This window comes from Schistocerca cancellata, chromosome 4 (assembly GCF_023864275.1).
Source record: "Schistocerca cancellata isolate TAMUIC-IGC-003103 chromosome 4, iqSchCanc2.1, whole genome shotgun sequence".
NCBI classification, from domain to species: Eukaryota; Metazoa; Arthropoda; class Insecta; order Orthoptera; family Acrididae; genus Schistocerca; species Schistocerca cancellata.
Genome location: NC_064629.1, coordinates 326,564,771 through 326,636,859, shown reverse-complemented (window position 1 = coordinate 326,636,859; position 72,089 = coordinate 326,564,771). Strand labels below are relative to the sequence as shown.

The window sequence follows — 72,089 nt, the reverse complement described above, 5'->3', positions numbered from 1 at the left end:
TCTTCATAAACTGCCATTGTAGCAGCAGTAACCGATCTACAACTGCGCCAGACACGTCTTATATAGGCATTGGCGACCGCAGCGCCGTATTCTGCTTTTTTGCATATCTCTGTATTTGAATACGCATGCCTATACCAGTTTCTTTGGCACTTCGGTATAATTCGTGCTTGATAAAAGTTAGACATATGTGTAACAAAACATCTAATGAAAACGTCTTCTCGAGGTTGTAGATAGTGTCTGCAATAGACGAGAAATTGCTTCATTACTCACTTCGAAACAGATAGATGAACTAATTGACGACACAAATCAACATTAACTACACAAGGGCTATTATAGTGCTGTAAACAGTATTATTATTATTATTAATAGTTATTGTGACTATTATTATTAGTATTATTATTATTAGTATTAGTATTAGAGTGCTCAGACTCAAAGCAGAGACAGCCTGAAGTCTTTGAATTTGTCAGTACAAAAGTAAGGAGTCCAATAATCAAGTTATGTACAAACGGTAAGTATAGTCCTACATTTTCACTTTGGGTGATTTAAATGGAGGAGCAGGCGCAGTTGAAGCAAGTGCTGTTAGGGACCCTTACTGTTTTGAGCATGATTTATGATGTGCACTGACTGAGAACCACTCCAACATAAAAAGCTGTTAGGCGTAAGGAGTTACCAGTTGTCTCTATTCACTCATTAGTTCGTGGCTTAATGAAACACCTCGTTGTCGATGGGAAGCTGAACTCTAATCTTTCTCCCTTCTGTGCTCACTTGCGGAAGACACCGGTGCTGCCTCGTGTCAAACCAACAGCCAGGTCCAGAAGAAAGCGATGTGTGCAGTGCTGTGATGGTTGCGTGCACATTCAAAATATTTAAAGAAATTAAGCTATGTTATAGGTACCAATAACATGGCTTTCAACTCCACAAACTCCCAATCGTACCAATATTGTCACTGCTAACACATCCGCAACTCTATACTAGATGCGTCGGCTACTGGCTTTATCTGATACTGTAAACGAAATAAATACATTGATGGAGAATTTACATACATTGTTTCCCATTGTATTTCTGTTTCTTCTGTTTACCGTGTTTGATACCCGGAATACGGAGTAGAAAAATCGGTAAAGGATATAGTCGGATATAAATGATTTAAGCTCAAAACAGACGCAGACTCATACCTGGAATTAGTTTCCTATGTTTCCGTGTCATCTAGACATCGTAAGTTTCAGACATCTAAAACCTATGGAAAGTGACGCAAGAGAGCTAGAACACCGTTGTTATGGAGCATTAATCTAAAGCAAGAATTAGTTTCTTTAATAAGGTACAATGCTGATGAAGCGCGTCTTGCTAATGTAATTTGTATATTGTGACAAGCAGCGAACTGTTTACTCGAATTAATCTTAAAAGTAGTAGGTGACAATGAGATGGATGATGCGATACTGCAAGATGGATTTGGCAGAGCATTGTAAGACCTAAGTCCAAACATAAAGTACACGACATTCCCTTAGAATTTTTGATATCCACCGGAGACCCAGCCATGACAAAACTATTCCAGTTTGCATGCAAAATATATCAGATAGGTGAAATGCCTTCAAGCTTCAATAGAAATTTAATAATTTCCATTTTTTAGAAGTCAGGTGCTGACAATAGCGACTATCAACAAAGCCATCAGCTTAACAAGTCAAGGTTGCAAAGTACTAACAATTTATTTATATGAGAATGGAAAAACTGGTAGAAGTAGCTGTATTTGCGCAGAGCACGAGGGTCATCTTGTGAAAAGATGCACGTGAGCTAGCAAGACTCGGGTCTAGTGTTCAGCGGAGTTCACAAATATGAAGTTTGAGCGTCAATTCTGCTCATTACTAATGGCAAAAATAACGAGTCTCGAATCGCTGCCCCCTTTCCCTCCCCTCCCCTCCCCACCTCGGAGAACAAACGATAAAGAACGAATGCAGGGTGAGCCTGCAGTCAACGATGAATGAAGTGTTGAGACTGCCCCTAATACAAGGTCAGGAAAGAGACTTTTCTATATCTGTGTGAATTCTGGAAACTTCGAGTCAAGAGCGGCTGCAGCGGCACAATTCCAGGAAGCGTGGGCCGCTACAGACCGTTGAGAAGCGCTGAGGCGGCATCGCTGCCTCTATACTGGCGCCGCCGAGCCTACGCAGCACGACCAGCGCTTCCGGTTTCCGTAGCCGACCTGAAAACTAACTTCACGTCGATGCTCTCCAAAGTGCTAAATTTTTCTTTTTTTGGTAATTTGCTCGTTGTACGGCACTGAATAATTTGGTCACTGGCTTTGTTTCTATGTCTACCGTGTTATACGGACTATACGACGCACTTTTTTTCTTCAAAACTGCCTCCAAAATTGAGGTGCGTCTTATACTCGAAATTAATATAAAAATGTTCACTGTTTGATTTAAAATTCCCGCCAGTCTTAAAAATGGCCATATATTCGAAACCGCGGGAAACCTGTCTTCTATCTGGCAACAGTGGATTCAACTGGTAGCTGCAGTGCACTGATATGTCGAACATGAGTTGCGGGGATTCACAAGCTTGCTAACACTGGCTTCCTCCTCCCCTCCTAATCACAAACACACAACATTGTGTAGCCTATGACGCGTCTCTGCAGGCCGCGGTGCCAGTAAACTTGAATTGAAAGTGATTTGTGTTATCGGTAACAGTACAATATTTTCGTTAGTAGCTGCTTTCGTAATTGAAAAAAATTAAAAGTATTCATATGGTAGGGCTATAAATTGAAAGTAATAGCATATGTAGAATAACATGGAAACAGAGCAGCTGAAAGGCATTTCTAGCCTCCATAAAAAGAAAAAGAAAAAAAATCGCGATTGGCGGGTCAGCAAAGTGGAACTGAAAAAAAAGAGGAAGACTAAATGCGCAAATAAAGAACTGAACGTGATGGCTGGGTGTTGTGTGCTGTCCTTAGGTTAGTAAGGTTTAAGTAGTTCTAAGTTCTAGGGGACTGATGACCGTAGCAGTTAAGTCCCATAGTGCTCAGAGCCATTTGAACCATTTGAAAGAACTGAATGCAAAATACACGCTCGTGAGTTAGCGCTACAAAATCAAAATGGTTAAAATAGCTCTGAGCACTATGGGACTTAACATCTGTGGTCATCAGCCCCCTAGAACTTTGAACTACTTAAACCTAACTAACCTAAGGACATCACAAACATCCATGCCCGAGGCAGGATTCGAACTTGCGACCGTAGCGGTCACGCGGTTCCAGACTGAAGCGCCTATAGCCGCACGGCCAAGTTAGCGCTACAAGGGAACTTAAGACTTTAAGGGTGGAGTTGGTTGGAACTATAGGTTTATGTAGTGTCATGGACATAGCATGCGAACCAAAACCAAACTATCTCAGAAATTGCCACAAGTGTGTGAAGAGAACATATTGCGTTTCCATCACTTTAGTATTCAACATCGAAAGAATATCAGTGTGGAACTAAGCCAAATAGCGAACATGGACGAAACTCCTCTGACATTTGATGTGCCTAGTAATAACTGTTGCCATGAAAAGTGTTAATATTGCCACTATAAAAATAAGGGGATTTGAAAAATGCACTACACTGTTGCCCTTACATATTATTCTGACGGTAGTAAACTTAATGCAGTGACAATTTTTAATCACAAAACAATGCCGAAACCTTCTGAAATACCGCCAGGTGGTGGTGTTCACGTACATGACAAGGGTTGGATGGATGAGGTTAGTTTCAATTTATGGGTTAACAGAATGTGGGAGAGAAGGAAAGGTGCTTTATGGAAGAAGAGTTCTCTTCCTGAGCCAGATCACTTTAGCAGTCATTTGAAAAAATTCTGTGAGAGAGAAATTTAGATAGGGAAATACAGACCTGGCTGTTATTCCGGGAGGACTTGCTTCACAAATTCAAACTCTTGATGTCTCGATAAATAAACCATTTAAAGTGTTTACGAGGGAGGAATGGAAGAAATGGATGATAAATGAAACCCAACATGAATTCACGGTGAAGGGTGCTTTCAAACGACCTACAGTCAAACAAGTGGATAAAACAGTTGTGTTCGAGAGAGAGAGAGAGAGAGAGAGAGAGAGAGAGAGAAGACATTGTTAAATCTGTCAAGAAGCGTGGCATAAGTAATGCTCTCGATGGCAGCGAAGACCATGGTATACATGAAAAGGACGAGGAAGAGGAGGCCGAAGATGAAAGTTCAGGTACCGATTTTGAAGGATTGTAAAGGTCAGTTCGGTTTTATAAACTAAGTTTTTTAGTCTGGACTTGAACTCTAATAAAAAATGGTATAAATGTTATTAAAATGCCCGCATCTCGTGGTCGTGCGGTAGCGTTCTCGCTTCCCACGCCCGGGTTCCCGGGTTCGATTCCCGGCGGGGTCAGGGATTTTCTCTGCCTCGTGATGGCTGGGTGTTGTGTGCTGTCCTTAGGTTAGTTAGGTTTAAGTAGTTCTAAGTTCTAGGGGACTGATGACCATAGATGTTAAGTCCCATAGTGCTCAGAGCCATTTGAACCATTTGTTATTAAAAAATGCTTAAAAATTAAGGTGCGTCTTACAGTCCGTAGCGTGCTTTAGTCTGTAAAATACGGTACTTTCACTGTCAGATTTTATACTTTCGTGGAAGCACTGAAGGGTTTCCTTTGTGTGACAAGACTGCACGTACACAAAATTCACTTCGACGTCAAAAGTGCGTAATATCTCGCTCAATCCTGAAATTTATGCCTGGCGCGTGCTGCAGCTTATTTTATTAAAATTTCACTCTTAAAGTAGTCATAACTATTTCATTCATTTGCATTAGTATGGTACCCAAGTTTGAAGAGTTTTTGATGGGTTTATTGAGCGTGACAGATGCACTTAAGAGAAATTAACAATATATTCTCTCATTATCTACAACAGTCTGACAACGTGCTGCTGGTTTCTAGATTCCAAGTTAAGTCTGAAGCGCATTTTCAACCGGAAAGGAATTTTCTTGAAGGTCATTGCATGTTGTTGTTGTCTTCAGTCCTGAGACTGGTTTGATGCAGCTCTCCATGCTACTGTATCCAGTGCAAGCTGCTTCATCTCCCAATACCTACTGCAGCCTACATCCTTCTGAATCTGCTTAGTGTATTCATCTCTTGGTCTCGGTCATTGGATAGGGAGCGAAAAAGACGCACATTTTTAGATCAATATCAGAATAAGTGCGATGAGAGACATCCTTCAAACCAGTCTCTCGGTTAGCATCCACCAAATCTGCAGAGGGTGGAAATCGTGTAATAGAGACATTTCATACAGTCTTCTTCGACGCTTTAAAAAAGCGTGATAGCAAAGCTTCAGTCGTTTGCACTAAAAGTCGACTGCGATGGTCACACCCATCGTAAACAATTTGTAGTACACAACGCCCTCCTTATATCAGACCCGTAACATTTTCTGTGTCAAGGCTCACCCATTTACTTTCTCTTTTAAGTAACGTAGGATAGTATACAGGGTAAATCACCTAAAACTTGCACTGCAAATTTTTCGGAAATGGGAAGTACCATGGGTTCATAGTCAGGGGCTCATATTGTCAGCCAATCAACAGACTGTAATGATACGTAATATTTTTGTACAAACACTTTTTTAAAATGGGACAAGGACATTAAAGAAAAGTAGAGTAAATCAGAATGCCAGTGGTGTTTGTTGCAGGATTGGTAGTGCGAGTCGTTTAAGAGATGTCCAATTGTGCAAAGCTCCCACACCGAAACTTGTTTGTGCTATTCAGCCTGCGTAGTTGCTACGTACGAAGTTATGTTTGCTCACAGTGTGCTTGTGTGTTCCTTGAGTGCATTGCAACTTGCTATTCGGTCAGTATGTGACATACCAAGCAGTACGTCGTGACTGGAAGATGGGATTTACCATTGCAGAAAAAGCCGACATGCTCGTGGTGTAAGGAAATAGTAGGAAGAATGCAATTCGTTCTTGTACGATGTATGTGGCAAGATATTCCAATAGACGTCAACCACCTCGGCAATTATTTATCAACTCCTTCAACCAGATACATGAAAGTCTTAGTTTAACACCCAGAAAACGTAAAAGAAAGGAACAAACGACAACAGAAGAGTGGGGGTGGGGGGTGGGAGAGGATATAAATGTTCTTGCTGCTATTGCAATTGATCCACACGTTAGCCCCCGTGCAATCCCACGAGAAAGCGGCACGACTCAGGCAAAAGTCCTACGCATTCTGGATCGATATAGGTTCCAGCCCTATCACATGTCTCCCCATCAAGAGCTGCAGGGAAACGATTGTGGGAGTTTTGTTAGCTTCTCTACATGGGCATTAAGATAGGATACTCTAGATGTACCATGTGTCTTGTTTAGTGATTAAGACATTTACCAATAATTGACAGGTAAACAGCCGAAACATGCACTATTGCTCTGTCGACAATCCCCTTTGGCTTCGTAAGCTCGAAATTCAGCGTCCATGGAGTGTAAACGTGTGGTGTTGAATAGTGAACCATCAGATCATAGGCCTGTTTTTCAAAGAAGGAACACTGAACGCGCCAAGTTTCACCGCTTCCTATAAGGCCATCTTCCACGGTTGCTAGAAGACGTTCCTCTGCAAAGGAGGAGGAATCTGTGGTACCAACATGATGGCTGTCCACACCAGTGCACGAAGTACTACAGTATGTCTCCACGAATTTTTTCCAAATTGGGCGTAAAGGACCTGTACCTTGACCGACCCGTTCTCCGGATTTGACCCCTGAGGACTGCTGAAAGACTGTCTACGATGACATACCAGCTGCACCTGATGACACGCAATGACTTATTACTGGAGACTGCTCAGACACATCGCTGAACTGCTAGCACGTGAGCACCAGTCGTTCCATACCAGACTGGAAGCGTGTGTTCCCACAACCGGTGGTCACTTTGAACACAGCCTGTGATGGTCAAGAGTCTCGTTATTGGTCAGAATTTGCAAAACTAGTGTATGCTCTTAGGTTGTTCTTTGGTGTGTGCTACCGAAGATACGGTGCAAGAGTCACTGTGGGAACTTTTCAGAACACGATATCAAGTAAACGATTCGCACTAGAATCATGCAACAAATATCACTGACATTGTAATTTACCCTACTTTTAGTTTGTTAATGTCAATAGGCATTGTTCCATTAGAAAGATGATTGTAGTAATACTTAAGTTTATTTTTTGTGCAATCTTTTGATTGGCTGACAATACGAGTCCTTGGCTACCATTCCGTTCGATGAAAACTGCACATCAACAGCACTTTCCATTGCCGCAGTTTTACGATGCAAGTTTTACGTGATGGTGTTAGGTGATTCACCTTATCTCGTCACAGAGACGATGGACAAGGATGTTTGATGTTCGGAAGTCGCCCGATAACGTTCAAGCCAAAACTCATGTAGCAGGATACAGATTTTTGTCGTCCTATTAAACCATGCAGCACCCATATACTCAGCTTTTAAATCTCGTAAATTTCATAAGAGTGTTGAAATGGTCGCACTTCATTATTTTTTCCAATTGTTTGGGTTATCATGGATTAAATCGTGAACAGCGTATTCACCGTTGAAGTCGATCAACATTAGCAAGCTGCACTCTAACACACAATAAAACGTTTAATTTATGCACGACATGTTATGCAAATTTTAATCGTGATGGTATATTACAGTCCATGTTCCTTACGCTTTGTGCCGAAAGAGCAACTGTCATCACTGTTTATGGCAGTGTTAACTGTATCGTGGGTACTTTTCGACTACACTCTTACTGTAGATTACTTTTATGCTTCCTACAGCGTTGCAAGGAGTTGAAGAGACTCAAGCTTTGAGTTTCGGGAGCAGCTAACCTCTTTGTCACCTTTTAAGTTTCTTGTGACGGACTGGACATTGGGTATCAAACTTCTTTTTTAAAAATGACTTCTTGGATATTATTGGCTTTATAATCTTGTGTTAACGGCTATCTCGTTAAATAATTGTTCAGTGAAAGTGGATACAGGCGATAGAGGTTAATATGCAACGCCATCTTTTACGTCTTCGGAGGTAGTGAATGGATTAAGACTGCTTTACCAGTATCTCACATGCTTAGTAGGGTGTAAAAGTAATTTCTGCTTCGTCAGAGAGTACTCTGAAGAATCACTGCGCAGTAATACAGGGTGTATATAAATGAATATCGGGGTTTTAACGCTTTATAATATTTATTATATTAAACTTACAGTTGTAAATGATATGTCAAATGAAAGAGCAACTCAAACAGTTTTATCAAGAACCTTATAAATGTTCAGTGTGAGCACCATTTGTCACACGGCACACACCAAGTCTGTACCCAAGCGCTGGACAGGTCGCAAGGGGCTCAATTACAGGGCTTGCTTTGCACGGCCTCCATGTTCACCCAACCTAACGCCATGCGATTTTTTTCTTCGGGGCTTTATGAAGGATGTTGTAAACAGGCTGTTCAGGTTTTTTATTGGTAACGCCACGTAGCGCTGTATATGAAAATCACTGGCTGTGCTATGTGCAGTCTGTGGCATTGTTGTTTGCTATTGTAGTGTTGGGCAGCTGGATGTTAACAGCGCGTAGCAATGCGCAGTTGGAGGTGAGCCGCCAGCACTGGTGGATGTGGGGAGAGAGATGGCGGAATTATGAGAGCGGACGATCTGGACGTGTGTCCAGCAGAAAGAGTAAATTTGTAATGTTGGATATCATGGACTGATATATATGTATATATATTATGACTTTTGAACACTATTAAGGTAAATACATTGTTTCTTCTTTATCAAAATCTTTCATTTTACTAACTAAGCCTATCTGTAGTTAGTCCCTTCAGTAGTTACAATCTTTTATTTAGCTGGCAGTAGTGGCGCTCGCTGTATTGCAGTAGTTAGAGTAACGAAGATTTTTTGTGAGGTAAGTGATTCATGAAAGGTATAGGTTATTGTTAGTCAGGGCAATTCTTTTGTAGGGATTTTTCAAAGTCAGATTGCGTTGCGCTAAAAATATTGTGTGTCAGTTTAGTGATGATCAGAATAAGTAAAGAGAGAAACGTCTGAGTACGTTCAGTTTTGCTCAGCTGTTTGAAAATCAAATAACATAAGTGGTTTACCAGCACAGTAATTCACTAATTTTTCTAAGGAAACGCCATTTGCCTAGTGAATGACGTTACACACATTGCTTTGTATATATTTGCTCATTTCGTTTAATATCTAGTTTCTAGCTGCACTGCAGCATTGGTTAAAATAAAATTTTATAGATGTACTAATATAAATATCTTATGCCTTCAGATCCAGTAAATAACTTTGTGATCTACTTTAAGAAAACAAAGGAGCACGAAAAGACATTTCCCTTCACAGGAATTGCATACATAAATTTCTTTTCAAGTACTTTGTAATTTCTTTGGTAGAATAAGTTGTGGTGCACCACTTTAATTACATAGACGTTAAGATGTGAATAGACATTTCCCTTATCTGCATTGTTCTCTTTAGTGTAAAATTTTTTCTGCTTGAGCTTTGTCATGCTTGGGTATAAGTTATTGCATTTGCTGCTGCTTGCCAGGCATAGTGCTATTACATTTCACTTCGTATTACTCTCTTAAGCCAGTTTTACTACTGATTTATTTTTCTTTTTGCTGCACATTGGCTCATATTAGTGATAATGTTGCATTTGCTCTGCTAATTTAGATATACTGCTGCTTGCTTTGCCAATTTCCATTTTTTTGTCATTGCTGTTTGTTTTAATTGTTTTGTTCTACTGCATTGCCTCGTCCCTTAGTTTAGCATCTGAGCTCAGTAGATTTAAGTTAGCTTAAAATGGGGTAGGCTATATAAGAGAACGAGTTGTGATGAATTGGAAGAAATGCATTGAGAAGCTATAAGAAAATGGTTTGGCCAAAAAAGTATTTTGAAAGAGGATATGAACAAAAAACTAAGGTTTAGGGACAACAGATTTATGTAGGATTTTCTTGGAAATAAATGATGAGGTAAGATAATGGAAAATAAATAATGAGGTAAGAAATATGTGAACATATAAATACAGAAAGCATGCTTGGATAGGATTTTTTTTGGTGGAAACAAATGTTGAAATAAGACGAAAGATCTATGGAATGAAGTTTTGGGTTGGACTGCAGTACCAAATGTTACACTGAAAACAAACCCTGTCCTTTCCTCCTGTGTTATTCTGCTATGTGTTTGGCTCGGAGCACTATGGGACTCAACATCTTAGATCATAAGTCCCCTAGAACTCAGAACTACTTAAACCTAACTAACCTAAGGACATCACATACACCCATGCCCGAGGCAGGATTCGAACCTGCGACCGTAGCAGTCCCGCGGTTCCGGACTGCAGCGCCAGAACCGCTAGACCACCGCGGCCGGCTTGCTATGTGTTTGTGTTTTCTTGTGTATTTGTGTTTTTCCTGTCTCTGTGTTTAGCTAATAAGATTTATGTTGTAGAATTTTTCTAGTACTAAGCTACATTCACTATGATGAGGAATACTGTTATCCTCAAATATAATTTGCATTAATAATATGTTATTTACTTTTTAAAGATGTTTAGACAATTCTGTTCTGTTTCAATGCTCATGTGTGAAATTAATGTTTCGAAAACTATTCTCGTTATTTTATATATTTACTTATGTCATAATTCCTGTAACACTGATGTATATGTTTATTTCTATTCTTTTGTAAAGCCTGTGTTACTACAAATGTTATCTGTACTGTTGTGTTCTTTAATGATGTATTTTGTACCTTTGCAATTGTATTCTTATGTTGTAAATTTGTAATTGTATAGACATCAGTTCTTCAAATTAAGTATCATTTCACTGCACACGTTTCTGTTGGTCATAATATATGCACAGTATGTGAGAAGTTGGGACTGTTAGTGCTTGCACGTGTGTTGATAATTCAGCAAGGGACTGGTTAACAGCATTGCTGGTTCTAAGGACGTTCCAATATAAATATATATATATATATATATATATATATATATATATATATATATATATATATATATATATGAGTGCACAAGTGGTGGTTCATGGACTTACTATATTGTCCACAAGTCTCTTCGATGGTGATTGTGCACCTGCACAGTCGCAGCGGATGGCTGCTAGCCATCTCTACAAGGACTGTTAATAATAGTTACTTACCTTGTAGAGTAAGTTTGTGATTATTGTAGTCAGGTTTTTAACATCTTCTTATTGTAGTAGTGAACTTACAAAAAGTACAATTTTACCATGAGTGAGAAGTGTGGGCTTTGCCGTAGGTTCGTGAGTAGTGGATTGCGGTGTGAGACTTGTTCGAAGTATTTTCACGGGGGGGAATGCAGTGGGGAAGCCAGTGGGCATTCTGGTGAGATCCTCTCCTGGAACTGCAGGTTATGTAGCAAGAGTAAATTGATAGAGGAGCAGGAGCGTAAGATCTGTGCCCTTCAGGTGCAGTTGAAAAACGCACAGGAGGAGCTAGATAGGATGAGGAGGGAGAAGGGGGTTGGGGAATGGGAGCTGGCTGTTGGCAAGAGATCTGCTAGGAGAAGAAGATTTTCAGATAGTTTTACTATTGGTGTTTACAATAGATATGACAAACTGTCAGAGTCTAGTGGAGAGGAATCTCTAGTAGCTGTAGATGTAGGAAGTATGCAGCAGACCTCAGTAGTTACTGTGCCTAGAACAGTTGCAAAGTCGAAGAGGAAGAAGAAGGTTCTGCTGTTAGGTAGTTCTCATGGCAGAGGTGTAGGCCAGCAGTTGCAGGAAGTGCTGGGGAGTGAGTACCAGGTCACCAGCATTGTGAAGCCTAATGCAGGGTTGGCTTAGGTGACTTAACATAGGGGGGTTATGTAGGGATTTTACTAAAGAGGATCAGGTAGTGATTGTGTGTGGGGCTGGTAATAGTATTGATAGGGATGGGGAGTATAACATAGATGGTGACCTGGAAAAGATAGCCACTCAGACAGGCAACACGAATGTGCATTTCGTGGAATCTTAATACAGCCGTCAGGCATAATAACATGAGACTTGGGGGTGCGCTGATGACAGAAAGCATGGGTCACATATCAGTGGTGTCGGTGGAGTCTATCAGCAGGACAGGTTTCACTAGACACGGCCTGCACCTCAACAGGTATTGGAAGGGGAGGTTGGCAAAGCTTATAGGTGACAGCATAGGTGGGGTTGGTGGGATCACTCATGGGAAAAATCCTGCAGTAGTGGGTGTTAGAGCTGCACCTTTTTTAGATTGAAGTCAGCTGATAGGTATTCCTGCTTAAGGGAAGTCTCTCTAACAAGGGAATCACTTTTGACAAAGCTTAGGTATCCGAGTAATGAGGGAATTAGTATATTTCATCAAAATATACAAGGTATTAGAGATGAACACTCCTTAAATAAGGAGATAATTCAGAGGCTTCCTTTACCAGGATACAGGTTGGCTGGCTGCTTTTCGAGGAGCTCTTTGCGGTGTGGGGGAGTAGCCATGTATGTGAAAAACGGCATCGCATTTGAGTCAATTGATGTTTCAAAGTACTGCACTGAAAAGGTGTTTGAATGTTGTGCAGGTGTGGTTAAATTTAACGGAGCTAAGCTTGTAACTGTTGTTATTTATAGATCCCCAGACTCCGATTTCACAAAACTTTTGCTAAAGCTAGAGGAGGTTCTTGATTCACTTTATAGGAAATACAAAAAGTTAGTTATATGTGGTGACTTCAGTATTAATTGTATAAGTGATTGTGCAAGGAAGAGGATGCTGGTAGACCTCTAATTCATATAATCTTATGCAAACCGTATTCTTTCCAACGAGAGTGCAAGGGAACAGTAGAACAACCATAGACAACATTTTTGTTCATTCCTCATTACTAGAAGGGCATTCTGTTAGCAAAAAGGTGAATGGCCTTTCAGATCATGATGCGGTAATTGTAACTTTAAAAGATTTTTATGCTGCAACACGTGTTAAATATAGTCATCAGCTGTTCACGAAAGCTGATCCAGTTGCTGTGGAGACCTTTGTAAACCTTATAAAGGAACAAGAGTGGCAAGATGTTTATAGCGCTGATACAGTAGACGATAAATATAATGCTTTTCTCAAAACTTTTCTCATGCTCTTTGAAAGTTGCTTTCCGTTAGAACGTTTAAAACAGGGTACTAGCACAAACAGGCAGCCTGGGTGGCTGACTAGAGGGATAAGAATATCTTGTAGAACAAAGAGGCAATTATATCAAAACGTTAGAAACAGTCAAAATCTAAATGCAGCAGCCCATTACAAACAGTATTGTAAGGTGCTTAAAATGTTATTAGGAAGGCAAAAAGTATGTGGTATGCAGATAGAATAGCTAAGTCTCAGGATAAAATTAAAACCATATGGTCAGTCGTAAAGGAAGTTGCTGGTCTGCAGAGACGGGTCGAGGATATAGAATCAGTGCGTAGTGGGAATGTCCGTGTTACTGATGATGAACTAAATAGAAACCTAGTCCCAACAGGGAATCATATAGCGCTCTTAGAAAAAAGTGTTCCGAGACTGTTACCTGAAATGCTCCTCCATGATACTGACAAGAGGGAGATTGAGTTAATAATTAAATCACTAAAGACCAAGAACTCTCATGGATATGACGGGGTATCTAGCAGAATACTGAAGTATTGTTCTATGTATGTTAGCCCAGTTTTCAGCCATATCTGTAACTTTTCCTTTAGGAGTGGTCGGTTTCCTGACCGATTACCGAGCGGGGTGGCGCAGTGGTTAGACACTGGACTCGCATTCGGAAGGACGACGGTTCAATCCCGCGTCCGGCCATCCTGATTTAGGTTTTCCGTGATTTCCCTAAATCACTCCAGGCAAATGCCTGGATGGTTCCTCTGAAAGGGCACGGCCGACTTCCTTCCCAATCCTTCCCTAATCTGATGAGACCGATGACCACGCTGTCTGGTCTCCTTCCCCAAACCAACCAACCAACCTGACCGATTAAAGTACTCGGTAGTGAAGCCACTTTATAAAAAGGGAGACATTGATAATGTTGACAATTTTAGACCTATTTCTATGCCATCGGTGTTTGCTAAAGTTATCGAGAAGGTTGTATATACAAGGTTACTAGAGCATTTAAATTCACATAATTTGCTGTCAAATGTTCAGTTTGGTTTTAGAAATGGTTTAACAACTGAAAATGCTATATTCTCTTTTCTCTGTGAGGTTTTGGACGGATTAAATAGAAGGTTGCGAACGCTAGGTGTTTTCTTTGATTTAACGAAGGCTTTTGACTGTGTTGACCACAAAGTTGGACCATTATGGAGTAAGTGGAGTAGCTTACAATTGGTTCGCCTCTTACTTTAACAACAGAAAGCAGAGGGTAATTCTCCGCAATATTGAGAGTGGTAGTGATGTTCAGTCCCAATGGGGCACTGTTAAGTGGGGCGTTCCCCAAGGGCCGGTGCTGGGGCCACTGCTGTTTCTTATTTATATAAATGATATGCCTTCTAGTATTACAGGTGATTCAAAAATATTTCTGTTTGCTGATGACACCAGCTTGATAGTGAAGGATCTTGTGTGTAATATTGAAACAGTAACAAATAATGTAGTTCATGAAATAAGTTCGTGGCTTTTGGAAAATAATTTGATGCTAAATCACAGTAAGACTCAGTTTTTACAGTTTCTAACTCACAATTCAACAAGAACCGATTTTTGATCAGACAGAATGGGCATATTATAAGCGAGACGGAACAGTTCAAATTCCTAGGCGTTCGGATAGATAGTAAGCTGTTGTGGAAAGCCCATGTCCAGGATCTTGTTCAGAAGCTAAATGCTGCTTTATTTACCATTAGAACAGTATCTGAAATAAGTGACACTTCAACACGAAAAGTAGTCTACTTCGCATATTTTCATACGCTTATGTCGTATGGTATTTTTTGGGGTAATTCTTCTGATTCAAAAAGGGTATTTTTGGCTCAAAAACGGGCTGTTCGAGCTATATGTGGTGTAAGTTCGAGAACCTCTTGTCGACCCCTATTCAAAAATCTGGGAATTTGACATTGCTCTCACAGTATATATTTTCTTTAATGTCGTTTGTTGTTAGCAACATTAGCCTATTCCCAAGAGTTAGCAGCTTTCACTCAGTTAATACTAGGCAGAAATCAAATCTGCATGTAGAACGCCCTTCCTTGACTCTTGTGCAGAAAGGAGTGCAGTATTCTGCTGCATCCATTTTCAATAAGAACTCAAAAATCTTAGCAGTAGCCCAAACTCTTAAGTCTAGACTTAAGAGTTTCCTCATGGCTCACTCCTATTCTGTCGAGGAGCTCCTGGAAGAGCTAAAAAATTAAGCAAATTCCAGTGTTACATTGTTGATTGTCTTCATTTAAACTTACGACTTTTCACCTGAATATATTTTTTTATATTTCATTTTATCTGTTTCTAATATCGTGTTATAATTTCATGTATTGACTCGTTCCATGACCATGGAGACTTCACCTTAATTTGGTCGCACGGAACAATAAATAAATAAATAAAAAAATAAAATACTTCAGTGGGTCTACACCTATGACGACTCACCAATACCATAATTTCTACAAGGACTGCAGTGGGTCTGCACCTCTGGTGGCCCACCAATACCGTAATCTCTAACAAGACTACAGTGGTCTGCTCTGTGATGACCTACCTACCAATATTCTTCAGAACTTTGACTCTGCTGTGGGTTTGCTCTGTTGTGGCCCATTACCTGTCTGCATGTCAAGAGTCAGCACTATCTTTCCGTTGGAAGGACAACGCTACTTCAAGACTGCATGGAAATCCACTACCTTGTGCATTTTCTTTTACTGCTCAGACTTTGAAAAAAAAGCTGCCATTTTAATGTGATGAATGATCAGGACTGTCTTTATGGACTGAGAAAATTTTAGCTTTTGACCGACATTGTATCTGTAAGTGTGTGCATTTGATTCCTTTGTTATTGTAATTATGAAAAAATTTATCAAATCATTATTGGCCACTGCCCAAAACAATTTGTAAAATTTTTTGTGGGGAGCATGGGGGCTATATAAGTAGGCTGTTCAGGTTTTTTATTGGTAACGCCACGTAGCGCTGTGTATGAAAATCACTGGCTGTGCTGTGTGCAGTCTGTGGCTGATTTGAATTTTTGTTTGCTATTTTAGTGTTGGGCAACTGGATGTTAACAACGCGTAGCGCTGCGCAGTTGGAGGTGAGCCGCCAGCAGTGGTGGAGAGATGGCGGAATTATGAGAGCGGACGATCTGGACGTGTGTCCATCAGAAAGAGTAAATTTGTAATATTGCATATCATGGACTGATTTTATATATAACACTAAGGTAAATACATTGTTTGTTCTTTATAAAATCTTTCATTTTGCTAACTACGCCTATCAGTAGTTAGTCCCTTCAGTAGTTAGAATCTTCTTTAGCTGGCAGTAGTGGCGCTCGCTGTATTGCAGTAGTTCGAGTAACAAAGATTTGTGAGGTAAGTGATTCATGAAAAGTATGGGTTATTGTTAGTCAGGACCATTCTTTTGAAGGGGTTTTTCAAAGTCAGATTGCGTTGCGCTAAAAATACTGTGTGTCAGTTTAGTGATGATCAGAATAAGTAAAGAGAGAAACGTCTGAGTACGTTCAGTTTTGCTCAGCTGTTTGAAAATCAAATAACATAAGTGGTTTACCAGCACAGTAATTCACAATTTTTTCTAAGGGGAGGTTTCAACGTGTACGTGCCTCCGCTACCAGCAGACCCCTGAATTAAGAAACCGGACTGAAGAGCTGTTGCTACAATCACTGAAGACACGTAATGTTTGGGAAGAACTCTGCTATAGACTGTATGTGTGCCGTGTGATAAATGGTGCTCACATTGAACAGGTTCTTGGTAAAACTGAGTTGCTCTTTCATTTGATACATTATAACTAAGTTTAATATACTAAATATTATAAAGCGTTAAAACCCTGATATTCATTTATAAACACCCTGTTTTATCACAATATCTTCTACATGTCTTACAGGTTTTTTAAAATTCTCTACTTTTTTGCAAGCAGTGATAGTATTTATTGCACAAACTTAAAAATAATAAAATCACATTTTTATCACAGGCATTTCAAGTGTGTATACATTTTTTTCCTATTTACATGAAGTGACATTGTACAGCAAATTTTGAATTCATAGGAAATTGAGCACATAATTCAATGAGGTATGTGTTCCTCTCTGTTAGCGAAATAGTCATATAGATGACAGCTTCGCTGTATAAAAATTTAGTCTATGCGCTTAATTACATGGGGAAAAACTCAATATCTTTACATTAGTCAAAGATATATTTATATTTAAATTTTAAAAAGTGTACCATGTTTGTATCATGAAACTAGTTTCCAGATTATAAGATGCAGTTGTCCTGATCCGAGATAACATTCAGTGCATCGAACTTTCTAGTTATACGACGCAATCTTCCACAAAAGGGTTCTTGCAAGCTGCTTAAACTAGGCCTTTGACGGAACTGCGATCCCCAGACACCAAACGGAGCTGTGTATTGGGAGCCCTCTCCCACAGGGAACCCCGCCGAGTTGCCCTCCAGTTGTGCACAGTTATCTGCAGAAAACTCAGTGACTTCCGGTATCGTCGGAAGAATAACAAGCGGCCCAGTCACATGACGAAGAGGGCTCTCTCTTGTTACGCTATCTTGGAACAGCTTGAACGCCTCAATAGCAGCGGTAAGTTCAGCTTCTACATCTTTTGAGTTACTTGACGGTCGTTTCCGTAAAGCGGCTTTGCCCACAGTCGTGGGCATAGCCTTCCCGCGATCCAAACAATCTTCTCCTTTGAAGCGACAACTTTTCTCGGCAGACGTGATTGGCCATTCTAGCGATCCCTTCGGAGTAAACGACGGCGGTAAGTCGATTTCATCGCCTTCGGTAGTTGCAGGCATGGAGGTCATTTCCATTTGGCGGTGTTCAATATGATCTCCCATATCTGTTTTTTCTGATCGTCTTGCCACTTTATTATCTGACTCGTTCGCAAATCCTTTCAGCCAGTTATTCTGTGCAGGATCTCTCAGATGTCTCTTCAAATTAACCTAAAAAACAGAAAAATACATTAGTGCTTTTAGTTATTTGTCTGAAGTTTTCTGTATTTGTTCAATACTGAAAAAATGAGAATTCTGTCATTTTTAGGTTCATGATTAAATACAGTAAAATACCGTTCGACTATTCCGGCTACATTTCCTAGTGTTTTTTCCGTTCCTGGGAGATTAACAGCACACCGACATTTCACTGATACAGAAGACGCGTAGGTTAGTTAATGAAGTCTGAAGAAATGTTAAACAGCGACAGTATTCATGTGAAGTAAAATCACTAGGATGTAGATTCTATTAGAAAATGCTGCGAGCAAACTTTTAAGGCAACTAGGAATAATTTTCACAACTATAAAAAGATAAAGCTGCTGACAGAAGAAAGCGAAAGTAGCTGAGAGATGAACTATATCGCATGTCCGACTTCGGAATAAACCGTTCCAAACTCCCAAAATCTACTCGCATCGATAGTGAACATGTGGGAAAATAAATTATTAATTAAAATTGATTTTAACGACCTCTCTATATCCAATACGAACAGAACACTAACACAGTATTCTTTCTGGAAGTCCACAGTGATCTGCAGGAAAGAACTATCTCCTCAATTGCATAAAGTTATTAAATGAAACACGAGGAACTGATGGGTAACCTTAACTCTGCTCTTCCAGCGTTAAGCACTGCGCTACCTCTTTTTTTTCTCTCGCACCGATTCAGTGTAACAAGCGCAGACGCCCTATTTCCAGCTTCTAGGATTTTTTTATGACAATTGATATTGTCTTCACATTGGGGAATATTTTGGCCATACGAAACTTTACCGACTGTGCCATCGTCGCAGACCCCATATGAAACAATATGGCCCTCACAAATGAAAGGGTGAACCAATTATCTGCTGATAAGATGGAAAGGGCCTACCATTCGCAGTAAGAACATACTTAATAAACTGCAGTAGTAGTGCTCAAACCTAGGGCTCTACTCTTAAATGTAGAATGTTTCCGAACATTCAGTTCATAAATATTTTATGTTCTTTGGGTATTTAGCTTTCTGATGGCCGTGTTAATACATGAGGGAAAAATGAGAAGGATAGCTTGAGAACGAATGCACACCCTTCAATGTTTTGTATTACATGATATCTCCGTCGGTAATTGAGGACCATTAAAATTTCTCGTGAGGTGCTCAACTTCTGTTGTACGATCCACAGTGATTTGTAGTGTAGATTCACACCTGTCTACGGGAAGGTTAGCAGAAGTGATTCATAAACTACCTTCTAATGTTCCTAATTTGGTGTAGAACCCTAAAATAAATCCTGATCTCAAACGTAATGAATCATCTCTAACAGAAGTACCTCCTCCAAACCAAACCAGGATTGATTCCGAAAACATTGATCACGCGAAATCCTATTCGCCTTTTTATGACATGACATCCTGGAAGCCATGGATCAAGGCAGTCAGGTGGATGCAGTATTCCTCGATTTCCGAAAAGCATTTGACTCAGTACCACACCTAAGCTTACTATCTCAAGTACGATCGTATGGCGTACCAACCAATATTTGTGACTGGATTGAGAATTTCATGCTTGGGAAAACGCAGAATGTTATCTTGGATGGATTAAGTAACTTCGGGTATGCCCCAGGGAAGAGTGTTTAGACCCTTGCTGACAATATTGTATATTGATGACCTGGGGAAAGTATCAACCACCTGAGACTTTTCGCAGATGACGCAGTTATCTATAATTAAATAATGTCCGACAAAAAAAAAATGCGATGCAAATATTCAGTCACATCTTGCTAAGATCTGAAAGTGGTGCAAAGATTTGCAACTTGTTTTAGATGTTCAGAAATTTAAAATTCTGAACTTCACTAAACTAGAAACTTATTATCGGATGACTACAGTATCAACGAGTCACAACTGAAGTACTCGACTTCTACAAATACCTGGGTGTAACAACTATGGTGATATGAAATGGAGAGATTACATAGGCTCAATTGAGGGTAAATCAGACTACAGTTTATTGGTAGAGTACTAGGGAAAAGCAATCAGTCCACAGAGGTGAATGCTCAAGTGTGTGGGACCCATACCAAATAGATCTAACAACGGTTACTGAACGAATACAAATAAGGGCAGCACGAATATTGTTGTTGGTTTTGGGGTTTGATGGGGGCTAAACATTGAGGTCATCAGTCCCCTGTTCCAAACAGACATACTTGTAAAAGGCCTATACAGTAAAAGTATAACTTCTGCACCCAGAGGGAGGGAACACCAAGGGGTACAGAGCTGAAATGAACACTGCAATAACACAAAATAGAGGACACTTAAAAGGAGCAGAGCAAATAGTTGACTAGAGTAAAACAGACTACAGTGGTTGATGGATCATGTAAAAGGTCAACCACTCAACGACCAACTAAGAACCTCCAGCTGGAAAGCGTTGATAGAGGTACCAACACAAATTGTTACCATAAAAGACACTATTTTGGTATCCATGTCACAATTAAAAGTTGCTGGAGTGGGTGTAGCCTGAGAAATCAGGCGAGAGCGCCCACACTAGAGTGAGTAATAAAACCCAGCTGCACAGATAAAACGTAAAACTGAGTCAGCTATAGAGGCATCGTCACCTTGAATTAAAGGACTGCCGCAAGGGGGCTAAAAGGGGGCAGTCCATTAGAAGATGGACCACTGTCAGCCCTGCATCACAGCGACACATAGGCGGGTTCTCACGGCGAAGGAGATAGCTGTGGGTCAACCACATATGTCCAATTCGGAGACAGCAGAGAATAACTCTCTACACGTGCTCCTGAAGGATGAGTTCCATACGGCCGTGGACGACTTTACCATGCAGAGCTTATTTGGCATGTTCAGGACAGACCATTCAGAGCTCCAGACATCGCGGACCTTGAGATGTAGGGCTGACCGGAGGTCTCTTTCCACGAGACCAAGCCCCAGGAGTGGCGAAGTGGTGGCCTGCTTGGCCAACCGATCGACACGTTCATTTCCTGGAATGCCGATGTGGCCTGGGGTCCACACAAACGTCGCTGAACTACCACACTTGGCGAGAGCAAAAACAGCATCTTGAATACCACACACCAAATGGTCCTAAGAAAAACACTGGTCGAGTGCTTGCAATCCACTCAGGGAGTCACTGCACATGACAAATGACTCCCCAGGGCAGGAGGAAAGGTGAGCAAGTGCACGATAAAGAGCAACCAGCTCCATAGTGAAAACACTGCTCCCACAAGGCAGGGAATGCTGCTCAACATAATCGCCATGGATGAAAGCAAACCCAGTGCATTCGCCGACCACAGAACCATTGGTGTAGACTACATCTGCATCGCGAAACGAGGCAAGAAGAGCCATGAATTGTTGAAGACTGGAAGGTGGAACGGAGGACTGAGTCGCAGGACAAATCCAAGCAAAGCAGCAAGCGAGGGAGGGACCAAGGAGGGGTAGAAGAAGAGGGCCGGAAGGATGGAGAAAGGGGAAAGGACTCGAGTGACGATAGAAGGGAACGAACGCGGACCGCGATCGGGAGACCCGACCTAGGCCGCCGTCGTGGGGAGTGGAGTGCAGAAGATGGAAAAAGGGGCCTGCGGTTTGAGTGGTTGGGCGAGACATGGACGCAGCCGATGTATGACGCAAGCAGCTGTTGGCGGAATCGTAGGGGAGGGATTCCAGCTTCTACAAGAAGGCTATTCACTGGACTAGTGCGGAAGGCGCCTGTCGCCAGTCTGACGCCACAATGGCGAATCGGGTCGAGGTTCTACAACGTTGAGCGTTCTGCTGAGTCCTACACCACGCTCCCGTAGTAGAGACGGGACTGGACTAAGGCCTTATAGAGCTGTAGGAGGGTTGTTCGTGCAGCTCCCCAAACGGTGTGGCTGAGGCAGCGAAGGATGTTGAGGTGCCGCCAGCACCATTGTTTAAGCTCACGAAGATGGAGGTGTCCAAGTGAGCTGAGCATCAAACAGCATTCCAAGGAAGCGATGCGTCTCCTCAATACGAAGGAGTTCATTGGCAAGATAGAGCTCTGGATGGAAGTGGACCGTGCGACGACGACAGAAATGCATCACTCAGGTCTTGGAGGCTGAGAACTGAAAACCATGGTTGGATGCCCAAAAATGTGCCTTATGGATAGCTCCCTGCAGCCGCCAGTCAGCAACACTGATGCTTGGGGAACTGTAATAAAGACAAAAGTCATCGGCATATAGAGAAGAACAGACCAATAAGCCCACTGCAGCCGCAAGACCATTAATCGTCACCAAAAAGAGGGGAAAACTGAGAACTGAGCCCTGCGGGACACCATTCTCCTGAATATGAGCACAGCTAAAATATGTGCCAACTCGAACCCGAAAAGAGCGATTGGAGAGAAAATTCTGTAGAAAAATCGGAAGTAGACCCTGTAAGCCCCATTCGTGCAGCGTAGCAAGGATATGATGGCGCCAGGTGGTATCATACACCTTCTGAAGATCAAAGAAAACAGCAATTAGATGTTCTCGCCAAGTACAAGTTGTACGAATAGCCGACTCTAGCGAGACTAAATTGTCGATCGCGGAACTACGAGCGAAGTACTCTGCCGGATGTTCAGCAATGTTGATTGGGTCAGTACAAAGTGTACCCCAGAGAGAAGGGCAAGGGACAGACACGAGAGCGAAAGCAAAAAATGCGCCGAACCCGCGACCACACCTGAAATGGGGAGGTGCGAGAACCTATGGTGGCAACATATCGTTCCCAGCAGTCCTGTTTGCTCTGCCGGATTAACTGCAGAGCTCAGGCCTGTAGTCGTTTAAAGGCAACCAGATTCTCTAGGGAAGGATGACGCTGTTTTAATTGCAGGGCTCGCCGGCAGTCCCGGATAGCTTCTGCAATCTCTGGTGTCCACTAAGGGACTGACTTACGCCTGAGGGTACTTGAACAGGGCACAGTTGCATCGGCAGCAGAAACAATGGCCATAGTGACCTTGTCCACTGCCAAATCAATGTCACCAGGAAGCTGAGCAAAGGCCATAGTAGCTGAGGTGTAGGCTGCCCAATCGGCTCCACGAAGAGACCATCGTGGCAGCTGGTCAGGGGGTTGGAATTGAAAAAGAGAAACCAGGATAGGAAAGTGGTCGCTACCACAGAGGTCGTTGTGGACCCTCCAACTGAGGTATGGAAGACCTGGGCTACTAAGAGAGAGATCAATGGCTGAATATGTGCCATGCGTCAAGCTAAAATATGTGGGAGCACCAGTGTTAAGGAGGCAAATGTCCTGTGCGAAGAGAGCCTCAACGTTCCTACCCTGGCCCGAGATCTGGGCCCCACCCCATAAAGGGTGCTGGGCATTAAAGTCCCCCGAAAGGAGGAATGGCAGGGGGAGCTGGGCGAACAAGGCAGCTAGGTCAGCAAGAGGGACAACCTCATCTGGGGGAAGGTGGAGGGAACAGATGGTAAGCTCCATTCCTGTCCGGACTAACAGCCACAGCCTCGAGAGCTGTGTGAAGTGCCACTGGAGCACTAGAAACAGTGGCAAGAACATAAACACAGACACCGCCAGACACCCTGTCGTACGCTACGCGGTTCTTATAGTAACCCGGTAGCCACAGAGGGAAGGGTCCGCCGAACAGGAAACCAGGTTTCCTGTAGGGTCAGACAAGTGGCAGGAAAGCGGCACAAAAACTGTGTCAACTCAGCAAGGTGGTGGAAAAAACCACGGCAATTCCATTGAAGGATAATGGTATCCGACTGTGAAGACATGAAAGTTCCGTGGGGGGGGGGGGGGGGGGGAGAGGGAGGGGGGCTGAGATAGGTTACGCCTTAGAAGTGCTCGCTGCCACCGATTGCGAAGTAGCCTGATGAACTTCCATAGGAGCTGTGGGTCGAGCAACATCTAGCTCCTGAGGGGACGCTAGATGCTCCACGTCATCTTCAGGTGCAGTGGCGAACTCCTTTTCTGTCTCTATGTCCTCCTCCTTTTTCTTTTTTTTGTGGTTTTAGGGCGCAAAACTTCTATGGTCATTAGCGCCCAGCCCGTGACTTAAGACAGTAAAAATCCGAAATTGAAAACCAGCAGCAATGGGAACAAAGTCATAAAATTGGAGAAACTAAAAGTAGAAATAATGCTTAAAAATCCACTACAGAAAGGGGGTGGTTGTCCCCAAAAAAAGCTTCAAATGACTGACGTCATTTCACTGTCACTAATAAACTGGAGAACGCGGTCGGCTGAGCGCGTGTCATCTGCTAAAATCGACGATAGATCAGGCGATAGCTGTAGACGGGAACGTAACGGATTAAAATAGGGGCATTCAATTAAAAGGTGTCTTACCGTCCACAGCTGAGAGCAGTGGGGACAGAGTGGGGGAGGATCACCGCTTAAAAGATGTTGATGGCTAAAAAGACAGTGCCCTATCCGGAGTCTAGCTAAAATTACCTCCTCCCGACGACGCGTTCGGGAGGAAGAGGTCCAAGCGCAAGGAAGGGCTTTCACTTCCCGCAATTTATTACGGGGAAGTGTTGACCAATGCGCATGCCATAAATGAGCAACTTTGCGACATAAACCGCTCCGTAGATCGGTGAAGGGAAGCAACTGAATAGCTGGCCGAGGAAGAGAGACTGCAGCCTTGGCCGCTATATCGGCCGCCTCATTCCCACAGATACCAGCGTGTCCCGGGAGCCAGAGGAACGCCACCGAGACGCCCCCCAGGTGGAGCAAGCGCAGACAGTCCTGAATACGGTGGACCAGAGGGTGCGCAGGGTAAAGAGCTTGGAGACTGAGGAGAGAGCTGAGAGAATCTGAGCAGATAACGTACTGTATCCGCTGATGGCGGCGGATGTAGTGGACAGCCTGGAGAACAGCGTAAAGCTCCGCAGTATAAACCGAACACTGGTCGGGAAACCGAAAGCGGTTTGGGGTGTCGCCAACAATATAGGCACTCCCTACACCTAACGATGTTTTCGAGCCGTCGGTGTAAATAAATGTGGCGTCCGTCATTTCTGCACAGAGAGCAGCAAATGCCCGACGATAAGCAAGTGTAGGGGTACTATCCTTGGGAAATTGACAAAGGTCACGGAGCAGGCAGATCCGGGGACGGAGCCAAGGCGGTGCTGTACCCCAAGTTGTCAAGAAGGTTTTAGGAAAGCGGAAGGAAAGAGAATGGAGCAGTTGACGGAAGCGGACTCCCGGGGGTAGTAGGGAGGAGGAGCGGTCTGCATACCCTACATCAAAGGAGGCGCCGAAAAAAAGGTCATGGGCTGGATTAGCAGGCATGGAAGACAGATGGCTAGCATAACGACTCAGGAGGACTGCTCGCCGATTGGACAGCGGAGGTTCAGCAGTCTCAGCATAAAGGCTTTCCACAGGGCTAGTGTAAAAAGCTCCAGACACTTAACGTAATCCACGGTGGTGGATAGAGTCGAGACGCCGAAGAATAGACGGCCGAGCAGAGCAGTAGACTATGCTTCCATAGTCCAATTTCGAGCGCACTAAGGCGCGATAGAGGCGGAGAAGGACCACTCGGTCCGCTCCCCAGGAGGTACCATTCAGGACACGGAGGGTGTTAAGCGATCGCAGACAGCGAGCCGAAAGATAGGAAACGTGGGAGGACCAGCACAGTTTTCTGTCAAACATAAGACCCAAGAATTTAGCGACGTCTGAAAACGGAAGGTTGACAGGACCTAGATGTAAGGAGGGCGGAAGAAACTCCTTACGTCGCCAAAAATTGACACAAACGGTCTTACTGGGTGAGAAACTGAAGCCGGTTTCGATGCTCCACGAGTGGAGGCGATCGAGACATCCTTGAAGACGTCGTTCAAGAAGGCTGGTCCGTTGAGAGCTGTAGTAGATCGCAAAATCGTCCACAAAGAGGGAGCCCGAGACATCAGGAAGGAGACAATCCATAATTGGATTTATGGCGATGGCAAACAGTACAACACTCAGCACGGATCCCTGGGGTACCCCGTTTTCTTGGGAGAAAGTACGGGAGAGAGTAGTGTTCACCCGCACCCTAAATGTGCGCTCTGCCATAAATTCGCGAAGAAAAAGGGGCAGCCGGCCTCGAAAGCCCCAAGAGAACAGTGTGCGGAGGATGCCGGTCCTCCAACAGGTATCGTATGCTCTCTCCAGATCAAAAAATATTGCTACTGTTTGGCGTTTCCGGAGAAAATTGTTCATTATATAAGTGGAGAGAGCAACAAGATGGTCAACTGCAGAACGATGCTTCCGAAATCCGCATTGGGCTGGTGTTAAAAGACTGCGGGATTCCAGCCACCAAGCTAAACGGTAATTCACCATACGCTCCAAAACCTTACAGACACTACTCGTGAGAGAAATGGGGCGATAGCTAGAGGGGAGATGTTTGTCCTTTCCAGGTTTCGGAACGGGAACGACAATAGCTTCCCGCCACCGTCTGGGAAAGGTGCTGTCGGTCCAAATTCGATTATAAAGGCGAAGGAGGTAACGCAGACTATGGGTGGATAAATGCAGCAACATTTGGACATGGATACCATCCGGTCCTGGGGCGGAGGAGCGAGAAGATGAGAGGGCATGTTGGAGTTCCCGCATGGAGAAAACAGTATTGTAGCTTTCGTGATTTTGGGAGGAGAAAGCAAGAGGTCGCACTTCCGCTGCACGTTTCTTCGGGAGAAACGCTGGCGGGTAATTTGAAGAGCTCGAAATCTCAGCAAAGTGCTGACCCAACGAGTTAGAAATTGCGACGGGGTCCACTAAGGTATCATGCGCGACAGTGAGCCCAGAAACCGGGGAGAAACTAGGCGCGCCTGAGAACCGTCGAAGCCGACTCCAAACTTCCGAGGAGGGAGTGAAGGTGTTAAATGAGCTAATAAAGAATTTCCAGCTGGCCTTCTTGCTATCGCGGATGACGCGACGGCATCGCGCACGGAGCTGCTTATAGCGGATACAGTTGGCCAAAGTAGGATGGTGACGGAAAATGCGAAGAGCACGTCGCCGCTCACTTATTGCGTCACGGCATGCCTCGTTCCACCAAGGAACTGGGGGGCGCCGGGGCAATTCGGAGGTGCGTGGTATTGAACGTTCCGCAGCTGTAAGGATAACGTCGGTAATGTGTGTGACCTCATCGTCGACGCTGGGAAAGCGACGGTCATCGAATGTCGCTAGAGACGAAAAGTGTCCAATCGGCTTGGGCAAATTTCCAGTGTCGCGAGCGCATATATGGCAGTGGAGGCTGCAGTCTAAGGACACATGGAAAGTGGTCACTGGAGTGTGTGTCATCAAGGGCGAACCATTCGAAGCGCCGAGCTAGCGGAACAGTACCGACCGCAAGGTCCAAATGAGATAAATTTGTCGTGGAGGCAGACAAAAATGTGGGGACTCCAGTGTTGAGGCAAACTAGATCCGCTTGGTGGAAGATGTCTAGCAATAGAGAGCCACGTGGACAAGGATGTGGAGATCCCCAAAGCGGGTGGTGGGCATTGAAGTCCCCAACCAGCAAATAGGGGGGTGGAAGCTGACCAAGAAGATGAATGAGATCAGCTCGTGCCATTGGTGTGGATGATGGAATGTATACAGCACAAAGAGAGAACGTGTATCCAGAAAGGGAAAGACGGACGGCGACAGCTTGGAAGGAACTGTTTAAGGGGATTGGGTGATAATGGAGAGTATCATGGAGAAGAATCATGAGTCCTCCATGGGCCGGAGAGCCTTCAACAGAGGGGAGGTCATATCGGACAGACTGAAAATGAGGGAGAACAAAGCGGTCATGGGGACGCAGCTTTGTTTCCTGAAGACAGAAGATGACCGGCGAGTAGGATCGTAAGAGGACCGACAATTCATCCCGCTTGGCTCGAATGCCGCGGATATTCCAGTGGATAATGGACATAGGGTGAACAGAAAATGGAGGAATGTGACCAAGAGTGCTGTCAACTCAACGACTGCTCAGAGCTTGCGACCGACAGCATGGAATGGCATTCAGCCGAAGGCAGAAGATCCTGATCCATAGGTTGGTCAGCAGCAGCCCCTGCCACCAGCGATCGGCCGGTTGACCGGCCACCAGCAGTGCGCCTCGGCGACACAGAAGACGGTCGAGGGCGATTTCCGCCAGGTGGTGCTGTAGATGGGACACGCCTTTTTTTTTTTTTTTTTTTTTTTTTGTTGTGGTTTTTGGGCGCAAAACTTCTATGGTCATTAGCGCCCAGCCCGTGACTTAAGACAGTAAAAAACCGAAATTTAAAACCAGCAGCAATGGGAACAAAGTCAGAAAATTGGAGAAACTAAAATTAGAAGACTGCTTAAAAATCCACTACAGAAAGGGGGTGATTGTCCCCGAAAAAGGCTTCAAATGACTGACGTCATTTCACTGTCACTAATAAACTGTAGAACGCGGTCGGCGGAGCGCGTGTCATCTGCTAAAATCGACGATAGATCAGGCGATAGCTGTAGACGGGAGCGTAACGGATTAAAATAGGGGCATTCAATTAAAAGGTGTCTTACCGTCCACAGCTGAGAGCAGTGGGGACAGAGTGGGGGAGGATCGCCGCTTAAAAGATGTCGATGGCTAAAACGACAATGCCCTATCCGGAGTCTAGCTAAAATTACCTCCTCCCGACGACGCGTTCGGGAGGAAGAGGTCCAAGCGCAAGGAAGGGCTTTCACTTCCCGCAATTTATTACAGGGAAGTGCCGACCAATGGGCATGCCATAAATGAGCAACATGGCGACATAAATCGTTCCGAAGATCGGTGAAGGGAAGCGACTGAATAGCTGGCCGAGGAAGAGAGACTGCGGCCTTGGCCGCTATATCGGCCGCCTCATTCCCACAGATACCAGCGTGTCCCGGGAGCCAGAGGAACGCCACCGAGACGCCCCTCAGGTGAAGCAAGCGCAGACAGTCCTGAATCCGGTGGACCAGAGGGTGCACAGGGTAAAGAGCTTGGAGACTGAGGAGAGAGCTGAGAGAATCTGAGCAGATAACGTACTGTATCCGCTGATGGCGGCGGATGTAGTGGACAGCCTGGAGAACAGCGTAAAGCTCCGCAGTATAAACCGAACACTGGTCGGGAAGCTGAAAGCGATTTGGGGTGTCGCCAACAATATAGGCACTCCCTACACCTAACGATGTTTTCGAGCCGTCGGTGTAAATAAATGTGGCGTCCGTCATTTCTGCACATAGAGCAGCAAATGCCCGACGATAAACAAGTGTAGGGGTACCATCTTTGGGAAATTGACAAAGGTCACGGAGCAGGCAGATCCGGGGACGGAGCCAAGGCGGTGCTGTACCCCAAGTTGTCAGGAAGGTTTTAGGAAAGCGGAAGGAAAGAGAATGGAGCAGTTGACGGAAGCGGACTCCCGGGGGTAGTAGGGAGGAGGGGCGGCCTGCATACCCTACATCAAAGGAGGCGTCGAAAAAAAGGTCGTGGGCTGGATTAGCAGGCATGGAAGACAGACGGCTAGCATAACGACTCAGGAGGACTGCTCCCCGATTGGACAGCGGAGGTTCAGCAGTCTCAGCATAAAGGCTTTCCACAGGGCTAGTGTAAAAAGCTCCAGACACTAAACGTAATCCACGGTGGTGGATAGAGTCGAGACGCCGAAGAATAGACGGCCGAGCAGAGCAGTAGACTATGCTTCCATAGTCCAATTTCGAGCGCACTAAGGCGCGATAGAGGCGGAGAAGGACCACTCGGTCCGCTCCCCAGGAGGTACCATTCAGGACACGGAGGGTGTTAAGCGATCGCAGACAGCGAGCCGAAAGATAGGAAACGTGGGAGGACCAGCATAGTTTTCTGTCAAACATAAGACCCAAGAATTTAGCGACGTCTGAAAACGGAAGGTTGACAGGACCGAGATGTAAGGAGGGCGGAAGAAACTCCGTACGTCGCCAAAAATTGACACAAACGGTCTTACTGGGTGAGAAACTGAAGCCGGTTTCGATGCTCCACGAGTGGAGGCGATCGAGACATCCTTGAAGACGTCGTTCAAGAAGGCTGGTCCGTTGAGAGCTGTAGTAGATCGCAAAATCGTCCACAAAGAGGGAGCCCGAGACATCAGGAGGGAGACAATCCATAATTGGATTTATGGCGATGGCAAACAGTACAACACTCAGCACGGATCCCTGGGGTACCCCGTTTTCTTGGGAGAAAGTACGGGAGAGAGTAGTGTTCACCCGCACCCGAAAAGTGCGCTCTGCCATAAATTCGCGAAGAAAAAGGGGCAGCCGGCCTCGAAAGCCCCAAGAGAACAGTGTGCGGAGGATGCCTGTCCTCCAACAGGTATCGTATGCTCTCTCCAGATCAAAAAATATTGCTACCGTTTGGCGTTGCCGGAGAAAATTGTTCATGATGTAAGTGGAGAGAGCGACAAGATGGTCAACTGCAGAACGATGCTTCCGAAATCCGCATTGGGCTGGTGTTAAAAGACTGCGGGATTCCAGCCACCAAGCTAAACGGTAATTCACCATACGCTCCAAAACCTTACAGACACTACTCGTGAGAGAAATGGGGCGATAGCTAGAGGGGAGATGTTTGTCCTTTCCAGGTTTCGGAACGGGAACGACAATAGCTTCCCGCCACCGTCTGGGAAAGGTGCTGTCGGTCCAAATTCGATTATAAAGGCGAAGGAGGTAACGCAGACTATGGGTGGATAAATGCAGCAACATTTGGACATGGATACCATCCGGTCCTGGGGCGGAGGAGCGAGAAGATGAGAGGGCATGTTGGAGTTCCCGCATGGAGAAAACAGTATTGTAGCTTTCGTGATTTTGGGAGGAGAAAGCAAGAGGTCGCACTTCCGCTGCACGTTTCTTCGGGAGAAACGCTGGCGGGTAATTTGAAGAGCTCGAAATCTCAGCAAAGTGCTGACCCAACGAGTTAGAAATTGCGACGGGGTCCACTAAGGTATCATGCGCGACAGTGAGCCCAGAAACCGGGGAGAAACTAGGCGCGCCTGAGAACCGTCGAAGCCGACTCCAAACTTCCGAGGAGGGAGTGAAGGTGTTAAATGAGCTAATAAAGAATTTCCAGCTGGCCTTCTTGCTATCGCGGATGACGCGACGGCATCGCGCACGGAGCTGCTTATAGCGGATACAGTTGGCCAAAGTAGGATGGTGACGGAAAATGCGAAGAGCACGTCGCCGCTCACTTATTGCGTCACGGCATGCCTCGTTCCACCAAGGAACTGGGGGGCGCCGGGGCAATTCGGAGGTGCGTGGTATTGAACGTTCCGCAGCTGTAAGGATAACGTCGGTAATGTGTGTGACCTCATCGTCGACGCTGGGAAAGCGACGGTCATCGAATGTCGCGAGAGACGAAAAAAGTGTCCAATCGGCTTGGGCAAACTTCCAGCGTCGCGGGCGCATATATGGCAGTTGAGGCTGCAGTCTGAGGACACATGGAAAGTGGTCACTCGAATGTGTATCATCAAGGGCGAACCATTCGAAGCGCCGAGCTAGCGGAACAGTACCGACCGCAAGGTCCAAATGAGATAAGGTTGTCGTGGAGGCAGACAAAAATGTGGGGACCCCAGTGTTGAGGCAAACTAGATCCGCTTGGTGGAAGACGTCTAGCAATACGGAGCCACGTGGACAAGGGTGTGGAGATCCCCAAAGCGGGTGGTGGGCATTGAAGTCCCCAACCAGCAAATAGGGGGGTGGAAGCTGACCAAGAAGATGAAGGAGATCAGCTCGTGCCATTGGTGTGGATGATGGAATGTATACAGCACAAAGAGAGAACGTGTATCCGGAAAGTGAAAGACGGACGGCGACAGCTTGGAAGGAAGTGTTTAAGGGGATTGGGTGATAATGGAGAGTATCACGGAGAAGAATCATGAGTCCTCCATGGGCTGGAGAGCCTTCAACAGAGGGGAGATCATATCGGACAGACTGAAAATGAGGGAGAACAAAGCGGTCATGGGGACGCAGCTTTGTTTCCTGAAGACAGAAGATGACCGGCGAGTAGGAGCGTAAGAGGACCGACAATTCATCCCGATTGGCTCGAATGCCGCGGATATTCCAGTGGATAATGGACATGGGGTGAAAAGAGAATGGAGGAATGTGACCAAAGTTGCTGTCAACTCAAAGACTGCTCGGAGCTAGCAACCGACAGCATGGAATGGCATTCAGCCGAAGGCAGAAGATCCTGATCCATAAGTTGGTCAGGAGCAGTCCCTGCCACCAGCGATCGGCCGGTTGACCGGCCACCAGCAGTGCGCCTCGGCGACACAGAAGATGGCCGAGGGCGATTTCCGCCAGGTGGTGCTGTAGAGGGGGCACGCCTTGGCGGAGAAGGAGAGGAACTGGGTTTCTTTGTAGCCTTCTTGGAAGAATGTTGTTTAGAGGAAGGAGGAACCGATGGTTCGGAAGCTGCGGTCCGTAAAAACTCTTCACGAGTATGCTCTTTTTTCGAAGACTTGGCGTCCGACTTTTGGGCTCGAGATGTAGCAGAACCCGACGAAGGGTGAGCCATAGAGTGGGCAGGCGAAAGTGGTGAGGTTGAACGAGCGATCTTCGCGCTGGCCGATCTGACGACCGTGGTACTAAAGGTGAGGTCGCAAGTCTGCGTGGCCGCCTCCTTTGTTGGCCGAGGAGAAGCAAGGACAGTGCTGTATTTTCCTGTCTGAGGCACGGTGGGCTTGCGACTGGCGAATAATTTTCGAGCAGCAAAGGTCGACACCTTTTCCTTCACCCTTATTTCCTGGATGAGCTTCTCATCCTTAAAAACGGGGCAATCTCGAGAGGAAGCAGCGTGGTCACCCATACAGTTGATGCAGCGAGGGGATGGAGGTGGACAAGCACCCTCATGGGCATCCGTGCCACACGTAACACATTTGGCTGGATTGGAACAGGACTGGCTGGTGTGATTGAACCGCTGACATCGATAGCAACGCGTAGGGTTTGGGACGTAAGGGCGAACGGAAATTATCTCATAGCCTGCTTTGATTTTCGATGGGAGTTGAACTGTGTCAAATGTCAAGAAGACAGTACGGGTTGGAATGATGTTCGTGTCAACCCGTTTCATTACTCTATGAACTGCCGTTACGCCCTGGTCAGACAGATAGTGCTGAATTTCTTCGTCAGACAATCCATCGAGGGAGCGTGTATAAACGACTCCACGCGAGGAATTCAAGGTACGGTGCGGTTCCACCCGGACAGGGAAGGTGTGGAGCAGAGAAGTACGCAGCAATTTTTGTGACTGGAGGGCACTGTGTGTTTCTAACAACAGGGTGCCATTCCGTAATCTGGAACAAGACTTTACAGGACCTGCTATTGCGTCGACTCCTTTCTGAATAATGAAAGGGTTGACCGTGGAGAAGTCGTGACCTTCATCAGACCGAGAAACAACAAGGAACTGTGGCAACGATGGAAGAATCGTCTGTGGCTGAGACTCAGTATGCTTACGTTTGTGACTAGACTTAGTGGAAGGTGAGGAAACCATTGCGGAAGAATCCCCCATGATTACCGGCGTCTCCGATGGCGCGCTCCTCCCTTGTGGGGGCCCTCTCTGAGGGCACTCCCGCCTTAGGTGATTGTTCACACCTCAGGTCACACCTCCCGACAAACGGACGGAGGGACCAATCGGCATTTTCGGAAGGTATCAGCTCGGGTAATCACCCCTCCCTGGGCCTGGCCGTTACCAGGGGGTACGTACGTGTCCTACCTGTCTACCCGGGGCGGGGAATTACGCGTTACCCCGTCACCGGCTACGCACGAAGGGCGTGGGTCGGCCTTCAGACACGCACAGGGAGGAAGAAAAAGAAAGGGAAGGGAAGGAAGAGAAGTCTCAAACGCCGCAGCGGAGAAAAGAGAAAGAGAAGAGGTAAGGAAAAGAGAAGGACAAAGGAAGGAAAAAGACAGAGAAGGACAAAGGAAGGAAGAAGACATAAAAGCAAGGAAGGCAAGGAAGGCAAGAAATGCAGTACATTTACGAGCGTCCGTCTCCGGACGTAGGCACAAACCATACTCCCAGATGGGGAGAAAGAGAAGGAAAGAGCCAGAGGTGAGGGGAGGAGGGGCGAAGATAGGGATGGGGAAGGATGCGGAATGGGAAGGTATGCAGCCCGGAAAGGAAGGAAGGCCACATTAGCTCGGGGTCCCGTGCTCGCTACGCACGTATCCACAAAAGAGTTGTGGACCCCCTGGGGGGGGGACACGCCTTGGCGGAGAAGGAGAGGAACTGGGTTTCTTTGTAGCCTTCTTGGAAGTATGCTGTTTTGATGAAGGAGGAACTGATGGTTGTGAAGTTGCGGTACGTAAAAACTCTTCACGAGTATGCTCTTTTTTCGAAGACTTGGCGTCTGACTTTTGGGCTCGAGATTTAGCAGAACCCAACGAAGGGTGAGCCATAGAGTGGGCAGGCGAAAGTGGTGAGGTGGAACGAGCGATCTTTGCGCTGGCCGATCTGACGACCGTGGCACTAAAGGTGAGGTCGCAAGTCTGCGTGGCCGCCTCCTTTGTTGGCCGAGGAGAAGTTAGGACAGTGCTGTATTTTCCTGTCTGAGGCACGGTGGGCTTGCGACTGGCGAATAATTTTCGAGCAGCAAAGGTCGACACCTTTTCCTTCACTCTTATTTCCTGGAGGAGCTTTTCGTCCTTAAAAACGGGGCAATCTCGAGAGGAAGCAGCGTGATCACCCATACAGTTGATGCAGCGAGGGGATGGAGGTGGACAAGCACCCTCATGGGCATCCTTGCCACACGTAACACATTTGGCCGGATTGGAACAGGACTGGCTGGTGTGATTGAACCGCTGACACCGATAGCAATGCGTAGGGTTTGGGACATAAGGACGAACGGAAATTATCTCATAGCCTGCTTTGATTTTCGATGGGAGTTGAACTTTGTCAAATGTCAAGAATACAGGCGGGTTGGAATGATGTTTGTGTCAACCCTTTTCATAACTCTATGAACAGCCGTTACGCCCTGGCCAGACAGGTAGTGCTGAATTTCTTCGTCAGACAAACCATCGAGGGAGCGTGTATAAACGACTCCACGCGAGGAATTTAAGGTACGGTGCGGTTCTACCCGGACAGGGAAGGTGTGGAGCAGAGAAGTACGCAACAATTTTTGTGCCTGGAGGGCACTGTGTGTTTCTAACAACAGGGTACCATTCCGTAATCTGGAACAAGACTTTACAGGACCTGCAATTGCGTCGACACCTTTCTTAATAATGAAAGGGTTGACCGTGGAGAAGTCGTGACCTTCGTCAGACCGAGAAACAACAAGGAACTGTGGCAACGATGGAAGAACTGTCTGTGGCTGAGACTCAGTATACTTACGTTTGTGAGCAGACATAGTGGAATGTGAGGAAACCATTGCGGAAGAATCCCCCATGATTACCGGCGTCTCCGATGGCGCGCTCCTCCCTTGTGGGGGCCCTCTCTGAGGGCACTCCCGCCTTACGTAATTGTTCACACCTCAGGTCACACCTCCCGACAAACGGACGGAGGGACCAAGAGAGAAGAGGTAGGGAAGAGAGAAGAGGTAGGGAAGAGAGAAGAGGTAGGGAAGAGAGAAGAGGTAGGGAAGAGAGAAGAGGTAGGGAAGAGAGAAGAGGTAGGGAAGAGAGAAGAGGTAGGGAAGAGAGAAGAGGTAGGGAAGAGAGAAGAGGTAGGGAAGAGAGAAGAGGTAGGGAAGAGAGAAGAGGTAGGGAAGAGAGAAGAGGTAGGGAAGAGAGAAGAGGTAGGGAAGAGAGAAGAGGTAGGGAAGAGAGAAGAGGTAGGGAAGAGAGAAGAGGTAGGGAAGAGAGAAGAGGTAGGGAAGAGAGAAGAGGTAGGGAAGAGAGAAGAGGTAGGGAAGAGAGAAGAGGTAGGGAAGAGAGAAGAGGTAGGGAAGAGAGAAGAGGTAGGGAAGAGAGAAGAGGTAGGGAAGAGAGAAGAGGTAGGGAAGAGAGAAGAGGTAGGGAAGAGAGAAGAGGTAGGGAAGAGAGAAGAGGTAGGGAAGAGAGAAGAGGTAGGGAAGAGAGAAGAGGTAGGGAAGAGAGAAGAGGTAGGGAAGAGAGAAGAGGTAGGGAAGAGAGAAGAGGTAGGGAAGAGAGAAGAGGTAGGGAAGAGAGAAGAGGTAGGGAAGAGAGAAGAGGTAGGGAAGAGAGAAGAGGTAGGGAAGAGAGAAGAGGTAGGGAAGAGAGAAGAGGTAGGGAAGAGAGAAGAGGTAGGGAAGAGAGAAGAGGTAGGGAAGAGAGAAGAGGTAGGGAAGAGAGAAGAGGTAGGGAAGAGAGAAGAGGTAGGGAAGAGAGAAGAGGTAGGGAAGAGAGAAGAGGTAGGGAAGAGAGAAGAGGTAGGGAAGAGAGAAGAGGTAGGGAAGAGAGAAGAGGTAGGGAAGAGAGAAGAGGTAGGGAAGAGAGAAGAGGTAGGGAAGAGAGAAGAGGTAGGGAAGAGAGAAGAGGTAGGGAAGAGAGAAGAGGTAGGGAAGAGAGAAGAGGTAGGGAAGAGAGAAGAGGTAGGGAAGAGAGAAGAGGTAGGGAAGAGAGAAGAGGTAGGGAAGAGAGAAGAGGTAGGGAAGAGAGAAGAGGTAGGGAAGAGAGAAGAGGTAGGGAAGAGAGAAGAGGTAGGGAAGAGAGAAGAGGTAGGGAAGAGAGAAGAGGTAGGGAAGAGAGAAGAGGTAGGGAAGAGAGAAGAGGTAGGGAAGAGAGAAGAGGTAGGGAAGAGAGAAGAGGTAGGGAAGAGAGAAGAGGTAGGGAAGAGAGAAGAGGTAGGGAAGAGAGAAGAGGTAGGGAAGAGAGAAGAGGTAGGGAAGAGAGAAGAGGTAGGGAAGAGAGAAGAGGTAGGGAAGAGAGAAGAGGTAGGGAAGAGAGAAGAGGTAGGGAAGAGAGAAGAGGTAGGGAAGAGAGAAGAGGTAGGGAAGAGAGAAGAGGTAGGGAAGAGAGAAGAGGTAGGGAAGAGAGAAGAGGTAGGGAAGAGAGAAGAGGTAGGGAAGAGAGAAGAGGTAGGGAAGAGAGAAGAGGTAGGGAAGAGAGAAGAGGTAGGGAAGAGAGAAGAGGTAGGGAAGAGAGAAGAGGTAGGGAAGAGAGAAGAGGTAGGGAAGAGAGAAGAGGTAGGGAAGAGAGAAGAGGTAGGGAAGAGAGAAGAGGTAGGGAAGAGAGAAGAGGTAGGGAAGAGAGAAGAGGTAGGGAAGAGAGAAGAGGTAGGGAAGAGAGAAGAGGTAGGGAAGAGAGAAGAGGTAGGGAAGAGAGAAGAGGTAGGGAAGAGAGAAGAGGTAGGGAAGAGAGAAGAGGTAGGGAAGAGAGAAGAGGTAGGGAAAAGAGAAGAGGTAGGGAAAAGAGAAGAGGTAGGGAAAAGAGAAGAGGTAGGGAAAAGAGAAGAGGTAGGGAAAAGAGAAGAGGTAAGGAAAAGAGAAGAGGTAAGGAAAAGAGAAGAGGTAAGGAAAAGAGAAGAGGTAAGGAAAAGAGAAGAGGTAAGGAAAAGAGAAGAGGTAAGGAAAAGAGAAGAGGTAAGGAAAAGAGAAGAGGTAAGGAAAAGAGAAGAGGTAAGGAAAAGAGAAGAGGTAAGGAAAAGAGAAGAGGTAAGGAAAAGAGAAGAGGTAAGGAAAAGAGAAGAGGTAAGGAAAAGAGAAGAGGTAAGGAAAAGAGAAGAGGTAAGGAAAAGAGAAGAGGTAAGGAAAAGAGAAGAGGTAAGGAAAAGAGAAGAGGTAAGGAAAAGAGAAGAGGTAAGGAAAAGAGAAGAGGTAAGGAAAAGAGAAGAGGTAAGGAAAAGAGAAGAGGTAAGGAAAAGAGAAGAGGTAAGGAAAAGAGAAGAGGTAAGGAAAAGAGAAGAGGTAAGGAAAAGAGAAGAGGTAAGGAAAAGAGAAGAGGTAAGGAAAAGAGAAGAGGTAAGGAAAAGAGAAGAGGTAAGGAAAAGAGAAGAGGTAAGGAAAAGAGAAGAGGTAAGGAAAAGAGAAGAGGTAAGGAAAAGAGAAGAGGTAAGGAAAAGAGAAGAGGTAAGGAAAAGAGAAGAGGTAAGGAAAAGAGAAGAGGTAAGGAAAAGAGAAGAGGTAAGGAAAAGAGAAGAGGTAAGGAAAAGAGAAGAGGTAAGGAAAAGAGAAGAGGTAAGGAAAAGAGAAGAGGTAAGGAAAAGAGAAGAGGTAAGGAAAAGAGAAGAGGTAAGGAAAAGAGAAGAGGTAAGGAAAAGAGAAGAGGTAAGGAAAAGAGAAGAGGTAAGGAAAAGAGAAGAGGTAAGGAAAAGAGAAGAGGTAAGGAAAAGAGAAGAGGTAAGGAAAAGAGAAGGACAAAGGAAGGAAGAAGACATAAAAGCAAGGAAGGCGAAGAATGCAGTACATTTACGAGCGTCCGTCTCCGGACGTAGGCACAAACCATACTCCCAGATGGGGAGAAAGGGAAGCATAGAGCCAGAGGTGAGGGGAGGAGGGGCGAAGATGCGGGATGGGGAAGGATGCGGAAAGGGAAGGTATGCAGCCCGGAAAGGAAGGAAGGCCACATTAGCTCGGGGTCCCGTGCTCGCTACGCACGTATCCACAAAAGAGTTGTGGACCCCCTGGGGAGATTCTTCTTTTTCGTAGGGTCCCATTTGTCCCTCGGTTTATTAGGCTGGGTGGGCTTTTCTGACCCAGTTTCATGGACTGAGGAAGACCTGGAAGACCTACAGCCCTCAGGCGATGGCTTTTTCAGCCACTGGCTGCCATCTGGAGGGGCAGTAACTGTGGAAGAGAGGGCACCAATCGATCCTTTCTGCGCGAGGGGAGCCAGAGGAGGCGGGCACTTCTCCAGCGCAGAGGTGGGGACTGAAGTCCCCAAAGAAGGAGGAGTTTTTTCTCCCGATGTTGATAACAGGGGAGCAATGGAAGAGGGTGTTCCCAACTACCTGGGGGGAGGGGGGGGGGGCAGGAATAGACGGCCGGGCTAGAGGGCCCACAAAAAGTGGCCGAGTTTGGGGGCTCGTCGCCATGGACAGCGACATCAAAGCTGCTGCAGCAAACGTCGATGAAATGCGCACAAGGTGAAGTCGGTCATACCTGCATTTAGCCTCTGTGTAAGTGAGCCTGTCCAAGGGCTTATACTTCATAATCTTCTGTTCTTTTTGATAAACTGCACAGTCTGACCAACAAGGTGAATGTTTCTGTCTGCAGTTGACACAAACAAGAGGTGCCAAACATGGGACGTTGGGGTGGGAGGCACGTCCACAGTCCCGATGGGTAGGGTTGGCGTCACATCTCTATGACATATGCCCAAACCTCCAGCACTTAAAGCAACACATGGGAGGAGGGACGTAAGGCTTAACATCACATCGACATATCACCACCTTGACCTCGGGGAGGGTGTCTCCCTCGAAAGCCAAGATGAAGGCGCCGGTGGCGACCCTACTATCTTTAGGTCCCCTGAAGACACGTCGTACAAAGTGGACACCACAACGTTCCAGATTTGCACAAAGCTCGTCGTCAGACTGAAACAACAGGTCATGATGAGAACCAAGTCCCTGAACCATATTGAGGCTCTTATGAGGCGTAATGGAGACCGAAACATCACGGAGCTTGTCACAAGCAAATAATGCTCGTGACTGTGCTGGGGATGATGTCTGTATGAGGACTGCTCCAGACCTCGTTTTAGACAGGCCCTCAACTTCTCCGAACTTGTCCTCTAAATTTTCCACAAAAAACTGAGGCTTTGTGGTTAGAAATGAGTCCCCATCTCTTCGGCTGCAAACCAGAAATCGAGGAGAATACGTCTCACCAGGTAATTCAGACCGCCGTTCCTCCCCTGGTGTGGACAGGGAAGGGAACGATTGGTGGTCATACTGTAAAGCATTGCATTTACCTTTCTTAGAGACTCGTGCTGCGCACTATTCGTATTCCGTTTCATGGTGGTCCCACGAACAGCTAGGAGAAGGAATATCCACCCAGACAGAGCCCCGCTTGCCTGGGTAAGCCTAATACAACTTGGGGGGGGGGGCGGCAGGTTCACCAGAGGTCGCTCGCTAGCAACTGTTCTACCTCAACAGCCATGCGTCTCCTCGGCGCGCAGCACACCTTGAGATTGAGGTTTTTTTTATTGAGGTTTATAACATCCTCGCGACCCAGGCAGTTAAGCCAAGATCCCCAGGCTCTGTACCGTACAACGTTCCACTGTCACGCCTCACGGTGGTCGTTGAAGCACGCTCAGAGCTTAAGGTATTGAGGACTGGTGGCGCTTCCCAGTCCCCAGCTCAGGGACCCCGGGGTCGCCAAGCCCGTACCCAGCAACTAAGTGTTGAGCCCCCTGGGGGGCACCTCGATTTATTTATTCATTCATTCCGGATATATTTGGGGCGGCCTGTCTCAGCCTCACACTGTGCGCCCTGTGGTCTGTCATCGTGCAGCAGATGAAGGCAACCCGTAACTATTTGGAATTTTTTATATTTTCCCACTTCTGCGGGACGTAAAATGCCTTGTTTCAATGATTCACCATTTCAAGTTAATTTATGTATCACCTTTGTGACATATCAACCTACAATAACTGTCACCCCGTGCGCGTGCAGACATGCAAAACGCAACTCTTACCTAGAAACGCAGTTTTAAGGCTCGTCGCTGACACGGGAAGCCGAACCACTACTCAGTGATCGCACTGTTTGTGGGAGTATGGATACTTTCACACACTGGGAAAAAGACGGGGATGTAATAGCGAAATGTTCCGCTACTGTCTCCTTGCGTTTACTAGTAGCTCTTCATTTACGCAGCTGTCTGACACCCAAAATTTCCCGGAATTCATTCCCACGGTCTTCCTTATAAAGACCAACTGTGTATAGTGTTCAGTGATTCTCGGCTAAATCCTCCTTGATTTAATACTAGCTACCTGAATAGCTTTTCTATAGTAGGTCTCTGTTTGTGCCTACATAGCGACGCATGTCGTCCGACTGGAGAACGGTACACATCGCACTCCACCAGGACAGGTACTGTGTTTGTAGTTTACTTTTTTCTTTTAATAACCTACCCATTCTACTTTGGACAATTTGCGCTATCGTCTGTCTTAGCATATTGCACAACAAAACTTTATTTGCATCGATACTCTCCCATATTTTCCACATTCCTTGTGCCTAATTTTACAAGAAAAACCAGCTGCAGGAGCTGTAGAGTGCTCACAGTCTTTCACATGAACCCTTCTCCCTAAACCGCGAGTAAACAGTACAGAATTTTATGTGGCTGGCAAACACTGATGCACTGGCGGCTTTGTGAATAATGTAGTTGCGTGCAAACTTTCACGTTGTTTCCATGTTTAAGAATAGCCATGTGGCGGCAGCGAAACGTCCTACTTCGGTTGGATAGGGATACATATTTACCATTTTTCGGCACTGCCCTCTGTCGAAGTCAATAGAATTACAGAATTTTCTACTAGAAACTGAGCTAGAGCTCAAGAACGGACAAAGCTACTGTGGAGAACGGACATTTAGCGGTGTTCACGCCCATACTCTGCCTCCTTGGTTTCTACCATCATTTAGCTCTCAACTAATTCCGACAGCAGGCAGCAAAGCCGCAGACCATCTACATGTAGATATATACACCGCAAGTCACCGTACGGTGCAAAGCGGACGGTACCTTTTACCACTGCCAATCATTTCATTTCCTGTTTTACTAGCAAATAGAGCGAGGGAGAAACAACTGTATATACCTCCATAGGAACCTCAGTTTCTTCGGTCTTCATGGTCCTTACACGAAGAGTACGTTCGTGGCAGTAGAATAGCTTTCTGCAAGCAGCTTCAAATTCCAGTTCTCTAAATTTTCTCAGTGGTGTTCCTTGAAGAGAACGTCACCTTCCCCCTAGGGATTCCCATTTCAGGTCCTGAAGCACGTTCAATCAATCGCTTTGCAGAAGGGGAAACTTTAGGAACAGAGAGGGAAGTAGGCAGATGACCCGCCAGGGTAGCCAAGAGCGCTAACACGCTGCTTCCTGGACTCTGGTAGGCGCGCCGGCCCCGGATCGAATGCGTCCGGCGGATTAACGACGAGGGCCAGTGTGCCTGCCAGCCTGGATGTTTTTAGGCGGTTTTCCACATCCCACTAGGTGAATACCGGACTGGTCCCCATGTTCCGCCACAGTTACACGGCTCACAGACATCTGAACACTTTCTCACTATTCCATGGAGTACACCCGATGCAGACAGTTGGGGTACACTAATTCCATCCCGGGGGGGGGGGGGGGGGGGTTCGGGGTGGTGGCAGGAAGGGCATCCAGCCACCTCTTAACCATTAACATGCCAAATCCGATTAACGATGGCTGACCATGCGTAACTGCAGGACAAGGCTCAAGTGATAGATATATAGTGGGAAATAGAAATAAAACTTTTTATCTGCCTATCTTTCTTACTTGCATGCTCCTTGAGACCCTGTAAGCCTAAACACTTATCATAAAACATGTCTATAGCATTAACAACATGATAAAATTAAAAATCATGGGCTCATTTACAGTAGTATATATTACACAACAACATTACAGGAAATGTTCCGCACTGCAGCAGTCTAGTACCAAAAGCTAGTGACAACATTAGCCAGATGTCTGCTACGAGCAGTACCAGTTGCTGTTATCGTTTCATTCGAACTCCACATTTGCACTTTGATGAATAAGGGAAAAGTTACAACTCTGCAGTTTCTGTTTTTGGAATTATGACTAAGTACCCTGTGTGTAAACACTGTTGCAAGCAAATTTTCAGGTATTTGTGAAAGAATACCTCTCGTCAATCGGCTGGTCACAATCTTCTATTACACAGTATGTTTCTTCAGCTGCCTGTGTTAACCTACAGAGTGACTGTATACGAACTGCGTTTTACAAATAAATGACCTTGATGGGTGGCAGAACAAAGATCTCTATTTTGAAGCCATTTTATTCTGGTTAGCCACCCTACCTGTTGTACATCATTTGTAAGAACCGCTGGATAAAGGAACCTGTCCTAGATCGCGCCAAGCAAAGCAGCAAAGATGGAGATGGTGGTGGTGGAGGAGGAGGAGGAGGAGGAGGATTCAAGTCTTCGAGTGTCACGTGCATTCAAACGAATTTCGAATTTACAGTCAGTTAAGGAGATTTTACCGTCTCGCGATTTAAAAAAATAGTTTTCCTGTATTTTGGCTCTATCTTAAGAATACATAATCAAAAGGATTTTGACGGGAAACTAGCACTTGAAGATCACGTTTCAATGTAAGCGCGCGTACTCCCACTGTAGTCACTCTCGGCTCTTTGGCATTTTGCGACTTCGATCAATCTCTCTCTCTCTCTCTCTCTCTCTCTCTCTCTCTCTCTCTCTCTCTCTCTCTCTCTCTCTCTCTCTCTGTGTCTGTCTCTGTTTTAACATTCACATTCTAGGTAGAAGAAAATACAGACATATGTGTTGATGTCTAGTACATGTCTTCAACAAAAGTGAGGAGAAGAAAGCGGTTTTTGTGAGACTATCACAAGAATTCAACGAATGATAATCCGCAGCACGATTACTGTTCTGAAAGTTGGTGTAAATGGAAGCAAGCTGAGATGATCAGGACACTGGATACTTCTGATCGTAAGCCAGCACTGAGGAGTGACGTTACTGAAGCTATGGTGGTGATTATTTGAGGTAAAGAGCGCTCAACATCACGGTCATCTGCGCCCTGACGAAAAGTCAGCATGCCAGTCTCATGGGTGGGAACGAAGGCTGTCCTCACACGCGGAGAAGTTGATAATTCATGGAAGTCTGCCTCCCTTCCCCACCAGCTTAGGGATGAGGCTCTTTAAGTTGAAGTTGCGGCTGATATGTACAATCATTTGACTGGCGACAATGTCATCAAGAGATGCCTTTAAGGGGCTCCGGAAAGGCTCAAAATCATGAAAAGTTCAATTTTTACTTTTTTGCGTTTTCTGAATCTGCAGACTATTACCTTTTAATAGATACATAATTTATTCAATTCCGATGACTACAACTATTTTTAAATTTTTTTTGAAATGTGTTCTACATGGGCGTGACCCACTGTGGCACTGTTAAACTGCTGTCAAATGGTATTATTAACGTCCGTGTTCATCAGGTACATTTTAGTGATGTGAGATAAAGTATGTGTTGTGGCTAACCTGTGATGGTTCAATATATATCGCTGGTGTGATTGTCGATTGTTTCATGTTTATTTACTCTGTCGTTATCTCGAAAATATTCGTAATTAATTCTGTTTCTTGAGTCTCTGTTTTGTTGAAGTATAATAATGAGTAAAAGTAAAGTTATTAGAAATCCTCTGAAGGCTTTTAAGAAAAGGAGAAATGTTGGAAAGCCAAAGGTATGTGTTATTACTGTAAACAATAAAGACGATAACCAAGTGAGTGAACCTAACCTCTGAAGTACAGCTGCCCGTAGCAGTCAAAGTGGGAAAGAAAATACTTCACAGAAGAAGCTTGGTTCAATGAGTGAAAACTATGAATGTTTTATGGGCGAATCGGATGTGAATGAAATATTTGATATATCGGTTCTCAAAGGAATTTTTTCAAACTGTGTAAGATGTATTCATTGTAGTGAAGTTGGTCTGGAACTCTCCATAATAAAGCACGTAGGACTTGCTAGTGAAATACAACTGAAATGTGATAAGTGTTCATACATGACCACCTTTTGGAACAGTGTTGCAGTAACTGCAACTGAAGAAAATGGTAGCAAAATCTACGAACACAACATTAGATTTGTTTATTCCTTGCGTTCAGTTGGTAAGGGTGCTACTGCAGGTGCAATTTTCTGTGGCATCATGAATCTTCCAAATCCCCCAACCAAGTTTACGACCTATAATAAATTAATAGGGTCTAAAGTAGAAGATGTCTGTATAGAATCTATGAAGAACGCTGTGGAAGAGGCAGTAATGGAAAATAATGGTAACAGAGATTTGACTGCAGCGTTCGATGGTACCTGGCATAAACGGGGACACACATCTCTTCATGGTGTAGTATCTGCCACCAGTATGTATACAGGGAAAGTTTTAGATGTAGCAGTAATATCAAAGTATTGTAGATGTCCACAAAAATATAAAGGTACACATGAAAATAATTGCAAAGCTAACTATAGTGGCAGTAGTGGAGGAATGGAAGTGGCTGGTGTTGCCAGTATATTCCAGCGTTCTGAGGCGTGTGATAAAGTGCGATATGTTAATTACCTTGGTGACGGTGATTCTAAAAGTTTCAAACATGTTCAAGGGCTGAAGCCCTATGGTGATGATGTTGTAGTGCAGAAATTTGAGTGTATTGGACACGTACAGAAGCGGATGGGAACAAGACTTCGGCGACTGAAAGCTTCGTACAAAAAACAAAAACTCAGTGATGGTAAAGGGTTGGACGGGAAGGGAAGGTTAACTGACAGTGTAATTGACAAAATACAGAACTATTATGGAATGGCTATTAGGCAAAATACAAAGTGTCGACGAAATGAAGAAGGCTGTTTGGGCTCTTTTTTTTTTCATACTTCTTCAACCGATGAAAATCCCCAACATAGCTTGTGTCCCAAAGAAGAAGACAGTTGATGTAAATATAACAAAGGATTGCCAACTTCAAAAAATGGCTCTGAGCACTATGGGACTCAACTGCTGTGGTCATAAGTCCCCTAGAACTTAGAACTACTTAAACCTAACCAACCTAAGGACAGCACACAACACCCAGCCATCACGAGGCAGAGAAAATCCCTGACCCCGCCGGGAATCGAACCCGGGAACCCGGGCGTGGGAAGCGAGAACGCTACCGCACGACCACGAGATGCGGGCGATTGCTAACTGGTGAAGTGTACACTCATAAGCATAGTCTGCCTCATGCAATAATGGAGGTGATAAAACCTATTTTCAGAGACTTAGCAGCACCTGAACTGTTGAAAAAGTGTATTCACGGAAAAACTCAAAACCCCAATGAAAGTGTAAATAGTGTTATATGGTCGAGAATCCCCAAGACTGTATTTGTTGGAATAGAAACACTTCACTTTGGTGTGTATGATGCTGTTGCGACTTTCAATGATGGCAACATTGTAAGGTGCAAGGTATTTAGAAATATGGGAATGAAGATAGGTTCTAACATGGTACGAGCGATGCTTGCTTTAGACAAGGAACGCCTTCGGGCTGCAGACAGGGCTGTAAAGAGTCTAGAAATACAAGCAAGAGTAAACAGGAGGAGGAACAAGAGGAAGCTGGAGGAGGAGTTTGCAGAGGATGAAGATAATCCATCCTATGGACCTGGAATGCACTAAAAAGTTAATCCAATCTTTGTCGCTCGATTCCCAAAACTTTTATTTTCTCATACTAATTACATGTTTTCTAAGGATCTTCCAAACATATGTTTCAAACTTTCAGTAAATGTTACACAGTACCTTCTGCATAATTTAACACAGCCTTTTTCCAAAAAACTGTATTTTTGAATATATAAATAAAAAATTACAAAAAATTGTCTATTTTCATTACAATTGAAAAAAAATCATCTTTAATAACTGAACTAAAATTTTGTAAAATCCCTGTGTTAAGTTGTAGCCCATATTCCAATAAATAATCTGTAAAAAGTTCAACTTCCTACCTCAAATACTTTGTGAGGAAAGATGTAATTTATAAGTGTTATTTTAACATTGCAAGTATAGGGCGTTCTGGAGCCCCTTAAGCCTATCCGCAGAACAGCAATGAAGCAATGAAGCAATGAATTCATTAATTTGGACGTGTGCTCCAAAACATGTTTTCGAGTGTACAGGTAGTTCAGATTTGTAACATTCGTGCGTGTGTCTTATTTAACGATGGACTTAAGGGTTTCTTGCATAATAAAGTCGTAGTCGTTATCGGCACCACGGCTTGGTCATTCGCCATGAAAAGGGACGCCTCAAGCGTTCGGACCGGCGCTCGTTCCGGAGCAGCGTCGAGGCTAGAGACCTGCACTTTAGAAAATGAGCTCCTCGAAGAAAACGAAGGTTTACTGTACTGCCAAGGAACAGCATATTAATGGTAAGTTGAAAAAATTTGAAGTTAAATACATAAAAATCGAACTTAAAACTTTAAATGTATATTTCTCGACAACGGTTTTCAAACTGATGCGAATGAATCAAAACTACTCTGAAATTGGATGCAGTTTCGGTTTTAAAGAAATAGACATTTATAATTCTCGCCTGAACTTAATTTTTTCAGAATGTTATTTACATTTAAAGGCAATAAAATAAGTCGATTTTTAGTACCTACGTTTTCAAGTGGCAGTTATTTTGAAATGCACCGCGGGAAATTTGCTTTCCGAGGTTCACGCCATATAGAATGTAATTCTGATTAGGGGCATATGTTTAGTTTTGGCTGCAGATCTATACTTCACCCTAATTGTGTGAACCGTTTAGTTCCGCAACCCGCACGTAGGTTTTTTACCGCCATCTTGTGCTGCATAGGCTTAGCAATTTTAGGCCAGAAACTATCTACATAGTTTTTAGGATTTACTTTTGTTTGTTAGTAAACAGCTGTATGAAAAAATTTTGTAGAAAAATATTCAACATGAGCATAAAAGGCTCCGAGACGAGAAACCCCTTAAAACCGAGTGGACTGATTATTAGCATAAATCCTGAAATGCCAACGAATAGCTGGGTAAAAAATTGGAGAAACTGATTGCTCTGAAAAGTGAATATTACAAAATGGCTGAGTACAATCCGTTAAGGGGACAAAGGTATGCTGAGCTACGTCAGTCAAGAAAGAAGCATTATAACAAATATAAACATTTCGATCCAGAAATGCGAGGATATACGGAGTAATATAGGAGGGAGCAGTGCCAAAAAACATCGGATTTCTATCATAGACGAGGAGAAAATCATATCTTTTGAAAAATGGATATTTTTCAGGAGCTGTTGCAAGAGAAGACAACCTTCAATAGGGAAATAAGCAGCATGTAACCATCAGCTGAAATTATAAATAGAAAAGTACCAGGCTGGAGACAGTCGTCGTCGTCGTCCAGACGCTGTTCTCCACGCTAGCCTGTGTTGCCTGCTTTACTACACCCTACATAACATTAAAACCAATGAAAAATAAGGATTTTCGTTCTGGAGGGATTCAGATTAGATAAGCTAATCATAGCCCCGCCCATGGAAAGAAATACTATCCGCAAATTTTAACAGCTGCCTGAAAGAAGCATAAAATGCTTGAAGGAAAACATGTTTAAATCATCAATTCTAATTGTATTCAAGAAAGGAACAGGAGAACTGCAGTAATTAGAGAAAAATGATGTTACTTTGCTGGAAGGCTGTATGACTACATTGCTGTACTACTGCATTTTCAAGGCCGTGATTGAGGCTCGGTGGCAACATGGACAGTTTTTAGAGATGTCTGGTCATTTACTGATAACGTATTTTGTTCATCGAACTTTATAGACAACGGAGCGCAAGGAATATAGAAGCCTTTATTTTTGCAGGCTTCATGAAAGTGTATGGTAAGATGACAGGTATTGTAGCAGTCTTGAATGAATAAATTTTGAGTAAACTCCACGACAGGTATATTAATACTAAACCTCGGTAAATGTGGGAAATGTAAACTGAAAAGGCAACTAGAGGTTTGCTGTAGGGATGTGTTTTCCTCTTCATCTCAAAATGTATCTCATAAGCTCATAGTAACTAGACAAGGAAAGGCCAGGTAATGGTGTTACAAATATCCTATTTATAACTGTACACACGATTCTTTGCAGATTGCTATGTGACAATTCCACCAATGCTGAAGACGTTAGCCATATGGCTGAAACTTAAACAAAAAAAATAAGCTGGCCTTGAAATTAGTTTATAATGACGGGGTATGTAGTCAAAGAATTTTATGAAAACATACTGATATAGGAACACTGCCAAGACTAACTGAGGGTTGAAGTATCTTTGATGTAGTTTGATGAGCATCTAAGCTATGAAAAAGATGCAAAACTGAGAAGAAAGGCCACAAACAAATTGTACAGGGTGAAACAAATATATAAGAAATGACGCTGAAGAACGAATATGTTATGCGGCTACTAAGGCGAATATGGTCAGTTTCAAAAAGAGGAAATTACGAAGCCTGGAGATAAGATTAGAACACGCTGCAGAGAACCATGGTTGGAGCGTGTGCCAAATACTGCCGCAAAATAATATGGACACGGCACGCCGTGGCTTCAGCATATCAGGATTAGGTAGAAAAAAAAGATCTGAAAATTATGGAACCGGATACCGTCTGAAATACGATAACCAGGAAGCAACGATTTGCAGTATGGAATTTCGACTTAGTTAACACAGGAAACTAAATACGTACTGTAAAACACTTCTGTCAATTTCATGCACTGTATATGTAATTATGATTTAAGTGTGTGACAGAAGGAACACTAGTTTAACAAAAGCTAAATGTCACTGATTCAGCGTGTGCTAATCTTGCTACAGTCTGCGATAGCGCTTACTATTCAGATTGACTTGTTACATCAAACTTCACATAATTTCGTCTTAATTCTACACGATTTAGAAATAGGTAAAACTAACTGATTTTACAATGTGCACGTGTGTAGGAATTATTACCCATCTGAAGAACACCCGAGGTTTTAAATCGGCCGAGTTCATATTTAGTGGGTGGCCTGGAAAGGCACGAAAACTTAGATTCTGCTACCGTGTAGCAGATGGTCTTAAGCCATCTGTGGGGGTCTGCTGTGTTAACACCCAATCCTCCAGATGTTAGATCGGTATCAAAGGTTATATGTCGACAGAGCATCAGCCGAAAGTCCGGGAGACCGTGCGTAAACCCGGACCGTGCGTAAACGGTAGGCAGTAACACGTGACCTGAGGAGGGTAGGCATAGCGTAACAGTCGCAGCGTAGACCTCGCGTGGGTAGAGCCTTAGTTTGTCGTACCACGGTCTGTACTACATGTGAAGCTTATGTGGGACATTATGTCCGAGATGTTAAAAAATCGTTTGGAGTTTACAGCAATGTTCTATTGGCAGTCAGTCATAAACTCTAAACAAAAGAACAAAGAAACAATTGCATCACGCGCGTGGAACGACCACCACAACCCTTCAGTGTGTTTGTGATGCAATTGTTTCTTTAGTCCTCCGTTCCGAATGTTTACGTTTCTTCTGTGAAACTACAAATGTACCCTATAGGTATTCTACTTTCAAATAAACGAAGCAAAAGCGGACTGCCAATAGAACACTGCTATAAACTAACAATCCTTATATCTCCGGAACATGGTGTCCCATATACATTTTACACGTACTACTCTACAAAAACTGGCGTGACTCGCGCTCGAACCCGTGACACTTGGTACGACAAACTGACGCTCTACCAACTGCCGCACGAAAGCCCTACACGAAAGACGCTGACAGTTATGCTTTTCCTGTGCTCCGAAGGTCAGAAGTTACTGCGTACCGTTTTGCGCACGTTCCCTGGACGACGGCACAGAGCACAAACTGAGTTTTGGTTGATACTCTCAATATTCGGCGTTGGGTACCTGTTTACCTCTGGAGGTTTGAGTGTGAGCAGCACCAGAACAAATATTTCGATGCCCCGGTTATGCAGTGTGTCTTCCAAACCTTAAGAGGCAAATATAGTAAATTTCCTTATAAAATTGCGTGTTGCGCTAGGCTTGAAAGGTGAACAATTAGTGCAAATTCTCTGCAAAATTCAGCACAAAAGGCTAAGCAAGCGTCATACAGAAACAAAAGTGACAGACCTGAGATGCAGTGATTATTATACTACGCCAGTCTTAAATATCAATCCCATCTCGTCGTGCTCATTTAATGCTCCCGAATAAAGAAAACCCTCGCACTAGCATACTCCAGAACACAGTATTAGTAATGCGACTTACCTGTATTACTACTACATCTACTGTAGTTTTTAAAAAAAAGCTTGCAGTTTCCTGTGTCGTTATAGCATCCTGGTGTAGATATGAAAGTGACCCAACGAATAAATGAACGTGGAAATGCTGTAAATTCCGTTAAAAGCTTCGCACACAACTGTGTGCCGTGCTTGTCTCAAAAACCCGTGGCTTTTTCCTAATCCGCTCTTTCGCGACGTACTTCATTCCACCCTTAATATCTGGTAATTACATGACATTTTTCCTAATAAGAGAAAGGTTATTTTCTAAAAAAATCATTGACACCATGCAGAATCGACAAATTCCGAAACGTCCTTTTATACTCCCGAGCACGAAAAGTATCTTTCTCCATCAGCACTGCATACTGCACTATGAAACCTGAGCAATCTTACGTAAATGAAGCTTAAATCGCAGTCTTCGAAAAATTTAACCTACTAAGAGAAAATTATTTTCTTAGAATAAGAAACTGCGGTTAGGCTACTTCGCAGTAGCTGATGAGTTATCCGATCTACACTGTAGCATATGCCCAATGTAAAACATGTTTAGTTCCTAACAGCTTTTAAATTATTTATCCTAATGTCACGCCGACAGCCGAATATTCACACGAACTAACCGTGTTATTAAAATTCTGCACCTTGAGAACCATTCTAAGCAGTAATTCATTAGTGCTTAGGGCATTTATTTCTGGTGTCAAGGTAAAATGTTTAGTTTTAGTGGTTATACGTGTCATATCAGTGTGACCCATTGTTTTTGGATAGAGCATACCATTTATATATATCGTCATATGTTGCCAGCCGTGAATGATACACCCGCTGGTATTTCAGACGTGTCGAATGAGTGTGTTAGTCTCAACATTCTTTTAGAGAATTCAACTTTTACATTTACCATCAATATTAAGGCAAATCAGTATATTAGCGTATATGGCATATTTTTACTCTAGTCTTTAGGCATAATACTCTGACACACACACACACACACACACACACACACACACACACACACACACACACACAGGAAGGATTCGAACCTCTGACGGGGAAATAAGCGCGGACCGTTACAAGACGCCCTGGACCGTTCTGCTACCACGCGCGGCGAACTTTTTATAACTTATTCGTTAACAAAAGGTCTAACAGGAAGAAAAATTCTTTTACGTATTCCGTAAACGAATTCTCAATACAAACGAATTGCTTACTTTTAGTTACTAATAGTAAGTTTGCTTCAATACGGTATACTAAGGCCAACATATAGACGAACAGTGCATCTTATACAGAGCTGCCCAAGCCTTTAGGTACTAAATTATACAGACGCTAGATGATAAACTATTTTTATATGAGGAACCAAGCGTCAAATGTTTCAGGCGGTATTAGATTTTAAAAGAGGAATGAGTGAGGTGTGTTCGTAAACTGATTACGATTCTCTATGTAGGTTGGTGGTGCTACCCAAGCAAACCGTACACCACTTCGTGATGTGGCCACCGTAGGTTTTATAGCATGTGGCTGCACGAAAGCGCAGCAGAAACTATGGGGGAACTTGGTTGTAGGATCCTAGCTGCATGTCTCACTGAACTAGTATCTGTTCAAGTACAGCAAATGTTTTTTCTCGATTTTAAAGCATGCCTTGAGACTAGCAGTCCACACTTAACCGTTCAAATTAGCTTCCATTATTTCGATAAAAACCTAAATTTACTTATAACAATTTACGAACATCTGGTAACTATTTTATTATAAGGTTTTATATCATGTACAAAGCTAGCGTGCAAACTGACTCATTTCATATCGTACAGGGGTCTAATAACATTGAAATATTACGATGCTGAACCCACCTAATTTACCGATGGGTATACCCACATATGTTGGAAATCTTACCTTGTTTGTGCTGGAGGTGCTCGGGAGGTTTGTGTGCTCACTGCTCCCTGTGCTAAACATGGCAGCAGATTCAGTCTTCTCCCACGATGGATAGCGGCGCTGCACTCAGTTGTACCGCGCGTGCGATGTCGTTCACGTCAAGGCAGTTCGCAGGTTCACTCGCAAAAAGGCCTTTCTAGATCCTCTGCAACAGTAAAAAAAAATTATTTTCGTTGCTTCGTCATAATATAGTGTCGATGTAAATTCGATTACGTGACGCCCTCTACAGCTCTTCCGGGAAACTAAGATGGTGCTTCCAAGAAAGAGGGCAGGCGTATGCTCTGAGCAACTGCGTTTCATAGCTTGAGAACCAGCAAACTAGTCTGTAGGCAGGACTAAGAATATCTCAAAAAATATATCCATTATTAAAAAAACTTTTACATGTATTATGTCGTTGTCTCCAGTCCGAATACTGTTTTTATGCAGCTCTCCACGCTACCCTGTTCTGTGCAAGCCTTCTCATCTCCGAATCACTACTGCAACCCGTGTCCATTTGTTTCTTGGTCTCCCCCTAATATTTTAACTCGCCGCCTCCCCCGCTCCCCCGCTCCCCCCCCCCGCCCCCCCCGCCCCCCGCCCCCCGCCCCCCGCCCCCCGCCCTCCGCCCACACTAAACTGACGATTCCTTGACGTCTAAGAATGTATTCCAACAACCTATCACTTATTTTAGTGAAAGTATGCCACAAATGTCTTTCCTTCCTTAGATCTATGGTCCGAGGAACAAATAAGGAAGTCTTTGGCTACCAAACGGAAATGCACCGTTACTTTTAGTGGGTGGACAGAGACCTTTGGATTCTGAGGTGGCTAAAGTAAGTGTGGAAATTGTATCTTTCTGAAAGAGCTGCACATGTAGTGAGTGAACAATGAAATGTTTACGAAACATTGTTCCTGATGGTCCATACTACAATGAGATGGTCTGCCTCGATACACTGACTTGATTAAATCACGCAAGGAGTGCGCGAGTTCGGTTTCATCTTGAAATGAACATTGGCTGTTGTTTAACACGTTGACTGCCGCACATGTAGTGAGGAATGCTTCACTTTCAGGCCAGACAAGGCGCACGGTGTTGGATGTGAGGATCTGCTCTGACCGCGGCGACCGGCCCACATTAGGTGAGCAGCTCTGCTGTGGCTGCCGGCGGCCACACGATAGTCGACGTGTTCATCAGATATGAAACGAGAATGTTGATGTTTCTGCTGCCCTTCCCTTGTGAGTGTCTCATAAACTCTTACATTAATTCAAGCGAGCACTGTGTTATTTTAATCAGTAAACACACGGTCTACTTCTCCCATTCCTCTCGAAGTGCGCTAGTGATCCGTATCTAACAATCTCGCAGGTGAAGAGACTAAAGTCAGACTAACCTTATTTGGATCCCATCGTCATCGGTACTGTTGCCTGCATATATGACTTTGTAGTACATCTGAACGGTGACGCGAATTCTATCCTTTCCAATAACAATGAAACTTCCTGATGGATTGAAACTATGCGCTCGATCAGGACTAAAACTAAAACTTTTATCTTTATAGGGATATATTTATACTGTATGAACTAGTCAGGAATGACTCGCGCTCAATCATAGAGCTTCAGAATGCCGTTCCCTTCTCCTACATTGTGTACGTTATGGTAAGTGGTCTGTTTCGAATCCTGATTAGGTACATATTTATGTAATGTTTCACAACAGCGTACAATCGGCTGAGAGTGAAAGCTTGTCTCAATTTTAAAGTAAGGACTAGCATTTTATTATTCAGTTTCGTTTCTTCACATTCAGTGACTATAGTAACAACAGCGACGATACTCATTTTGATGAGACGTTTTTAACAACCTCTACATTTAATGAACATTTTTTTGAAGATATGTAAGAGTTTTGTTTTGAGAGACTGTTACGGCAGTTTTTGAGTTTTGCGTATTTCCCTTTTTCGAACACAACATATTTCAATTACCAGTCGCCTGTCTCCAGTTCTATACTTCGTAACAAATCTTCTCACGTCACAGCCTTTGTGCCATTATAAGATTTTTAATGTATTTTTACCGTAGAGCACCTTTCCCACCGTTAACTATTTTATTTGAAACATATTCTATTACTTCGTCACCAATAGACTAGAAATACAGTTACAATTCATCTCTGTTGATTGAAAAGATTCAGCCACCGTTTAAAATGCTAGAGCGTCTGTTTTTCTAGTACCTATTAACTTAAGCCTTCTTTTGAAAAACGTTGACCTTTTCGGCAGAGCTGCATCATTGTCATTCACTCCATTCCGAAAAAAAGAAATTCAGTCACAAGAAAGTGGCATAAGAATGTTTATAATTCCATGTAGTGAACATCAAGGTTCCCGCCAGCTTGTGTGTTCTTGACAACGAATTGTATAATACATAGTGTTATTAAACTGGGCTCTATGCTGCAGTTTTCTATCTCATTCCCATTTGGTACATTGATAATAATGAGTAATTTCAAAAGACTTGCTGAGAGCGTCAGTACATGCAAGAAATGATATATTCTTTTCCGAGTCCGTGTCTCTCTATGACAATGCACAGAGTTCCAAGATTCTGCTTTTTGGGGCGGGAGTTTGAGTCCACTAAAAGGAAGATTTTTTTCTCCTTTACTAATCCTAACGCTTTCTGTAATAGTGATGCTGCAAACGGTTCCATTGTTGTAGATTTGTGATAGAGGCTGGTTTGGCTACAGACTGGCATTGGGTCCAAGCACCACCACTGCAAGCGGCTTCGTGAAATCGATCCAGCATTAATGAAACCAGTTTTACGAAATATACACTCGTTTAAGCTAACGTCTCCCAACCACGGGCAACGCAACCCCACTGGCTGTCCTCTGTCATTGGGGCATTAAGGGGGCTGTTGTGTACAATGAGCGACCTCAGGTGCTTATCCACACCAGTCGATGAGGGACATTTCAGTTCGTTCATAAAACCAAGTGGTGGTCCGTTTATTGACAGTGATAGTCGGGCGATGTTGCTGAAATTGGAATATTGTCGGTGGATGTCGAACTTTCGCTATAATGACATTGAATGCTGCATGATTGGAGGTACTGATCAGCACTGAGTATGCCGTCAATACGATAGCCGATTTCCACTGTCACAGTATGGTTCTGACGGGGCTCCATGACGTCTGTACATACGGACCTACCCAGCTGTCTCAGTACAAAAGCTCTACTCGATACCAAAGAGTATATCTCGACAGTCCCAGTGTTAATTAGACACTCTGAAAGTGGACCAGTTTGTTTTGTACGTACTGACGTTGTCATTACAACACATTGATGCATTTGGCTTTCGAAACAATAAATTTAACACACTAATAAAAGATGTCAGGACATAGAATAGTTACTGTGTTGTATACTTATTAGGGGGTCCATTAACATGGAAAACCTTAACATTCTAAGTAAACAACTATTATAGTATGCACACAAATGATATAGCCATGTAACGGAGATACAGTTTCGGCAAGGAGTAAGTCCGAGCTGTGGCAGCAAAGTTGGCAGCCATCAGAGTCCACGTTCGGTCGTATGTACAAAGAGCCAACGCTACAAGGTGTCCGAGTGCCAGGAAGAAGATTTGGTTTCCTTGGATCACTATGTTCGTGATCTAGCAGTAAATGACTATCAGATAAACGCAGAGGACACTTCAGTAAATTTTAAACCGTGTTTTGTACGCTAAAAGCATCTGACTGGTGGAAGCGTACTGATAATGATTTTCACATTCTGGTACACTCAGTAACAGAGAAATCTTCCAAAAATATCACTATGAAAGAGACAGTGGCTGTCTGTCAGACTAGCAAGGGAATGGTCCAACCCGACAAGCAGAAATTTGCCTTGAAACGTTTCACATACGAAGAATAGACCGAAAGTATTGTATGTCAAAGTTGGACCGCAAGTATGATACATAAATTATTAAAGTCATTCATTTTGGCCTCATGCAGAACCGCTTACACTGAGGTGACAAAAGTTATGGGGGTACTAATATCGCATCGGACCTCCTTTTATCCAGCTAGTGCAGCAACTCGACGTAGCATGGACTCAGCAAGTCGTTTGAAGTCCTCTGCAGAAATATTCAGCCGCGCTGCCTCTATAGCCGTCCATAATTTCGAAAGTGTTGCCGGTGCAAGATGTTGTGCACGAACTGACTTCTGATTACGTCCCATAAATGTTCGATGGGATTCATGTCGGGCGATCTGGGTGGCCAAATCATTTGCTCGAATTGCCTGGAAACTTCATCAAACCAATCGCGAACAATTGCTGCTCGGTGATATAGCATCGTTGTTTGGAATCATAAAGTCCATGGATGGCTGCAAATGGTCTCCAAGTAGCCGAACATAACCATTCCCAGTCAATGATCGGTTCAGTTGGACCAAATGACCCAGTCTATTCCATGTAAACACAGCCCACATCACTATGGAGCCACCACCAGCTTGCACAGTGCCTCTTATTGACAACTTGGGTCCATGGCTTTGTGGGGTCTGTTCAAATGTGTGTGAAATCTTATGGGACTTAACTGCTAAGGTCATCAGTCCCTAAGCTTACACACTACTTAAGGGGAGCCAGAGGTGCCTATGCTGCCCATGTTAAAATCACTAAGTTTGAGGAACATTTATGAATAAACTACCAAATAGAAAAATTTGAATTTTTTTTACGTATAGAGTGGTTTAGTATCGCAGTTATGACAGAGGGATTTTGGAGTATCTTTTCTACTTTCCTTCCAATTATTTTTTTTATTAATGTCCCAAATTTTTTACAAATAATTGCTTTATAATTAAACTGAAATGAAACTACTGAACATAATGCAAAATGGCTGTGTTACAATGTTAGTTTGACCACTAGGAGTGCTGTATAAAAATTTCATCTCTCTAGCTTGAGTGGATTTTGAGAAAATGTTCCTTATATTCGAAAAATTCCAATTTACGGGAAATGGCTATCAAAGTTTCTCAATACATTCCTGCACTATAGGCTGGATTATCAGGGTCTTCTTCTTCATCCTCCAAAAGCTTCCTCTTCTGTCTTCTTTTCTGGCCTGTTGTTCCATCATACTTCATGTGCCTTTCTCTTCTTTCTGCTCCTCTTATCCTTTCTCTGTCAATATTTCTTAGTGCTCGTACAGTGTTCACCCCAGCTGTAAATCCTAATGCCTTCAGAACTTCATACTTCACACTGTTCCCTTGGTTGTAGGTTGCTATTGCATCATAAATGCCAAAGTGCAGTGTTTTAATGCTTACAAACACCCTTTTAGGAATCACTTTCTAAATCAAATTGTTTACACTCTCATTAGGATTCTGCGTCTTTCTGTGTAGACATTTGTGTAACAATTCTGGCTGTGCTAAGTCATGAAAAATTGGTTTTATTGCATTTATCACAGCTGCTGGCAAACCATGTTTGTGATCATAGTCCTTTTTTGCATTATATTTGCACCAGGAATCTTTTGGGCACAGGCTGTGTTGAGGGTATTCATTGGAGGAGGCAGTATGAAGGAAAAATGCCCACACTGCTTTTCGCATGTCACTAACATTACTAGTATTTTGCCTTATAGCATACCCATAGTATCTCTGTAGACGTTCAATCACCTCATCAGTAAGCCTGCCTCTCCCTCCTATTGTCTTTTCATCACTGAGCTTACTTGAACCCAAAGTTTGTTTGAGCCTTCGAAGCCGTGCACCCATACGCTTTTGCACATGCCCAATGCATTCCAACTTTTCAACTACAAATTCATTTCCATATGGTTTCAGTTCCTCTATAGTCTTGAAACCTTTCGAGTCATCATCCCCAAGGTAGTATTTGCTGGAAGATGTCACAGGGCTATGGCCGGCCATGTGTTGCTTAGCAGAAGAACGCACTGTTTCAGTAATTGTAGTATCACAACTTGGTATAAGTGTTAATTTTCTTTTCCCTACGTTCTTCCTCTTCTTATATACACGGTTACTAAAACGTGGCATCGTAACCAGAACAACGCTTTACACAAGAAGTATGATACTACCAACAACAGGCGCAACACTGAACTAATTCGAAACGGTAAACAGCAAAGAGACGATGTTCCGCGCTCTTAGCGCTTCATTTGTCACAGAAAACAATGTAGCCAACCCTTGCACACTCGCTGTCTGCGTAACAAGGCGCTGTATGCGTAACAGGCCGAGAAAATCCCAAGCAGTTCGCCAGGAAGTCACGAGAGGGTGTTAGATGCATTCAGCGGCCGCCCATTTCCTCTGCAGGCCTGGGGGAAAATGGTAATAACTCCACTTCTAGGGCGAGTAGAACAATAATTCAAAGTTTACATTAAAGAGGAATGTTCCAATTAATTTTCGGTAGCAAAAAAAAAATCGTAATTTTTTGGATTTGACCACCTCCGGCTCCCTTAACCTAAATTATCCTAAGAACTAACACACACACCCATGCCAGAGGGAGGACTCGAACCTTCGCCGGGATCAGCCGCAGAGTCCATGACTGCAGCGCCCAAGACCGCTCGGCTAATCCCGCGCGGCGTGTGGGTTCTCGCCACACTCGAACCCTATCATGAGTGAGTTCTAGCCGGTCGGTGAGGCCGTGCGGTTCTAGGCGCTTCAGTCTGGAACCGCGTGACCGCTACGGTCGCAGGTTCGAATCCTGCCTCGGGCATGGATGTGTGTGATGTCCTTAGGTTAGTTAGGTTTAAGTAGTTCTAAGTTCAAGGGGACTGATGACCACAGATGTTAAGTCCCATAGTGCTGAGAGCCATTTGAACCATTTTTTTTTTTTTTTGAGTGAGTTCTCACCAACTGACATCGGTAGTCATCTGACCAGGCCACGGTTTTCCAATCGTCTGGGGCCCAACCCATATGATCACCAGCCCACGGAAGGCGCTGGAGGCGATGTTGTTCTGTTAACAAAGGAACTCTCGTCGGTCGTCTGCTGCCATAGCCCATTAACGACAAATTTCCGCGCGGCAGGAATTAACAGACTCTGAATGTGGGCTGGTAGTTGGAGTTAGACGCATGGGACATTCCATTTCGGAAGTAGATACGGAATTCAGTACTCCGAGATCCACAGTATCAAGAGTGCAAGAGTGTGCCAAGAATACCAAATTTCGGGCATTACTTCTCACCACAGACAATGCTGTGGCTGACGGCCTTCACTTAACGACTGAGAGCAGCGGCGTTTGAATAGAGTTGTCAGTGCTAAGAGACTAGCAACACTGCGTGAAATAACTGCAGAAATCAATATCGGACATATGACGAATGTGTCCTTTAGGACGTAGGCGACACGAACTATACTTGGACATCGCAGATACATATTTAAGTGAGAACAACTTTAGAAACGACAATAAAAATTCGCGATTCCCCCTAGACCAGTGTTTCCCAAATTGCGTTCCACGGAACATTTGCGTTGTGCGTGAAGTGAATAACACTACTAATAACATGTCGTTTTATTCGACATTTTGAAGATACTAATTATTTTTAACATCTTCATTATAATTTTTTGTGTTATTAGTAAGGTTTCAAAATTGAAGTAATCACTAAATAAAACAAGCTTTTCTCATTTTTAAAAATTTTATTAACCTTCAAAATAAACAAGATATTTCATCAAAGTTACCCAGAACGTCACAGTGTTCCGTCAGAGGAAAAGGTTAGGAACCTCTGATCTAAACTGGCTAGGCGACCTGCATAAACAAATCGACACTATTGAGAAGGGAGGTGGATGTAATTGTATGAACTCTTTACTTCAGTTCCATTGCCCGCATCTCGTGGTCGTGCGGTAGCGTTCTCGCTTCCCACGCCCGGGTTCCCGGGTTCGATTCCCGGCGGGGTCAGGGATTTTCTCTGCCTCGTGATGGCTGGGTGTTGTGTGCTGTCCTTAGGTTAGTTAGGTTTAAGTAGTTCTAAGTTCTAGGGGACTGATGACCGTAGCAGTTAAGTCCCATAGTGCTCAGAGCCATTTGAGCCATTTCAGTTCCATTCCCTTGTACAGAACCCCTAGACTGACAATTAGCACGCCAGTTTTAGCTGGACGAAGTGAAGTGTATGCCCGAAAAAATGAGGGTGAAGTCTAGAACTACTTGATATACAATAATATCTAGGATATCGTTGTAACTTACTCTACTGCATTTCTTCTCGAAAGATAAGGAGTACTAAAGAGACTATAAATTTATTCGTGTACGCCGGCCGGAGTGGCTGAGCGGTTCTAGGCGCTACAGTCTGGAACGGCGTGACCGCTACAGGCGCTACAGTCTGGAACCACGCGACCGCTACGGTCGCAGGTTCGAATCCTACCTCGGGCATGGATGTATGTGATGTCCTTAGGTTAGTTAGGTTTAAGAAGTTCTAAGTTCTAGGGGACTGATGACCTCAGAAGTGAAGTCCCATAGTGCTCAGAGCCATTTGAACTATTTTTTTATTCGTGTATGAGAGGAACAAATTTCAAACCCTGTCCAAGCATTCAGATTAAAGTTTTCCATAATTTCTGTAAAAATCTTAAAATGATTGCCAATGACAGCTGCTTTGAAAAGGATACTACCGATTTCCTCCCCTGTCCTTGTCCAAAACGAGTTCGTGGTCCGTCTGTATAGTGTGATAGAAATTAGTTAACATCTAACGTTTAAGGTCCGAGGTTGTGAATAGTACTTTCTCCAAGTCGCTTTCCTTGACTGTAGAAAATATCTAAGTCTGTACCTCCTGTAAAACGCAGGTAAAAAAATCTGAAATTTACATACTGCATAAATCTCTGTAGTTTAGATCGTCAAAAATCTGTTCTCAGTTTTAATTAGAGCCAGAATTACGTTAATTGATTTCAAACAGATGAAATTTCCCCGTTCTGGAAACAGTTTTAAAAATATAATGTCATATTTCGTAAACAATGGAACTCACTAAAATAAATTTTTTCTATTTCCAAAATACTCCGCTCTGCAACAGATTTTTGCAGAGCTCTGCGTCGAAATGCGTTTTCTATGTGTGTGTTAGCGTCGGGAAACGGCGCTGTTCTGCATTTCTGTCAATATGTACCCCGTAACAAATATGAAGTTCAGAGTCTCTATTTCCCATACAAACCACGTAATAGTTCTGGACTCAAACCTGGTGTACGGCTCCATAATGTCTTTCAGAATGTCAAAATTTGTAATTTATTTTAATTTTTTTCTTGAAATGGGTAAGTTTTAGGCAACAAAAAAAGTTTCCTATTTGAGAACTTTCAGGCAGAGTACTTTGTGCAGCGGAAGTGGCAACGGAATTGGCGAGCACAATGCTTTGTGAAGCGGAAATGGCAACACAGTGTGAGCTGACAATGATACACGCTTTTGTACACTGCAGTCCAACTTTCCTCGCTGTCAAATAACAAATAATTTAAATCGTACTATAATGACTCCGTCGTTGACTGAACGTTAAACCAGAAACTTCCATCCCTTTTTCGGGTTCTGCCATTGAGTGAACTGCTGGCGTATGCATTTTCTTGAATATGCATTAAAACGATCCACAACAGGGAAAAAATTCTCCATTATTCATAAAAATTTCGTAATAGAGGGCAGTCTGTGATGTTTCTTTAGAGCGTCGATGAGTTTGCAATGTAAAACTACACCTTCAAAGAACAAATTGACGATTTGAGACTTACCTTGGTTCAGTTTCCCATCTAATTTAAAGGGGTGACATAGCTCTTAATTACAGGAAAGTATTATCTCAGGTGAAGCTTAGTGTACAAATAATGAATTTACGACCAATCCGTCCGTTTCGCTGCAAAATATTTGCCGTTTGCATCGGTATATAATTTTCACATCCTCACTATATATGTAGGGTGGTCCATTGATCGTGACCAGGCCAAATATCTCACAAAATAAGCATCAAACGAAAAAACTATAAAGAACGAAACTTGTCTAGCTTGAAGGGGGAAACCAGATGGCGCTATGGTTGGTCCGCTAGATGGCGCTGCCATAGGTCAAACGGATATCAACTGCGTTTTTTAAAATAGGAACACGAATTTTTTATTACACATTCGTGTAGTACGTAAAGAAATATGAATGTTTTAGTTGGACCACTTTTTTCGCTTTGTGATAGATGGCGCTGCAATAGTCACAAACATATGGCTCACAATTTTAGACGAACAGTTGGTAACAGGTAGGTTTTTTAAATTAAAATACAGAACGTAGGTACGTTTGAACATTTTATTTCGGTTGTTCCAATGTACATTTGTGAACTTATGATGTGCCTGCCCACTTTTTCCTCTCTCCTCTCTCTGTCCATTTTCTCCTCACCCTTCTCTCTGTACGTTTCCTCCTCTTCCTCTCTCCGTCCATCTCCCCCTCCTCCTCTCTCGGCCCATCTCTCCCTCACCTTGTCTCTATCGATCTCTTTCTCTATCCTTTTCCTGTCCATTTGCCCTCTCCCCCGTCTCTGTCCATCTCCTCCTCTTCCCTTTCTGTATTTCCCCCGCTCCCCTTTTCCTCCCCTCCCCTATCTATGTCCATCTCCTTCTTCACCCTTTGTGTCTGTCTGTCCATGTCATCCTCCCCCTTTTCTGTCCAAGGTATCACCGTCATCCTCATAGGAACGGCTGTATTTCTTTCCAGATGGTAAATAATATTTGTACCAAGTTTAGTTGAAATTAATCCATGGGTTTAAGAGGAGCTTTCTACCTGTGCCTTTGACCACTTACGCGAGTGTCACATATATTTGACATATATTAAAAAATATTTCACAAATTATTTTATGACATCACATCTCCCAAACTATGTGTCGTACAGTTTATGTAGCTACATTCTGCGGCATTTGTGGATACTCTCTGAGAAATGTGCTACAGAGTTAGTAGTAAAGAAGCAATAAACTAAAACCTCATGCATGATACGGCAGTTGTTCACGCACCTCAGTATTTGACGTCATATCTCCTGAACTATGTGTTTTACGATGATATATTTTTGTAGGTACATTCAGCGGCATATGTGGATACCGGCTGTTAAATGTGTTGCGAATAGAGCTAGTAACAAAGAATAATACATTCAAACGTCATGAATCATACGGTAGTTTTTCAGGCATCTCAGTGTTTATAATGTAATATCTCCTCAAAAATGAGTCGTACAATGAAATAATTTTGCTGGTAAGTTCAGCGTTATATGTCAATGCTGTCTCCAAAATATGTCGCCAATAAATTTAGCAGTAAAGAAGTTATAAATTAAAACGGCGTGCCTGATGCAGCAGGTTTGCCGCATGAATAGCGAAAATGTAGTTTTTCCTTTCATCATTTTGTGGGGGTTGTCAGCGAGAAAATATTTAGTAAAGGTTTCAAATTATGTGTAAAGTTAGTTGCAAGTTACTAAGTGCTCTCATTCTCGAATACTGGATGAATATGGTCTGGCTATTTATGTATCGTGAGCTACGCTTCTTTTTCACACCCACCACCACCTCTTTGATAGATAGGTGGTTCTTACCGCCACAGCGATTCTTTCCAGACAGTGACGTGTGTACCAATTATGGTTGAAATAGGTCCAGTGGTTTAGAAGGAGATGTAGAACATACATACATACGTACATCCGTTTTCATAATATGTGTATGGATGTAAGCGTGATTTATGCTTGCGTGCCACTGTAACTCCGCAACCCACCACCGCCCTCCATCCCCCATCGGTGAGCAAGGTTTCGGTTTCGAACAACAGGGTTGAGTTCGAGGATACGGGTGTCAAAACAGGCCATCGCACCAGTGGACTACACATGGGAAATCGGTGGATGGGAATCTAGTGCCGAAGTGGCCGAGGCTGAATGTTCTAGGGGTTTCCTGACAGATATTCTGGCATGTTCCATAATGTTCTAGAATGTTAAAATATACTGAAGGACGTTGAGGAATCTTGTAGAATGTCCCAGGATGTTATAGAATCTTCCAGAAGGTTCGAGAATGTTCCAGGATGTTTGAGAATGATGTCGAATATTTCAATATCCTGTTGTGAGATGGAAACCTTCCAGCTCAGAAGGGTGTGATATGGGCGATGGAGAGATGCATGTGTTGGTCTGCATTTGGAAACTGATTGGATTGTATCAAGGAAAAATGAAAGTCATGGAAAATGAAATAATGTCTGAGAACATTGTGGAATGTTCTAGAAAGCTCTAGAGTATTCTTTAACGTTCTCCAATATTTTTGAATTTTTTGTAATGTTCTCGAACGTTTTAGAATGTTCTCAGTGTTCTATAAAGAAATGAACTTGTGAGTGACGCAGTATTTTATTTAAGATTAGGGTTTTGTTGAACGCTTAAGTGGATTTAAGAGTAGCTGAGAGCACTTTTGAGCATTTGGGAGTATATTTAAGCGTGAAATACCGTCATTTGTACTATTTGTTTGAACGTTCGTTTTAACAATTCTTCCAAATGTTCCCTAGAGATCTGGAATGTCTTCAGAAAACAAATTTTAAAAAATACCAACTGAAGCAAGTCTTTTTTTAGCTTGAAATTCGTGGAAAGAATTAAAATAGTAGAGCAGATGACTGGAATAAAAAGGGCGAGATAGCCGCCACAATATTACATGCACTCATTTGGAATGATTTATATGAAACAGGAATTACAGATGAGGTCCGTTCTCCGGAATAACTAGCCATGTGTTAGGGAACAGTGCCTTGTCCAGAGGCGTGTCAGAGTTTCTTCATCCCGTCGGCGTGGCTACTATGAGGAACACCAGAACAGGACAATTGGCTTCACTGGCTGCAGCTTGTTGTCCCGCTCTGCCAGCCACTCGTGCCCCCACAGTTGTAGCCTATAGCTCTCGGCATCAACAGCGAAACGACAGCCTGCAGGGGAATGGCACATTTTGTCACATCATAATCCCTGCACACCACCTTGGATGCCTGGACTGCATGTTCGTTTCCCAGATTCCGACGTGCCCTCGTAACCATCAGAATAATATCTACTTTCCGTGCTATTGAAGGAAGACCATTTTGTCGTCGGTCATTTTCTCAGCAGGGTAAATTTCTTGTAATGCTTATAGGACACTGAGAGAGCCAGAGCAGATAATCTAAAGGCGCCTAATCTGCACCAATGCCTCGCTACTACACTGGTGGGTTTGGGTAACTGGTAAATATTACGAAACCTATCGTCACTTGAGATCAATTTGATGCAACCTAACCACTAGAGGGTGACTGCACGAACTTAGACGTGTATATGGTTCATCTGCAAATCAGTAGTTCGGTCATGCACTATTGTTTTAAGCCCTTATAGATGCATTAGCTAATCATATGGCATACTCAACAGATAATCAGCGGCAAGTTTACAAAACAGCGCAAGTAAATGAACGGTTTAATAAATAAGGAGATAAGAAAGGAACGATCCCATAGGATACTTATTATTTGTAACCACAGAATTTACGTCCTCCACCAAAGACAGCAGCACTCGTGGGTTGTGTTAAAGATGATTTAGTGCTTTGGAATCCTGGAGTTTACAAGATCCCCTGTGAGTGCGGCCGTTCATCTATCGAACAGACGACACTTACAGTCCAGGAGAGATGCACAGAGCACCGCAGGTACACCCGGCTCTTACAACCTAATAAATCTGCCGTGGCGGAGCACTGTATTGACACTGGGCACTCTATGGTGTACGATAACGTCGAAATTTTAGCCTCGACTTCATCTTTCTGAGACTCAGTAATGAAAGAAGCAATTGAAATTCGGCTGGCGACGAATTTAATTAATAGAGATAGCGGCTTCAGCTTGCACAAATCACGGAATCCGGCAATTTCTGTAAGTAAATCACAAAGACGTCCGACGGTGCAGCTCGCAGTGATACGAGGGATGTTTTTTAAGTAAGGGCCGTTTTTATTTAAAAAAAAAAGATACAAATACTTTTGTAAAAAAACTTTTATTTTCTGATTCTACACGCTTTTACCTATTTTTCTACATAGTTGCCTTGTTTATTTAAGCACTTGTCATACCGTACAACTAAGTTTTTAATTCCCTCTTCAAAGAATTCGGCCGCCTGCTCCGACAGCCAAGAGTTCACGGCCGCTTTCACTTCATCGTCGTCATTGAAGCGCTGCCCGCTAAGATGGTGTTTCAGGTACCTGAAAAGGAGAAAATCGCTAGGAGCAAGGTCGGGGCTGTATGGTGCATGGTCCAAAACTTCCCAGCCAAAAGAATCAATCAAATCCTGAGTCTTTTGAGAGGTGTTAGGCCTAGCGTTATCGTGCAGGAGCAAAACTCCTTTTGTCAGCATGCCGCGCCTTTTGTTTTGAATTGCTCTGCAGAGCTTCTTTAGAGTTGCACAGTAGGCATCTGAGTTGATTGTCGTTCCTCGTGGCATAAAGTCCACTAGCAAAACACCGCGCCGGTCCCAGAACACAGTTGCCATAATCTTGCGTTTTGACAGCGTCTGTTTGGCTTTGACCTTGACGGGTGAGGTTGTGTGTCCCCATTCCATCGATTGTCGCTTGCTTTCGGGAGTGATATGGGATACCCATGTTTCATCTCCAGTGACAATTTGACTCAACATGTCATCCACTTCTTCCTCATAACGAATCAAGAAGTCCAATGAAGTGGAAAATCTCTTCTCTTTGTGGTCCTCTGTGAGGAGTCTGGGTACCCACCGAGAACACAGTTTCTTAAAGTTTAGGTTTTCAGACACCATTTTGTACAAAACCGATCTTGAAACTTGTGGAAATTCCAAAGAAAGAGTGGAAATTGTGAATCTTCTGTCCTCACGAATCTTTGTTTCGACTGCAGCCACCAAATCATCAGTGATCACAGAGGGCCGGCCTGAGCGTTCTTCGTCATGGACATTTTGACGGCCATTTTTAAACTCTCTAACCCATTGACGCACTTTACCTTCACTCATAGCATTCAAGCCATAAACTTCTGTTAACTGACGATGAATTTCTGCAGCTGATAGGCTTCTCGCGGTCAAAAAACGTATGACTGACCGTATCTCACACGCGGCGGGCGATTCAGTAATCGTAAACATTACAATGTAGCACAGCGATGCGTACACGTCAGCTACAGAGCTGCAACTTGCATCAGTGTGAACGGGAAGGATGCCGGCAAGTGGCGCGGTGGCTTGTTGTGGCGTCCGCGCGAACTACGGGACTATACGCGCGAACGGCCCTTACTTAAAAAACAACCTTCGTACATCGATATCATCGTGTGGATCGACTGCGCAGCCATAGATCTAATTACATGTATATGTCATCCTCTTTACCGCCAATCAACGTCTCTGGCGCCTTACGTAGCTGTGGCTGCATGTGCAGTGATTCGGTCCGAGGGTTTAAAAGGACGGTGCAAATGCTGGAGCGTTGGTTGGGTTGTTTGGGGGAGAAGACCAGACAGCGAGATCATCGGTCTCATCGCATTAGGGAAGGACGGGGAAGGAAGTCGGCCGTGCCCTTTCAAGGGAACCATCCCGGCTTTTGCCTGGAGCGATTTAGTGAAATCACGGAAAACCTAAATCAGGATGGCCGGACGCGGGATTGAACCGACGTCCTCCCGAATGCGAGTCCAGTGCGCTAGCCACTGCGCCACCTCGTTCGGTTGCCGGAGCGTATTTTTCTTCTCTTCCATGATGTTCCCCCTTTTCTATATCGATGTACACCATATTCTCTCCTTTATGTCATTTTATATCTTCTATTGTATGATTAATGTCTTTCGGCTGAAGAGCAGCGCATATGCTGCTGCCAGCCCGCCCCAAATGGGGCATTGAAATACAATAAATAAAAAAAAAAAAACTGGAGCGTAAGTCACCTCGGCTCACTCTGAAGATGGCTGGACGGTATTCAGCCAAAATATTAGAAGAAGAAGAAGAAGAAGAAGAAGAAGTTGAATTTATGCGGCTGAACGCCCGAAATTTTATGGAACAGTCTTTACGTCGCGAAAATATGAAGATGCACACAGAATTAAAGTTCATTAACCATTTAGTCACATCACTCACAAGCTACTTCAAATGGTGGCTCTACACAGATACTGATATTCAATAAGCATGTAAGAATGTAAGCCAAAAGCATTATGTAGTATCCCAAATAACTCAAGCTAAAAAATTCCAAAAATTTAGGAAGTTCATACAAAATTTTGTGCAACAACCAATTCATCATGGCAAAATTCAATCACTGATACCTGTGATAGCACTCACTGTCCAAATATTTCCGAAGTCCCATTCCATTGAAATCTCCCTGGGTGTGCTAACCTTACCAAACGACCTTACCCAGCAAAACACGAACGTCAAAAACCCTGAACTATAATCTTTTCCCTTACTTAAATCTTCTGTAGCGTGACTAACCACTACCAGTCAAGTAAGCGTCTTGGAACTACACCACCATGTCTACATATTTTACAATCTTTACATGTTTATATATATATATTCTCATGCAGTTTGCAGACAATATTACTTTATTACAAGTTAAACATCTCAGAATAAACAACTTTGATTTACATTTTAGACATCATAAAACGGAACGGCAAGCATTGGTCAAACTCATGTCGTTATTCAGCTTGTCGTTACCATACACCGCTACCAAAATAGCCATCTTACAAACATTAACTATTAAAATTACTGATAAACAACCATAATCAAATTAAAATAATAAGGGAATGTGTGTGTGTGTGTGTATGTGCGTGTGTGTGTGTGTGTGTGTGTGTGTGTGTGTGTGTGTGTGAATTCCTAAGGAACCAAACGGCTGAGGTCAACGGTCCCTAGACTTACACACTTCTTCAACTAACTTAAACTAACGTATGCCAAGAACAACACACACACCCATTCCGTGCGGCTATAAGGCAAGTTATTCATGCTATTCGACTGTATATCTGTAGAGAACTCTCTGTTTTGGCTCTACTGTCGTAAATTTTACACAAATTATTTACAGAAATTAATATACCTGTTCGATAATAAGATAAATATGCTCATTTTATAGGTGACTACGAGATCTAGCTAGTGGTCTGTTGTACTATGTACTGGGTCTGTAGCTTTGGTACTGTTGTTTTTAACAATTTTTACACATAAATTTTAATAACTGTGTTAATATTTGCTTTGTAAATATGTTAACGATTTAATGAATTCAACATCGTACAGTTCCATGACGATTGCGAGGCGATCCTGAGTGCGCCTGCATCGGCTAACCAGCTGATGTCATCAGCCCGTACCACGCTGATGATAATAATATTGATAGACCTGGTGGCGGAGGTGTTCGTGGGCACAGCGAATACATCATCGACGAATTGGGCTGGGGTGACGAACGCATTATTGTAGGGTCAGGAGGTGCAAGTCCGCCACCGACAATCTCCTCCATATCACCTGCACAGACAGAAGGAAAAATATTATCATGCACAAAACTCGTCCAGTTTTGCAGAAACTAAAGGACATGGTCTTTATAGATTTCGATGCGCTGAACACGTGTATCACACTTCACACTGTATCCTAGCTCAGGGTTACTGGTAAGTTGGGACTTAACGTCTCACATATATTGCTACCGCAGCCAAGAGGATATATACGTAAATTGATTTTACGCAGTTTATTCGCACCATTTCTTTGCCTTATTCTTGTGGGTGGAGCGTCTCTCTGTAGCATCCAGCAGAAATCAGCCAGCAGAACAGTAGTCCATCGTCCTTTGTACCGCCGTTCCATGAGAGAAATGTGCTGGTGGAACCGCTTGTCGTGCTCACTAATGAATGCACCACAGTTCTTTGGGAACACATCGAGGTGGGGAAGAATAATTTTGCTTGGATTCACTAGAGGTTCTTCGGCAATACTTTTTCGTCCAGGCACCAGAGCTGTCCGTGGAGGCCATTCCCTCTGTGTGTAGTGTTTTCCGTTCAGGCGACTGTCCCACTCACACAGGTGGCAATAATACTTAGAGTAACCCCTTTGGAAACCCAACAGCATCGCAAAGACATTGAAATATCCACGTACTAGCCATTCAGTTTACAACGGATTTCAACATGATGTACATTTCTTTAGCTACGGCAGCATATGCGACCGGGATGGACGACCTTTCATTACTAAAGCGTAACAGCACTGCCTTCATGCTTGTTTTTGAGCCACGAATAAGGAGTCTCCACTCGTCTGGTTTGTATGTAATATTCAGATCTTCCAGCAAACCGCCAGTGTAGCTGTAGAAGGTAATGTCGTCTTCAGTACTGAAATGACACTCAATTTTTTTCTGATGCTCCCGAAACATAGACGTACGTCCTGTCTCAGCGAAATGATTCCACTGCTGCAGTTGTGACAGCAAGAGTTCGAATTCGCGCTTTGGAAGCTCTAAATCCTTAATCAGATCATTGATTTCACACTGTGTAATACTGTGTGGTTCTGCAGATGACGGTGGTGTAAATGTAGGATCTGTCACTGGCGGATGGTTGCACATGAGTCATGGTTTTAAGCAGAGTTGCCAAACTGTACTGGAAGTTTCCAGAATGAGATTTTCACTCTGCAGCGGAGTGTGCGCTGATATGAAACTTCCTGGCAGATTAAAACTGTGTGCCCGACCGAGACTCGAACTCGGGACCTTTGCCTTTCGCGGGCAAGTGCTCTACCAACTGACCTACCGAAGCACGACTCACGCCCGGTGCTCACACCTTTACTTCTGCCAGTACCTCGTCTCCTACCTTCCAAACTTTACAGAAGCTCTCCTGCGAACCTTGCAGAACTAGCACTCCTGAAAGAAAGGATATTGCGGAGACATGGCTTAGCCACAGCCTGGGGGATGTTTCCAGAATGAGATTTTCACTCTGCAGCGGAGTGTGCGCTGATATGAAACTTCCTGGCAGATTAAAACTGTGTGCCCGACCGAGACTCGAACTCGGGACCTTTGCCTTTCGCGGGCAAGTGCTCTACCAACTTTTGTACTGGAAGTGTCCACCTCACTCACTTACGGCAAAGGAATCTTTGTTACAATGCCTTTGTATGTATGTCTTATAATGTCCCATAAGTGTGACTGTGAAGGAAACATCTTATTCACTTGTAACCCTGAGCTAGCAGACAGTTTCAACCTTGATGTTCGTGTTCAGCGGATCTAAATCAATAAAATACGGCTACTTTGGTATCTGTAAAAAATAAAAAATGAAAATTTGTGGACCAATGTAATTTTAAAAAAATGAAATACATACAGTCGTCTATAGCAGTTCACTCACATTCTAAATTAGCGACGTCCGAATAAGACCATGAGCCCCTAGTCACATCGTTATTTGCAGCAAGGTCTTGAAATATCGTATCCTGCCAATCCATTGCAATACCGGCGTCAAGTGAATCTAGAAACGGAGATCCAAGGCACAGCTTTTTTCGCAAATGAGCAAGTGCCATCAGTCCATACCACGGTGATGTTGACGAACCGGACAGTGGTGACGTTTGTAGACGCGGTGAATACATCGTAGATGGATCAGGTTGCGGTGACGAACGCATCGTCATCTTATCAAGTCGTGGAGCAGTTACAGGCGTATCTACGAGTTCGCACACGTCCATTGTATCTACAACAGAAGAAGAAGAAGAGATTAATAATCAGAATGCAGCTATAACGAGCGCAAACAAACATAAAAACAAAACAAAACTAAAAATCATTTTAAATACATACCTATAGGATCACTGGAGTCAAATGCTGCGTCGTTTATTAGCTGCTGTTGAAGCACAATTTCAATTATAACGCTTCATCTCTATTGATTCTATCGGCGCTGTTGATGTTGCTG

At 44.0% G+C, this 72,089-nt stretch overlaps 1 protein-coding gene across 1 annotated transcript; it reads right to left on the bottom strand.

The window, feature by feature from the left end:
- Positions 1–17,020: 17,020 nt before the first annotated feature.
- LOC126184171 (uncharacterized) lies at positions 17,021–52,601 on the bottom strand. The gene is made up of 2 exons (XM_049926540.1): positions 52,472–52,601; positions 17,021–17,990 (listed from the first exon to the last, which is right to left on the bottom strand). Exons 1-2 carry the CDS (start codon positions 52,529–52,531, stop codon positions 17,295–17,297), a joined length of 756 nt encoding a protein of 251 aa, XP_049782497.1. The 5' UTR covers positions 52,532–52,601; the 3' UTR covers positions 17,021–17,294.
- Between the last annotated feature and the right edge of the window lie 19,488 nt (positions 52,602–72,089).

Bases quoted from the DNA above. Each gene is read 5' to 3' on its own strand.
- LOC126184171 (XM_049926540.1), bottom strand. From the start codon at position 52,531: ATGTTTAGCACAGGGAGCAGTGAGCACACAAACCTCCCGAGCACCTCC. The intron at 17,991-52,471 runs GTAAGATTTCCA...TCTGTTTTTTAG, and splicing joins GCACCTCCAGCACAAACAAG to GTTAATTTGAAGAGACATCT.